The following is a 68,996-nucleotide window of genomic DNA, read 5'->3' as shown; positions in this document are numbered from 1 at the left end:
TCCATGGTGATAAGCAAGAAATTCATCAGTATGGCCATAGGAACTGGCCCTTTCAGGCTCCCTCCCCTCAGCTGCCCAAGGAACCAACCGGGGGCGTCTCCCCGGAAACCTGGGAACCCCTCCAGGGTCAAGTCTCTCGACAACCCTCAGGTAGCTCCTTAAATTAAGATATATGCTTCCCTGCTCTCACATCCACCCTTCCTATATCCCAAGCACCCCATTCCTCCGAGCTCCCCCGCTCTCCCCTTCACACTTTTCTCTCACCATCTTCCCTTGGCCCAGTCTTGCCCAACCCTCAAGTTCCCAATTTTGCCTGGCGATCGTGTCTACCCCCAACATCCAGGAGGATTACTATATCTTTTTTTGGGAGTTCACCTTCTTATTATCTTCTCAAGGATCCCAAATTTATAGGCTCGATGTCCTTTAATTATGGCTAGAAACCGAATATGAGTGAGCACATCCCATGTTCATCTTTATGGGTCTGGGCCACCTCACTCAGAATAGTGTTTTCTATTTCCATCCATTTGCCTGCAAAATTCAAGATGTCATTGTTTTTTACCGCTGAGTAGTATTCTAGCATGTATATATTCCACAGTTTCTTCATCCATTCTTCCACTGAAGGGCATCTAGGCTGTCTCCAGGATCTGGCTATTACAAATAATGCTGCTATGAACATAGATGAGCATATGCTTTTGTTGTATGATTGGGCATCTCTTGGGTAGATTCCCAATAGTGGAATTGCTGGGTCCTGGGGTAGGTTGATCCCGAATTTCCTGAGAAACCGCCACACTGCTTTCCAAAGTGGTTGCACAAGTTTGCATTCCCACCAGCAATGGAGGAGTGTGCCCCTTACCCCACAACCTCTCCAGCAAAGGTTATTATTGGTGTTTTGGATTTTAGCCAATCTGACAGGTGTAAGATGATATCTCAAAGTTGTTTTGATTTGCATTTCCCTGATAGCTAGGGAGGTTGAGCATGACCTTAAGTGTCTTTTGGCCATTCGAACTTCTTCTGTTGAGAATTCTCTGTTCAGTTCAGCGCCCCATTTTTTAATTGGGTTAATTGGCATTTTACCGTCTAGTCTCTTGAGTTCCTTATATATTTTAGAGATCAGACCTTTGTCAGTTGCAGGGTTGGTGAAGATCTTTTCCCAGTCAGTAGGCTGCCTTTGTGTCTTAGTGACAATGTCCTTTGCTTTACAGAAGCTGCTCAACTTCAGGAGGTCCCATTTATTCAATGTTGCCCTTAAAGTCTGTGCAGCTGGGGTTATGCATAGGAAACGGTTCCCTGTGCCCATTTGTTGTAGAGTACTTCCCACTTTCTCCTCTATCAAGCTCAATGTGTTCAAATTAATATTGAGGTCTTTAATCCATTTGGACTTGAGTTTTGTGCATGGTGATAGATATGGATCTACTTTCATTCTTCTACAGGTTGACATCCAGTTATGCCAGCACCATTTGTTGAAGATGCCCTCTTTCTTCCATTGTGTACTTTTGGCTCCTTTATCAAAAATCAGGTGTTCGTAGGTTTGTGGTTTAAGATCCGGGTCTTCTATACGATTCCATTGGTCAACTTCTCTGTTTTTATGCCAATACCAAGCCGTTTTCAATACTGTAGCTTTGTAATAGAGTTTGAAGTCAGGGATGGTAATGCCACCAGAAGAACCTTTATTGTATAAGATTTTTTTGGCTATTCTGGGTTTCTTGTTTTTCCATATAAAGTTGATTATTGTCCTCTCAATCTCTGTGAAGAATTTTAATGGGACCTTGATTGGGATTGCATTGAATCTATAGATTGCTTTTGGTAGAATTGCCATTTTTACTATGTTGATCCTCCCAATCCACGAGCAGGGGAGATCCTTCCATTTTCTGGTATCCTCTTCAATTTCTTTCTTCAAAGACTTAAAGTTCTTGTCAAATAAATCCTTCACTTCCTTGGTTAGCGATACTCCCAGATATCTTATGCTATTTGTGGCTATTGTGAAAGGTGATACTTCTCTGATTTCCCTCTCTGCTTCCTTATCCTTTGTGTATAGGAGGGCGACTGATTTTTTGGAGTTGATCTTGTATCCTGCCACGTTACTGAAGGAGTTTATCAGCTGTAGGAGTTCTTTGGTGGAGTTTTTGGGGTCGCTTATGTATACTATCATATCATCTGCAAATAATGAAAGTTTAACTTCTTCCTTTCCAAATTGAATCCCCTTGATTCCCTTATGTTGTCTTATTGCTATTGCTAGAACTTCAAGCACTATATTGAAGAGATAAGGAGAGAGTGGACAGCCTTGTCGTGTTCCTGAATTTAGTGGGATAGCCTTGAGTTTCTCTCCGTTTAATTTGATGTTAGCTGTCGGCTTGCTGTAAATAGCTTTTATTATATTTAGGAATGACCCTTGTATCCCTAATCTCTCCAAGACCTTTATCATAAAAGGGTGCTGAATTTTGTCAAATGCTTTTTCAGCATCTAATGAGATGATCATATGGTTTTTTTCCTTCAGTTTATTTATATGATGGATTACATTAATAGATTTTCGTATGTTGAACCAGCCCTGCATCTCTGGGATGAAGCCTACTTGATCGTAATGGATAATTTTTCTAATGTGTTCTTGGATTCGGTTTGCCAGTATTTTATTGAGAATTTTTGCGTCAATGTTCATGAGTGAGATTGGCCTGTAATTCTCTTTCTTGGTTGAGTCTTTGTGTGGTTTAGGTATCAGGGTAACTGTAGCTTCATAGAAGGAATTTGGCAGTGACTCTTGTGTTTCTATATTATGAAATACCTTAAGGAGTATAGGTATTAGGTCTTCTTGGAAGTTCTGGTAGAATTCCGCATTGAAACCATCTGGTCCTGGGCTCTTTTTGCTAGGGAGGTTTCTGATAACAGTTTCTAATTCTTCGCGACTAACAGGACGATTTAGAGCATTTACCTGGTCCTGGTTTAACTTTGGTATATGGTATTTATCTAAAAAAACTGTCCATTTCTTTTACATTTTCCAATTTTGTGGCATACAGGCTTTTGTAGTAAGATCTAATGATTTTCTGAATTTCCTCTGTGTCTGTGGTTATGTCCCCCTTTTCATTTCTGATCTTGTTAATTTGCGTGTTCTCCCTCTGCCGTTTGATTAGTTTGGCTAAGGGTTTGTCAATCTTGTTGATTTTCTCCAAGAACCAGCTTCTTGTTTCATTGATTCTTTGGATTGTTTTCTGTGTTTCTATTTTGTTGATTTCTGCCCTCAATTTGATTATTTCCAGTCTTCTACTTCTCCTAGGTGAGTCTGCTTCTTTTTTTTCCAGAGCTTTCAGGTGTGCTGTTAAGTCACCAATGAGCGCTTTCTCTGTTTTCTTTAAGTGGGCACTTAGTGCTATGAACTTTCCTCTTAGCACTGCTTTCATTGTGTCCCATAGGTTTGAGTATGTTGTGTCTTTGTTTTCATTAAATTCAAGAAAGACTTTAATTTCTTTCTTTATTTCTTCCTTGACCCAGGTGTGGGTCAGTAGTTGACTGTTCAGTTTCCATGAGTTTGTGGGCTTTCTGGGGGTAGCATTGTTGTTGAATTCTAATTTTAATCCATGGTGATCCGATAAGACACAGGTGGTTACTAATATTTTTTGTAACTGTGGAAGTTTGCTTTGTTACCAAGTATATGGTCAATTTTCGAAAAGGTTCCATGAGCCGCAGAGAAGAAGGTATATTCTTTCCTATTTGGGTGGAATGTTCTATAGATGTCTGTTAAGTCCATTTGGTTCATTACCTCCATTAAGTCTTTCAATTCTCTGTTAGGTTTCTGTCTGATTGACCTGTCCATTGGTGAGAGAGGAGTGTTGAAGTCTCCAACTATTAGTGTGTGTGGTTTGATGGCTGCCTTGAGTTCTAGAAGTGTTTCTTTTACATAAGTGGGAGCTTTTATATTAGGGGCATAGATATTCAGGATTGAGACTTCATTCTGATGGATTTTTCCTGTTATGAGTATAAAGTGTCCCTTTCCATCTCTTCTGATTGATTTTAGTTTGAAGTCAACTTTGTTGGAAATTAGTATGGCCACACCCGCTTGTTTCTTAGGGCCATTTGCTTGATAAACCTTTTCCCAACCCTTTACTCTGAGTAGATGTCTGTCTTTGTGGTTGAGGTGTGTTTCTTGTAAACAGCAAAATGTTGGATTCTGTTTTCGTATCCAGTCTCTTAGCCTGTGCCTTTTTATAGGTGAATTGAGTCCATTGATATTAAGTGATATTAATGACCAGTGGTTGTTAACTTCAGTCATCTTTAGTAGTAGAGTTTGTGTGTTTCCCTTCTTCTAGTTGTCCTGGTGAAGGGTCGCTAGATGCCTGAGTTATTGTCGGCGTTGTTGGACTCCTTGGTTTGTGATTTTCCTTCTATTACTTTCTGCAAGGCTGGATTTGTGGCTGCGTATTGTTTAAATCTGTTTTTGTCCTGGAATATCTTGTTTTCTCCATCAATGGTGAATGTAAGCTTTGCTGGGTATAATAGTCTAGGCTTGCATCCATGTTCCCTAAGTGTCTGTAGCACATCTATCCAAGCTCTTCTGGCTTTCATGGTTTCCATTGAGAAATCAGGTGTAATTCTGATAGGTTTCCCTTTATATGTTACTTGACCTTTTTCCTTTGCAGCTCTTAATATCTGTTCTTTATTCTGTATGTTTTGTGTTTTGATTATTATATGGCGTGGGGATGCTTTCTTTTGATCCAGTCTATTTGGTGTTCTGTAGGCTTCTTGTACCTTCATAGGAACATCCTTCTTTAGGTTGGGGAAGTTTTCTTCTATAATTTTGTTGAATATGTTTTCTGGGCCTTTGAGTTGTAATTCTTCTCCTTCTTCTACCCCAATTATTCTTAGGTTTGGTCTTTTCATGGTGTCCCAGATTTCCTGGATGTTTTGTGTTAAGAATTTGTTAGATTTGTTTAGTTCTTTAATCTGTGAGTTTATTTCCTCTATAGTATCTTCAGAGTCCGAGATTCTTTCTTCCATCTCTTGTATTCGGTTGGAAATACTTGTCTCTGAAGTTTCTGTTCGTTTACTCAGAGATTCCATTTCCAGTCGTCCCTCAGATTGTGTTTTCTTCAATACCTCCATTTCATTTATCAGGTCTTGTACTGTTTCCCTTACCTGTTTGATTGCTTTTTCTTGTTTTTCTTGGGTATCTTTGAGAGATTTATTTATTTCGTCTACCTTTTTGTTTGTCATCTCCATTTCTTTATGGCAGTTTTTTACCTCCTGTTTAAGGTCCTCTATTATTTTCATAAAGTACTGTTTAATGTCGGTTTCTTCTATATCTTCTGGGGTAGGGTGTTCAGTTCTTGTTGTTTCGGGATGTCTGGCTTGTGGTGATGTCATGTTGCCTTTCATGTTGTTGGAGGAGCTCCTGCATTGGCGCCTGCCCATCTCTTCCTTCAAAAGGAGCCCGGAGGTGTTTGGTGTCCCCAAAGAATGATGGATCCTCCTGCAGACTGTCAGGTCCCCTTGCAGGCCAAGCAGCTCTCAGACAAAGGCCTACCTTGCTCCGGGCAGTCAAATGAAGGAGGGGACCTCCCACCGGCCTGGGTGCACTTAATTCCAGGTCCCCAGAGCCCAAACAGGCTGAGCTGTGGGATTTTGTGGCCCCAAAGACAGGAGGATGAGGCAGGGGGAGGGGGGGAGGATTCTGGGTGCAAGCTGGGAAGGGACAGGGAGAGAGAGGCGGTATCCGGGGAGAATAACCCCTGCAGGAAGAGCAGGAAGTGTGCTGGTGGCAGGGGGAGTTGTGGAGAGTCGGTGGTCCCTCTCAGGGCAGCTGCCGTGGTTCGGGCACTCACTCTTCACTCACCCCAAAGAATGATGGATCCTCCTGCAGACTGTCAGGTCCCCTTGCAGGCCGAGCAGCTCTCAGACAAAGGCCTACCTTGCTCCGGGCAGTCAAATGAAGGAGGGGACCTCCCACAGGCCTGGGTGCACTCAATTCCAGGTCCCCAGAACCCAAACAGGCTGAGCTGTGGGATTTTGTGGCCCCAAAGACGGGAGGATGAGGAAGGGGGAGGGGGGGAGGATTCTGGGTGCAAGCTGGGAAGGGACAGGGAGAGAGAGGCAGTATCCGGGGAGAATAACCCCTGCAGGAAGAGCAGGAAGTGTGCTGGTGGCAGGGGAAGTTGTGGAGAGTCGGTGGTCCCTCTCCGGGCAGCTGCCGCGGTTCGGGCACTCACTCCTCACTCACCCCAAAGAATGATGGATCCTCCTGCAGACTGTGAGGTCCCCTTGCAGGCCAAGCAGCTCTCAGACAAAGGCCTACCTTGCTCCGGGCAGTCAAATGAAGGAGGGGACCTCCCACCGGCCTGGGTGCACTCAATTCCAGGTCCCCAGAGCCCAAACAGGCTGAGCTGTGGGATTTTATGGCCCCAAAGACGGGAGGATGAGGCAGGGGGAGGGGTGGAGGATTCTGGGTGCAAGCTGGGAAGGGACAGGGAGAGAGAGGCAGTATCCGGGGAGAATAACCCCTGCAGGAAGAGCAGGAAGTGTGCTGGTGGCAGGGGGAGTTGTGGAGAGTCGGTGGTCCCTCTCCGGGCAGCTGCCGCGGTTCGGGCACTCACTCCTCACTCACCCCAAAGAAAGATGGATCCTCCTGCAGACTGTGAGGTCCCCTTGCAGGCCAAGCAGCTCTCAGACAAAGGCCTACCTTGCCCCAGGCAGTCAAATGAAGGAGGGGACCTCCCACAGGCCTGGGTGCACTCAATTCCGGGTCCCCCGCTCTTTGTTAATTTCATGTATGAACACAATGTATTCAGATCTTGAACACTGTTAGTTGTTCCATCTGCTCTGTTGAAGACATAAGGTTCTAACTTTCACATAGAGAGTTAGCCCTCACCACATAGCACATGGGCTACTTTGTTCACCTTGAGCTTCATGGTCTCTAAAACCAAGAACACAATTCTATTGTTTAGAAACCACATGTTATGATACATATATGTTCACATATGTATATAGCATATATACTATTAAGTTGTAATTTATATAGAGAAAATGGGTAGCCCTTTAGATCTGGAGATCACCAAACCCTCCTGCTTTAGTCTTCCAAGGAACTGAGCCACAGACATCTGTCCCAAGAATGAATTAGTTAGCAGCTTGAACTGATGAAGACAGCAGGGCTGAGACTCATCAGAAGTCTTCTCAGTCGTTTGTAGACATGGGAAAGTTGGCGGTTGGTAAGAGATGGACATGGAGATTTGACATCCAACAGTCAATGTAGACAATTATCCCAAAGCTTCTAAAGAGGGGACAGAGAATTAGGTCCAGGGTCTTACATGTGTCAGACAAGTGCTCTACCTCTGAGCTGTGGTCCCAGAACCTTGAGATTTTTAAAGTTTTTGCTAATTTCATACATGAATACAATGTGTCAAATCATCCTTGCCTTCATCACTCCTAAGATGACCCTGATCCCACAATCTCTTCTTCTTCTTCTTCTTCTTCTTCTTCTTCTTCTTCTTCTTCTTCTTCTTCTTCTTCTCCTCCTCCTCCTCCTCCCCCTCCTCCTCTCCCTCCTCCTCCTCTTCATTCTTCTTCTATAATTCACTAAATCAAATTAGATTTTTAAATCTTTTTTTGTACTTTTTTTTTGGTTTTTCCAGACAAGGTTTCTCTGTGTAGACCTGTCCTGGAACTCATGCTATAGACCAGGGTGGCCTCAACTCAGAGATCCACCTCCCTCTGCTTCTCCAGTACCGAGACTAAAGGTGTGTGCCATTTTTGTAGTTGTTATGTGGAGACAGATCACAATTAAATTAAACTCTTGCCTGGAGTTTACTGTATAGTTCAGGAAGTTCTTAACTTGTGTACCCTGGCCTCAGTCCTTTGAGTAGCTAGGATTGAAAGCCTATGTCATCTGATCTGACTTTATTTTATTTTTTTATGGTGTTGAGCATCACACCCATGACCTTGTACATAGGGAAAGCCTTCTACCCCTGCTGCATCTTTAGTCTTAGAGCTTCTTTAATTGTTTAACAAATGTGTCTCATGACTTAGCAATTGTGCCCTAGGTTGTAAATCCAAAAACTGAACACATGTGATCACAAGAAATCATGTGTGAGAATCAGCTTTATTAAAACCCAAATAAAGGAAGGGAGGCCCATGTCTATAATTCAGCCACTTAGGAAGCCAAGCGGTGTAATTGAGTTCAGGGTCCACCTGGGCTACATAGAGAACTTGTCTCAAAAAAGAAGAGCAAATTAGCAAGTGAAACAGTTGTGCATAGACTGGGTGAGTGGATAGAGAGTGTAGTGTGCACACTTGGATGCCATTCCATGAGGAACGGAAATTAAAGCATTATTTAAAGTGACATACCAGTCACAAACATTTATACTGGATTGAAGACAAGTCTCAATATAGTAATATAAAGTGATGCCATGTTTACTTTGAAACAGGGTCAAAGAGCAAAAGGACTGGAGCACTTTTCTCAGTGCTTTGGGAAGTTGAGGGGAGTGCTCTAGATCTGATGTGGTGGCAGTTGTATGCCTTGAGAATTTTTTCAGACTTTCTAAACCATACACAGCTGTGATTTGAGGCTCCAAATCAACCCAAGCAGACACAGGAAGTTACCACAAGGCAAGATTTAATGCAGGGCAGCAGAAAGAAGAGGGGCGGGGAAAAGGCTGATAGATCAGGGCCGCAGGACAGACTCAGAAGCTGAACTGCTATCCTGAATGGCAGCTGAAGCAAGTATTTAAGCACAAAAATCACAAACATTTGTTGCTAAGTTACAGTTACAATTTTCACCAATCAGGACTTAGAGATTAGGGGCTTCCTCGAATATTCCATCATTGTCAACCAACATACAATGTAAGCCTCTTGGTTCAACCAATCAGATTCATTTGTTCCTTCTGTTGTTAGAAACAGCCGTAAGTTTCTAGAGAACTGGAAATGCACAACTATTTCTGTGGTTTAAGAAAGAGCTAGGTCAGCTATTGGAAGATTCCCAGTTCCCCTAGGGCCTGGGAACCTGAACTTTGTTTCACCCTGTAGGTAAAATGGAGTCTGAAGTCAAAATGTTAGTGCTTAGGACAAGGTGCTTTTTCCCTGTTCCCAGCAATACCTAAAAGAGATGATTTGCATCTAAGCAGTCCACAGTAGCCTGACACTATAGTTCACGGGTAGAGCTCTTGCCTAACACACACACGCCCTAAGATCAAGTCCTAGCCCCACAAAAACAATCCACACTCATGCCACTTAAAATGAGATAATTATTAAAAACATATTCTGGCTCCCTATTGGAAATTTAGTGTGTATGTGCAGAACTGAAAAGCAGAGGCAAGCTAGCAGTAGGAACGTCAATAAATGCTCTACATAGAGAATGGAAACAACCTGCATGGTCAGTATCACTAAGAGAAAAATCTTCCCTGTCCCCAGTTCAAGTCAGCAGGGACTTAGTGTTGTCCTAGGAAAGCCACTGTTTACACATTCTACCAGCAGAGGGCACAAGATAAAATCCTTGAGACCTCCAGCCAAAGACCTGTTTCTCACCACACAGCAAATCTCTGGGCATCTTGACCCTGGATATCTCAGTCTACACAACTGTGCATTTTTATAAACTGTTTGTAAGTTACTGAGGTTATGGTCTTTTGTTTTGTTTCTGATATGTGGGTCTGTGTAGCAGAAAAATGCCGCTAAGGTGAAACGACGCTGAAGGGTTGGGGTCTGCGCTCCCAGGAGCTGAGCCCCAGGCGGTTCCCTGGCAATCAGCCACAGTCATGATTCCGGATCAGCAAACTCGCCTTCGCTGACCCTGACGCCGTGTTGAGCTTTCTGTTCTTTGTTTCTGTTTTCTGTGTAGTTCTTTTATCTTGCCAGCAGATCGAGATGTTCTAGGACATTACCCGTAATAACCAAACTACTGAGGACGTATTGGACTCTGGCTCGCTCTCTGGGGGAACTTATGGATACCCTAGAACAGAAAGAACTCATGATAGGAGAAGATGAGTAAATGATGAAGGAAAACGTATGGAGTGACATGAGTTACCATCTATGGAGAGGCTAGCCAGAATGAGAAACCCCTGGTGCATTTTAGATAGGATGCACAATTTCTTTCATATTAATGATAGTCTTTATATATACAAGACAAGGATCATTCTCTTCAGGAACAGCTTTGAGATAGGGAAGCACAGTATGGGAATGTATGAGACTACAGCAGAACCTTTGTCATACACGGGGAGTATGATGAGCAAGGAAATAGATGGGTTAATGAATAGGCTTTCTAGATCCCAACACCCATGGTGTCTCCTGCATAAGAAGGTACGAAAAAGTATATCTCCACAGGTGCAGAGAGCTGATTAGGCATATTTGGTCACTAGATGATATGAAGAAAGGGTTAGAAAGAAGGAAGGCCATGATAGCGATAATGAGACAGAAATTCTCTATTCATAAGATGTAACCACTTGTCTGAGGTTTTAGCTCCCAAGGACAGGATTTCTTTTTCAAAGGATGCTTTATGTCTAACACCTGTCCCTGATAATGTGACTAAGAGAAGCCTTCATACTGTGCCAACTGATGACACATGACCTTCTGGTTTGTTCTTTGTTTGAATGCTATATAATGAAAACATGAATTTAGTAAAATTGCAGCAGCATATTCAACCTTATTGAGTGTGTCTGTCTGTCATTGCCTCGCTGATTCCTGATTTCTCCTAGCCTTCACCCTTGTTCTCCCACGGTCGGTGGTCTCCACGAGAGGTGGTCCGTGGCAGCTTTACATTGTGTACTTCTTTGAAAAAGGGTTTCAATATGTTGGACTGATTGTCCTAAAATTCACTTCATGTCCAAAACGCAGTCCTCTTGTCTAGGGTCTTGAGATTACAGTGGTGTGCATCTACTCCCTGACCTGGGAAAACTGGTACCAGTTCTTCCTTCATTTGTTGTTTTAAATCAATCGAACATCATCATCCAAGAAATGATCCTCGCAATGTCCTCTCTGACCACCAGGAGGCAGGAGAGCTATGAGAATACTATTTGCCTGGCCTCTACAGCTGGGCAGAGGAGCTGTGCCTGGTACTTCCACAGGAACCTGAGGGCATTACTGAGCTCCTGCTGTATATACATTTCTGTGAGGTATACACATATGCTGATGTACAGAACACTTCGCCAAGGCGGTTTTAGACACTATGAAACACTCTTACCATTGGAAAGCTTTATCATCAAATGATTTCTATACAAACAAACTAACCTTTACCAGAGTAACTTGGTAAATTTCATAATAGGATGATGTAAGCAACAATCCACACTTGAAGGATGAAATTAATACTTTCACTGGAAAAATTTAGCTCATGATCTTTTATGTTAATCCTTGCCTGGTCTCTGCTCCCTGCAACCCCTTGACTGCTTTATGCTGGAACAGTTTGAAAACTCCACGGAATTTTAAAGCTTCAGGGCCCTGGATATCCTGTCATGGAAAAGAAATCATTTGTAGTTGGTCCTTCTGTGAGGTACAAGGTATTCAAGGGTGTTGTCCCATGGTTAACACCGTCATTCCACATATGCAAGCAACACATCTTATCAACTATCCAGTTCAGGCACACCTGAGTGACTCAATTTTGATTACTTTTAGTCAAGCTCATAAATATTTCAAAAATAGGTTTTTGATATCAGTATTTTGTTCCCATTTGGCTAAGGATCTGAGAACAGAATCACTAAATCATATAAAACAGGTGTGTTTAACTTTTTTGTTTTGTGCTGCAGGAGTTCCTTCTGTTCCTTCAGCCAATAGCCTTTAAGATACCAGCCCACTTGGGTGTGGGCTCTTTTCCTTTAAAAAGCAGCGACAGCCCTGCTCTCACTCTCTTGCTTCTGGCTCCCGCTTCCGGCTGCTAGACTCTGTTCCTGGTTGCACTGAGGGCTGTTGTCTAGGACAGTGATCTGTAAGTTTTTCCCCTTAAATAAATAACCCTTTTATTAATCATAATTTCAAACTGGTGTGGAATTGTTTTGTGACTTATACCTGCAAGATGTGTTGTCTGCATATGTGGGATGACAGTGTTTACCATGGGACAACACAACTACATCTGGTGCCCAACATTTGGTTTTAGAATCCGCCCCCCCCCCCCCCCCCCCCGCCGCTCAGTTACCTGCCGCCAGCTCAGACTGCGCCCAGCTTGGCACAAGCCCTCCCTCATACGACCGCAGCCTGTGCATGGAGCCAGCAGTTCAATATAGAATCTTGCACAGCAGCCTTTCTTGCTACAGATCAGCAGCAATTCTTTATATTTTCTCTTTACATGCCTTACATTGGTTTCAAGTCCTCACGCACCTTATCATTTGCCTCCTGCCAGGGCGCACTGCAGAAATCTGGGTGAGACGTGGGCTTCCCTGGCCCGAGCCAGCTGTCCCACGGCTTTCTAATGATTTGTTTGCATTTACCGATTCCACTGCTCTAAAGACATCCGCAGAGCACACGGTCCATGATTTATCTTATAGCATTTCACTCTAAAGTCAGATTTCAGACTGGCCATGTGAACTCACGTGCACTGCTTCGCTCCGCTGGGTTAATTTTATAGGTGGCCCATACCTAGTGGCAGGTAACGGTTATTGCACCTAATCCAGCTAATTAAACCACAGGTAAGATTTAATATCCTAAATATAGATCATAAATTGCTAATTTAACAGAACAATATGTTTGACAACCTAACCATCCAAGGTTTAAATGACCTCTTTGCTTACAGCATGTGTGAGGTTTTACAAGACTTATATGACGTCCATTCTACATCATTAATCCTAATTCTGGGGATTAGTTTTGTCTTTTCTTAAAAAAAATTGTTTGACACTAGGGCTAAGAATGAGGCGGTTTTTTAAGAAATGGTGCAGTCTTTACAGACTGAAACAATGTTTCTCAAGAAAGAGTTTGGAAATCTGAAGAAGTATATGACTTTATTTAATGGAAGATTAAGCAATCTGGAGAAGGAAACAGATAATTTGGCACATAAAACCCAGTCAATGACAGTGTGTGCTGAAACATTATTCAAGAGATTTCATACTGTTGAATGTATTAATCAGACTCTGTCAAAGGGGTGTGACAGACTGACTGATAGAATGTCTCTACAGGAAGGTAATATGTATGCTATAAAGATTATGTCCAAGGATAAGACATTATCTCTACTGGACAGACTTCATACCTTGGAATCCTCAATGAGGGCATTAGAGCAGAACACTAGACAGGAAATCCAGACAAAACAAAAGGCAATGGTAAACAAATTTTTAAAAATTGAGCAAATTATTAAATTTTATGACCAGGAACATAAGGTACAAAGGCAAAATTTAAATTCATCAATACATAAAAATCTCCAGGATAGCTTCCCCAGAGTTCTGCCTGCCTTTTCAGTAATAACAACAGAAAAAGTATCTGGCCCCATGTACTCTAAGGTTGTTAAGAATATACATAGGAGCCCATATGTATGACTTATCTAAAGGAAATTAAACAAGCAATTGTAGCTTATGGACTACATTCGTCCTTTGTTAGGGAGATGGTCAAAACCTGGGCTTTCAGAAACAAAGCAGTGCCTCAAGATTGGGCTCAGTTAATCTCAGCAGTCCTAGAAAGTGGACAGCAATTACTTTGGAGGTGATTTTTTTAAGAGGAGGCAAGAATTTTAGAGCAACAAGAAAAAGCAAATGGACTTGAGATTTCCCTAGATCAAATTCTAGGCAAAGGACCTTACTCTGATCCTAAGGATCAAGCTCTTTATGATGACCACAACTTGTCCCTACATAGCACAGCAGCTTTAAAGGCTTGGGACAGGATTCAGGCATGAAGAAAGAGAGTTGAATCATATCTTAAGGTTAAACAGGGTTAGAGAGAACCTTTTAGGGACTTTTTGCAAAGACTAACTAGGGCTGTACAAATAGGGGTAAACCCAGCAGCTAGACGTATAATATGAATCTTTGGCTTATAAGAATGTCAACATTGAGTGCAAACAGAATCTTGTGCCTTTAAAGATCAGATCAGCATGTACCCATGAATGAAGGGGTCTTGCATACAATAAATGTAGAAACACTTGATTATGGTACTGAAGCATGGGTAGGAGAAGTAAGTTCCAATGGTAAGAGAAGACATCAAAATACCAAATGTTTTAATTGTGGTAGAATGGGACATATGAGAAGGGATTGTAGATAACGATTACTAGGAATAATACCTCCTCTGGGAATGGCAGAAATAGAAGGGCTCACTCAGTTTTCAGGTGTATGTAGGAGGTGTGGCAAAGGCTGACATTAAACAAATGAATGTAGGTCAACGAAAGATAGACAAGGCAACCCAATACCATTGGGAAATTCCATGGGGGGCCTCTCGCAGGCCCCCATAATGAATTTGGTCTACATTCCCAGCTACAATGGAGAATGTATCTCACCAAGAAAATTTAAAAATCCAATGCCTGCTGTAAAAGGCAATAATGGTCTTAATGATGGGTTAAATGTGGAGGATGAGCCAAAACTCCAGTAGGACAGAGGAAATGTATATTTTTGCAGACTTCCATAAACAATCAAAGACCAAAGCTAAGAGTTTGTATAAATGACATTTTTAATTGAAGGCTTATTAGACACGGGTGCAAATGTAAGTATCATTACTCCAGAATCTTGGCATCCAAATTGACCTCTTCAAGAGGTTCCTGGGAATTGGAACCCTATCTCGGGTAAAACGAAACATGAGATGGGTTGAGTGCATAGGGACAGAAGGGCAAATAGGAAGACTAAGGCCATACATAGCCAATATTGTAGTGAATTTATGGGGTCATGACCTATTGCCGCCATGGAATACACAGATTAACATTCCTGCAGCCCCTAAAATTTATGTTTCTGAGTGAAATATTAGAAGATATTATAGACGATGAGCACCAGCCATTCAGGCTGTACAAGAGCACAAAGCAATTGATAAACCTTTAGAGGTACCAACAGCCCTACCTTTAAAATGGTTAATTGAGAAACCAATATGGGTTAAGCAGTAGCCTCTAGCTGAGGAAAAGTTGCAGGCTTTAGAGCAACTGGTACAAGAGCAACTAGATGCTTGACATATAGAAGAATCTACCAGCCCTTGGAATTCTCCTGTATATGTTGTCAAAAAGAGAATTGGAAAATGAAGAATGGTGACAGATCTAAGGACTATCAACAAGGTTATTCAACCTATGGGCCCTCTACAGTCTGGAATTCTTCTGCCTTCTCTGTTATCAAAGGGATGGCCTCTCATGGTTATTGATTTATAGGATTGTTTCTTCATTATGCCTTTACAAGAAAAGGATAGGGAAAAGTTTGCCTTCACAATGCCTACTTATAATAATTCTCAGCCTACTAGAAGATTCCAAAAGGGAATGCTCAATAGCCCCACCCTATGCCAATACTTTGTCAGCCAGTCATTGGAAATTATTTGCAAGCAATTTCCTAAGTCTATAATCTACCATTATATGAATAACATTTTGTTATCTGATTCAATATGGATACTTTAGAAAGGATGTTTGAAGAATTAAAGAAAGTTTTGCCTAATTTGGGATTACAAATGACTCCTGAAATGATTCAAAGATGAGATTCTGTTAATTACCTAAGTTACAGAATAGGTTTACAGAACATTAGAACACAAAAGGCACAAATTCAGAGATGCTGGTTGTGGACTCTTAATGACTATTGAAGATTATTAGGAGAATTCCCAGTCTATTACTGGCTGTTGGGATAACACCTGATCTAATAATTCATTTAAACAAAGCCTTAGATAGTAATAAAGACTTGAATAGCCCCAGAGAATTAACAGGTGAAGTAGAAAAGGAATTGATGATTATTGAGGAGAAATTACAGGAGGCACATGTGGATAGGGTGAATTCAAATATTAATTTTATTCTAGCCATATTGCCTTCCAGAATTTCTCCCATAGGAATTTTAATGCATTGAGAACCATTGGTTTAGAGGGTTGGGACAGAGTTTTCTAGAAGGCTCTGAATCTGCATCCAATGTCTGGTATGTTTTCTCCCATACCCAGGATTCACGGGTCTAGGAGTCAAGGACAGAAAAGGGACTGGTGCTACTCACAGGCACCTGTAAATGACACACTAGCAAAGATTTTACTTCCTGTTTCCAGGACCTGGAAGTTTTAGTTCCAGAGTTGAGCATGTTTCTGCCAGGACACACAACAAACATTCTACTGAACTAGACCCTATGACTTTCCCTTGGTCTATTTGAGTGCCTGATGCCTTCAGTCAACAGTCTATGAATACAATGTAGTGAGAATGGTTGGCCAGACTATCAAAGGGAAATTAGACAGCTTCTCCATAACCGAGGTAAGAAAGAGCATGACAGGAGTTTGAGAGATACTTTAAGGCATTCTTTGGTGATACCATGTCCTGTTATTAAGGTAAATGGGAAACTTTAACAGCCCAACCCAGGCAGAATTGTAAATGGTCCAGCTACTTCATGAATGAAGGTATGAGTTGCCCTCCATGAAAAGTACTGAGACCTGTTTAGGTACTTGCAATAGGGGAGGAGCTACAAAATATGGTAGAAGAGAAGAATAAATACAAGATGTGGTGGTTTGAGTAAAAATGCCCTCCCATGGGGACATAGAGAGTGGCACTATTAGAAGGTGTGTGACTTTGTTTGAATGGGTGTCCTTTGTTAGAGGAAGTGTGTCACAGGGGTGGGCTTTGAGATCTTGAATACTCAAGCCTGGCAAGAGTGTCTTGGTCTATTTCTGCTGCCTTCAGATCTAGATGCAGGACTCTCAGCTCCTTCTCCAGCCCCATGTCTGCCTGCACACTCATGCTTGCCACCATGCTCCCCACTGTGACAATAATGGACTAGACCTCTGAAACTGTAACCCAGTCCCCATAAATGTTTTCCTTTATAAGAGTTGCAGTGCCCATGGTGTCTTCCCACAGCATTAGAAACCCTAACTAAGATGGTTGCTTTGAAGTCATTTTCCACCCATCACCAAGTTCTCGAAGCCACTCTACCTCAAAGCCCTGGCCTGGCTTTGTTCAGTTAAGCTGCATCACTCTCTCCTTGCTCCCTCAAACCCAGAAAATCCTCCTCTCCCCACTGTCCCGAACAGTAAATCACTCTCTTACTCCTTCCCTAGCAGCTCTGATTCTCCCTTGCCCCTTCGAATTTTTATGTGATGTATAGACAGGAGTACAGCTTAAACTCAGGAAGTCACCCAAACAGGACAATAGCCACCTCTGACTAAGCTACTGGATAGGGCCCCTTCTCCCAGGGATCATGTCATAACAAGCTGGACTTACTGTATTAGCTAGAGCACACTAACCTTGACTAAGGATCTGTTAGCAAATATCTATTCAGGTTCCAAACACATCTTCCATATCATGTATTCCCACATGGAAGGAGAGGAGTCCTAACTGCCAAGGACTCATCTAGAATTAATTGCACCTTGATTTTTTTCTTTCTTCCTTTTCTTCTTTTTTTTTTTTTCAGAGACATTTCTCATTGTATATCCCTGGCTGTTGTGGAAATTTCTCTGTAGACTAGGCTGGCCTCAAATTCACAAAGAGTCATCTGCTTCTGCTTCCCAAGTGCCATGATTAAGGGTATGTGCTACCACCACCCAGCTTTTGAAATTGTTGCAGGCTACCTTTTGTTCCCAGTGGGCAGATATCCTCCATTGCTGGGGCACCAAGAATTTAATTCTGTCATTATTAGTCTAGGATATCCTAAGGTTGACAGGGGAACTAAATTCCCAGTCATAAGCCTCTCTTTGTTCCTTTTTTGCCTTGCCCATTTACCCTTCTCCTTTCTCTTCTGAGAAAAAAAAGAAAAATTTTCCAAAGAGGGAGCAACCTCATTTTCAAGGTTGGTTTGTTAAGGGTAAAAAATAATTTTACCTGGAAAAGATTTACCATTTTAACAACCCTCCATAACCAATTCCATAGGGGCTATTGCCCCTAATCTCCTCTCACAATTAAATATATTCCTAAATATAATCCCAGTAGCACAGGCACTGGGAGCAACAATTAAACTGAAGATTTGTCCCTTCTCAGAAATCTCTATTAGGTTACCCAGTCCTGCCTGACATGCCCTAGGGACATCAGAACACTGCCTTTTGAGGTAAGACTGGTTAGGACTGGGGGACTAATTGCACCCACAAGCCACCCATAAAAAAGACCAAATATTACTGGCTATGGTAGAGACATTATTGAGATGGGTAAAGGCTTTTCCATGAATATCTAAAGGGGCTGATTTGCTGATGAATTGAAGCCATATCTGGGTGCCTATGTCTTCACCGACCCAACTGTGTGTGTCACCGGTCTGTAAGCCTGTCTGCCTGCTTCTTGAGCCCCATATGTGCCACCATTTGCCTGGGTACCTACTAGCATCTGCCTGTGGTTCATGTGCTGATGAACAAAGTATGTCACATCGGCCTAAATAAATGAACCGGGGACAGGGGTAAGAAGGGAGGAAGAGAGAGAGGGGAGAGAGAGAGAGAGAGAGAGAGAGAGAGAGAGAGAGAGAGAGAGAGAGAGAGAGAGAACATGGAGATGAAATCGGGGCTGGAGAGATGGCTCAGTGATTAACAGCACTTACGGCTCTTGCAGAGAACCTGAGTTCCCTTTGGCCTCATGGCAGCTCACAACCATAACTCTAGGTCCAGGGGATCGAACACTTTTTTCGCCTCTGTGGGTACAAGGAACACACAAAGTGCATAATACATGCATGTAGGTAAAACCTTACAGATAAAATTTAAAAATTAAAATTAAAACATTTAAAAATGGAAAGAGACTATTGGGAGGGAAAGGATCATTGATGAGAGTAGAAAGAAGGCAAGAGAAGATATTAGGGGAGAATATGATTACAAACATGACAGACATGTACAAAGTGTCATAATAAAATATTAGTGAGTCATATTTATTTTTATGAGGAAGGGGAATGAGGAAAGCACATGTGCTTATTCATACACAATGTAATCATGTGTTATTAGACAATTTGGTCATGATTTTATAGAATCATAAAAAGTTAATAATTTGATTGACTACAGAGATGCTTAGTGTTATATACTTTTATGATATCTTTTTATGTACAGAAAAGCAATTTGTGAGATCATTAATTTTATGGCATATAAAATCTCATCAATAACCATAAAAAATTGTGTAATAAAAAATATAATTTGTCAGAGTTGCAATGTGTCTAACTGAAACAGCCATGGCTTCACCGGTAGGGGTATGTATAGACTTAAGGTCACCAATGTAACAGATGATAAATGGGCCAAAAAAGAAATCAGAGAAACATCACCCTTCACAATAGCCACAAATAACATAAAATACCTTGGGGTAATGCTAACCAAGCAAATGAAAGACCTATATAACAAGAACTTTAAAACTTTGGAGAAAGAAATTGAAGACACCAGAAAATGGAAAGATCTCCCATGCTCTTGAGTAGGTAGAATTAACATATTAAAAATGTCAATCTTACCAAAAGCAATCTTTTGCATTGAATAGATTCAATGCAATGCCCATCAAAATTCTTTATAGATCTTGGAAGAAGAATACTCAACTTCATATGGAAAACAAAAACCTCAGGATAGCCAAAACAGTTCTGTACAACAAAAGAACTTGTGGGGGCATCACAGTCCCAAACTTCAAACTCTACTATAGAGCTACTGTAATGAAAACAGACAGGAGTACAAATGGAATCTGATCAAAGAACTGGATTTTAATCCACCCACCTACAAAAGGTTGATTTTGACAAATAAACTAACAATATAAAATGGAAAATAGAACAGATATTCAAAAAATGGTGCTGGTATAACTGGATATCAACATGCAGGAGAATTCCAATAGATCCATATTTATAGCCATGCAAAACTCAAGTCCAAATGGATCAATGGCCTCAACATAAAACCAACCACATCGAACCTCACAGAAGAGAAAGTGGGAAGTTCACTAGAACACATTGGCATAGGAGACCACTTCCTAAATATAATCCCAGTAGCACAGACACTGGGAGCAACAATTAATAAATGGGACCTCTGGAAACTGAAAAGCTTCTGTAAAGCAAAGAACACAGTCAACAAGACAAAATGGCAGACTACAGATTGGGAAAAGATCTTCATCAACCCCACATCGGCCAGAGGACTGATCTCCAAAATATACAAAGAGCTCAAGAAATTTGACATAGAAAGAACAAATAATTCAATAAAAATGGGGTACAGACCTAAACAGAGAACTGTCAACATTAAAATCTCAAAGAGCTAAAAGACACTTAAGAAAATTATCAACACCCTTAGCCATCAGAGAAATGCAAATCAAAACAACTCTGAAATTCCATCTTATACCGTCAGAATGGCCAAGATCAAAAACACTAATGACAGCTTATGGTGGAGAGGTTGTGGGGTAAGGGGAACACTCCTCCATTGCTGGTGGGAGTGCACAATTGTATAGCTGCTTTGTAAATCAGTATTACAATTTCTTCGAAAATTAGGAACCAACTACCTCAAGACCCAGCAATACTGCTTTTGGGTATATATCCAAAAGACACTCAATCATACCACAAGGACATGTGCTCAACTATGTTCATAGCAGCATTCACTGTAATAACCAGAACCTGGAAACAACCTAGATGCCCCTCAATTGAAGAATGGATAAAAATTGTGGTACATTTACACAATAGATTAATACACAGTGGTGAAAAATAATGACATCTTGAAATTTGTTGGCAAATGGATGGATCTGGAAAAAAACATGTTGAGTGCTGTAAACCAAACCCAGAAAGACAAATATATATATCATGTATTCACTCATAAGTGACTCTTAGACATCAAGCAAAGAAAAACCAGCCTATAGGTCACAACCCGGGAGAGTAAACAACAAAGAGGACCCTAAGGGAGACGTACATGTCTATAGGAGGATAAGCAAGACAGGATCTCCTGAGTAAATTGGGAGGGTGGGGGTCTTAGGAGAGGTTAGAAGGGTAGAGGGGAGGAAGAGAAGAGAGTGGAGAATAATATATAGCTCAATAAAAACATAAAAATAGATCATCACTGTAAGGGAGGAGAGACCTGAATGCACACTCTGAATTATGACTCAAGAAAGCAAGAAGTTTGGGAGTGAAGGTTGTGTCGAGGGCACCCTGGGCTTGCTCCTGCTCTGCCTTTATCAAGAGGACAAGTCTCAAGTATTCATTCCACTTATCTGTGGGAATATCACAGTGCACACCTCCTTAGAAAAACAGCCATGGCTTTCGTAGCTTTCTGTTCTTTGCTCTCTGTCCCACACCTACACTGGGCCTATGACTCCAAGGACAGTAAACAAGGTGACCTCAGGTTTAAGGTGATGGTTGCTGGTATCAGAATAATTAGATTCTGAAGCTATGCTTTGCCTTCCAATGAGATTATAAAAGGAAGTCACATCGCAGAAAAGCATTTGCCCCACCTGCTGAACCCTGGTTCCTATCAGTTCTGCTTAGTCGCAGCTCTCCTGCAACTTTGCCCCGCCCACCATGCTCCTGCCTATAAATCTTAGGGTTCAAAGAATTGTCTAGGCAGAGCCCACAAATTCTGCCTCCTGCACACAGTGTATCCCATAGCAGCACAGACTCAGGCCTCAGAGTTGATTATGCCGTCCTGCAAACATCGTGGTTGGCTGATTGCTGGAGCCTGTGTGCTTCTGTTAATTGCTGTAGCCTGTGGGCTTGTGTTTCTTCTTCGCGCTCATGGTGAGAGTCCTTACGTGGGTGGTGGGGTCCAGAGTTGCCAATTTTGGCAGAGGCAGAGGCTGAGGCTGTGGTAGGGAAGGTAGCAAGGGAGGAGGAGCAGGCAGAGACGACAGAGTGGGAAAGTGGCCCCTGTAGCCCAGAGAGTCACTGGTGTCTGAGGACAGTCAATAGTACAGAGGGCTACTCTGCCAAGCCCTGGGCCTGAAAGTCAGAAGGAAGAGTGGTGGGGGCAGAGGGACAGATGGGCCATGTCCCCTTTCTGTATAGGGCTGTGCCTGTGACTGAAGCTCTTAGTGACCCATGGGTTAATAATAAAATTAATTGCACCTTCCTACTAGCATTGAACTCCAAATGGGTTGGTATCTGAGAGAGAAGCATCACGGTATACTCCAAACAATCCTGGGAAATTTTCCTGGCCCTCAGTCATACAGTTCTCCAGCCATACAACAGTTGCCCAGCTGAGAGGCCCATGTTCCCTTTTCCATTTTCTGACCTTTGGAAAAGGTACAACTTGGAGTCCGAGGCAAAGGGCATATGCTCTGTGCCTGCCAGAAAATCTTCCGGCTTATGAAAAGATGAGCCAGGAGGGTACTGTGCCCGGGGTTAGTGTGCAGCCCTGAGGCCTCCTACCCAAAGATGTCCAAGCTTGAGTCATGCTGACCTCCTGCCAGGCCTCCTCAATCAGATTTACCCTAAGGAGGCCATAATGGCTTCACACTGAGTCTTCCCTGCTGTTGTCCAGGTTCTGAGACATCACCAGGGACTCCTGGACGGGAAGATCTGCCCAACTCACTCTTGGCTTATTTGAGCATTCTCTTTGGATCCTGGGTTTAGAATCACTGATAACCATAAGAGGGCACAGAGTTGTACACCACCCAGGCTCATCCATGGGAGAGCAAGATAAGACAGGTGTGAGCTGGTGTAATGGCACACACCTGTAAATGGTGTTCTAGATGAGGCAGAGAAGGTAGAATGCTTTTCAGCTGCAAGCCAGCCTGGGCTACACGGCAAGAACAAGTCTGGTGGGGTGGTAAATGTAGAAATGTTAAAACAGAATACCACAGCAATTTTGGCTTCGTTAATATTCAGGAGAAGGAAAACATCTGGAAGTAAACTTGGTCAGCAATGCTTACCATAGCAAAGTCAGGAATTTAAAGCATCACATAAATGGTCAGATGGTAATCCAATCAATGGTGACTTTTGGTTTTAAGTATGGCATTGATGACATTAGTTTATTTACTTACAGGAAAATTTTTGCTACTTTTTCTTTCTTTTTTTACTTTTCATGGGCCCCCTTTTTGCACATACAGCCGTTATAAAGACACAGTAACTCTTGAGAAGGTGACACGTGTAATGAGAGATGTGTTATCCTTTCCCGACATGCCACTCAAAATCAGACTCTCTACTTAGCTGGGTGGTGATGGTGCATGCCTATAATCCCAGCACTTGGGAGGCAGAGCCAGGTGAATCTTTGTGAGTTCAAGGCCAGCCTACTCTACAAAGCAAGTTTTCAGACTGTCAGAGATTTTACACAGAGAAACCTTGTCTAGAAAAACCAGGAAAAAAAAGAGAGAAAAGAATCTCTCCTTAATAAACTTTAATGTTTCATTTTTAAATAAAAAGGAAAATGTATGCATAGTTTTTTTAATTTTTAACAAATTTATCACAAACCGTCCCTTTCTGGGCTGTTTTTCTGCCTCCTGACTGAAAGTACACTCACTCCAATAGGTGGGATTCCATGGAGAGCTTCTCTTGGGGGTGAAGCAGCCTGGCTGTAGCCTGACTCTTGGCAAACCAATTTCAGCAGGTTTTGCCTGTTGCTGTAGCACTGACTGATATTAGTGTCCCATGTCCTCAGTGATCTATACAAGCAGATATGGCTTGTGGCATATTGTCCTGCAGACAGTGTGTTCCTGGAGATAGGAGTGAGTTTTCAGCACTGGAAAGATTTTGGCAAATTGCTTTCTGGTCCCTGAGAGTGGTTGCTGCCTTGGCTATTTGTTACCACATCAAGTAGCACCAAATATGCCATCCATGTTTATCAGGTGTGGAAGATTTTTACTTTTTATGGAAATAGGACAGGTATAGTAGGAAACCACTTGTTCGTTCCTGGATACTCAGCCTCAATATAGCCACACAGAAACCATATTATTTGCAATACTGTTTGGCCAATAACTTAAGCATATTTCTAGCTAACTCATATCTTAAACTAACCCATTTCTATTACTCTGTGTATCACCATGTGGCAATGTCTTACCACCAAGGTCCAACTGGCATCTTGTGTTTTTCCCCTCTAGTGGCTCCATGGTGTCTCTTTGACTCTGCCTTCTTTCTCCCAGCATTCAGTTTAGCTTTCCCCACCTACCTCTATTCTGCCCTGGACATGCCGAAGACAGTCCTTTATTAACCAATGGTATTCACAGCATACTGAGGGGAATCCCACATCAGGGCAGGTCTGCCAAATTCTTCCTCATCGGAACATGGTGCTGTGGAGACAAGTTCCCAGGGAGGTGGGTACTTGAAAAAGGCTAAATTGAGGATAGCAAGAAGGACATAACATCTATAGTGTGAAGGTAGATGGTTGGGCAAACCCAACCTTGATACCGTATGTCACTTACAGGTGAAGACTCAGCCAACCCCATCAGGACTACCCACACAGGACAGGTGCGGGGGAGTCTTATCTACTTGAATGGCACCAAAGAGGGAGTCTACATCTTCCTGGGAATTCCCTTTGCCAAGCCACCTCTAGGAGAGCTGAGATTTGCACCTCCTGAGCCTCCTGAACCATGGAGTGGTGTGAGGGATGGGACGACCTACCCAGCCAGGTAAGTCCTCCTGAGACCCAGAAAATGCCAGGTCCTGAAATGGGCAGCAGCTCAGAACTCTGAGCCAGACTGCAGTGCTTTCTCCATCTCCTCCCCCATTGCGTTCTCTCTGTGATGGGATATGCTGCAGATGCCAGAGAAAGGCCAAAGTGGTGACGGCTCCTTAGCAAATCACACTGCACAATCACTGGACCAACCTATAGGTGTCCAGGAAGCATTGGCCAAGAGGCAGTTCCCTGAGAGTCTGGATATGAGGTGAAGGATGTCCCAGCACCCTGTTTATTAATGCAGCACCTATATGGGTACAGGACCCAATACCCAGGCCTTGGAAAGTACAAAAAGAAATGGTGTCATTACACACACCAATGGTTTTCACAGAAGTTCATGGAGATATCAGTATCCCATCATCAGGAAGAGTGGGATCTAAAGGCCCATCTGGCAGCCTCACTAGAAGTTTTCCCAAAGTCTGTGACATTTACCTTATTTGGAAGAGCTTTTGGAGTAGAACCTCATGTTATCAGGACATCATGGTGCCAGAAAAAGGGGTTTTGGTGGCTGAGAGAAAATATGTGCTAGGAGTCTGCTTTTAATTTTAATTACTGTACATCTCTTAGAATAACTGTCATTGTCTCCAGATGTCTACAAAATTTTGGAACAGTGGTTGCAGAAAATCTGGCAATGATAAAACGTAGCGTGCCTTCCATCTCGACATCTGAGGACTGCCTGTATCTCAACATCTACACACCAGCTCATGCCCATGAGGGCTCTAACCTGACTGTGAGTGGCAAGCCACACTCAGATCTGGGGGTGGGCATTTCTTCGGGATAATTAAAAGGGGCAAAATCGATGTGAGACTCTGATGAGAAACCATCCCTATCAAGTATCAAGGAAGCCCTCCCTGTCAGGTCCCCTGGAATCCTTCTCCGCCATGGCATGAAGCTGAACCTTAGGTATGGGACACAGTGACCTAAACACTCTGGGAAGTCAGTGGCTATGGCTCCATGATCAACTCAGGTTTCACACCACCTCCCAGAGGCCTGAGAGCTACATCCTGAGCTCTTGCAAATTTACTGGAATGGGCTCTCCATTGTGTCAATGATTTTTTTCTTGTTTTGAGAAAGGGTCTCTATATATAACCCTGACTGGCCTAGAACTCACTGTGCAGACAAGGCTGGCCTTAAACTCACAGAGATCTTTGATTTCTGCCTCCAGAGGTATGGTAATTTTTTTAATTGAAAATAGATCCTCTCTCATATAGTAACTCTTCTTTGAAAGTCTGTTATAATTCTTCGATAAAAGCCATCTGGCCCTGTGGGTTTTTTGTTTGTTTGTTTGTTTTATTTTTGTTTATTTTTTTTAGTTGAGAAACTTTTAATGACTACTTCTATTTCACTGGGGGTTATAGGTACATTTAAATTGTTTATCTGATTGTGATTTAACTTTGGTAAGTGATACCTATTGAGAAAATTATCCATTTCATTTAGATTTTCTAATTTGGTGTAGTACAGGTTTTAAAAGCATGTCCTTATGAATCTGAGGCTTTCCTTGGTGTCTGTTTTATGGCCCCTTTCAAATTTTATTAATTTGGTTATTCTGATTGTATTAATTTTGATTATCTCTCTGTGTATTTTAGCTAGTTTGGATAAGGGTTTGTCTATTTTGTTGATTTTCTCAAAAAAACACAACTCTTTGTTTTATTTAACTTTATTTTATGTGCATTGGTGTGAAGGTGTCAGATCCCCTGGAACTGGATTTTCAGACAGTTGTGAGCTGCCATGTGGGTGCAGGGAATTGAACCTGGGTCCTCAGGAAGAGCAGTCAGTGCTCTTAACCACTGAGCCATCTGTCCAGCCCCTCTTTGTTTTGTTTTTTTTATTTAAAAAATTTCCATCTCCTCCCCTCTTCTTCCCTCTTCTCTCCCCTCCCCTCCCCCCATATCCTCCCTCCCTCCCTTTTAAGGCCAAGGAGCCATCGGGGTTCCCTACTCTATGTTAAGACCAAGGTCCTCCCAACTCGCCCCAGATCCAGGAAGGTGATCAACCAAACTGAGATGGCTCCCACAGAGCCTGTCCATGCAGAATAGTCAAAGATCAGCGCCTTTGTCCTTGGCTTGTCTGTCAGCCTCCACCGTCGGCCACATTCAGAGAGTCTGCTTTGGTCTCATGTTCCATCAGATCCAATCCAACTGGAGTTGGTGATCTCCCGTTAGTTCTGTCCCACCGTCTCCATGGGTGAATGCACCCCTCACGGTCGTGACTATCTTTCTCATGTTCTCTCTCCTTCTGCTCCTCATCAGGACCTTGGGAGCTCAGTCCGGTGCTCCAATGTGGGGCTCAGTCATTTTCTTCATCTATCGCCAGGTGGAAGTTCTATGGTGATATGCAAGAAATTCATCAGTATGGCTATAGGAACTGGCTTTTTCAGGCTCCCTCTCCTCAGCTGCCTAAGGAACTAACTGGGGGCGTCTTCCTGGAAACCTGGGAACCCCTCTAGGGTCAAGTCTCTTGACAACCCTCAGGTGGCTCCCTAAATTAAGATATATGCTTCCCTGCTCCCATATCCACCCTTCCTGTATCCCAAGCATCCCATTCCTCCGAGCTCCCCCCATTCTCCCCTTCACGCTTTTCTCTCCCCATCTTCCTTTGGCCGCGTCTCGCCCAACCCTCAAGTTCCCAATTTTTGCCTGGCGATCGTGTCTACTTCCAATATCCAGGAGGATTACTATAACTTTTTTTGGGAGTTCAACTTCTTATTATCTTCTCAAGGGTCCCAAATTCTAGGCTCGATGTCCTTTAATTATGGCTAGAAACCGATTATGAGTGAATACATCCCATGTTCATCTTTTTGGGTCTGGGTTACCTCACTCAGAATACTGTTTTCTATTTCCATCCATTTGCATGCAAAATTCAATATGTCATTGTTTTTTACCTCTGAGTAGTATTCTAGCATGTATATAGTCCACAGTTTCTTCATCCATTCTTCCACTGAAGGGCATCTAGGTTGTTTCCAGGATCTGGCTATTACAAATAATGCTGCTATGAACATAGTTGAGCAAATGCTTTTGTAGTATGATTGGGCATCTCTTGGGTAGATTCCCAATAGTGGAATTGCTGGCTCCTGGGGTAGGTTGATCCCAAATTTCCTGAGAAACCGCCACAATGCTTTCCAAAGTGGTTGCACAAGTTTGTATTCCCACCAGCAATGGATGAGTGTACCCTTTACCCCACAACCTCTCCAGCAAAGGTTATCATTGGTGTTTTGGATTTTAGCCAATCTGACAGGTGTAAGATGATATCTCAAAGTTGTTTTGATTTGCATTTCCCTAATAGCTAAGGGGGTTGAGCATGACCTTAAGTGTCTTTTGGCCATTTGAACTTCTGTTGAAAATTCTCTGTTCAGTTCAGCGCCCCATTTTTTAATTGGGTTAATTAGCATTTTAAAGTCTAGTCTCTTGAGTTCCTTATATATTTTAGAGATCAGACCTTTGTCAGTTGCAGGGTTGGTGAAAATCTTTTCCCAGTCAGTAGGCTGCCTTTGTGTCTTAGTGACAATGTCCTTTGCTTTACAGAAGCTGCTCAGCTTCAGAAGGTCCCATTTATTCAATGTTGCCCTTAATGTCTGTGCAGCTGGGGTTATGCGTAGGAAACAGTCTCCTGTGCCCATTTGTTGTAGAGTACTTCCCACTTTCTCCTCTATCAAGCTCAATGTGTTCAGATTAATATTGAGGTCTTTAATCCATTTGGACTTGAGTTTTGTGCATGGTGATATGGATCTACTTTCATTCTTCTACAGGTTGACATCCAGTTATGCCAGCACCATTTGCTGAAGATGCCCTCCTTCTTCCATTGTGTACTTTTGGCTCCTTTATCAAAAATCAGGTGTTCGTAGGTTTGTGGTTTTAGATCCGGGTCTTCTATTCGATTCCATTGGTCAACTTCTCTGTTTTTATGCCAATACCAAGCTGTTTTCAATGCTGTAGTTCTGTAATAGAGTTTGAAGTCAGGGATGGTAATGCCTCCAGAAGTACCTTTATTGTATAAGATTTTTTTTGGCTATCCTGGGTTTCTTGTTTTTCCATATAAAGTTGATTATTGCCCTCTCAATATCTGTAAAGAATTTTGATGGGATCTTGATGGGGATTGCATTGAATCTACAGATTGCTTTTGGTAGAATTGCCATTTTTACTATGTTGATCCTCCCAATCCAAGAGCAGGGGAGATCCTTCCATTTTCTGGTATCCTCTTCAATTTCTTTCTTCAAAGACTTAAAGTTCTTGTCAAATAAATCCTTCACTTCCTTGGTTAGCGATACTCCCAGATATCTTATGCTATTTGTGGCTATTGTGAAAGGTGATACTTCTCTGATTTCCCTCTCTGCTTCCTTATCCTTTGTGTATAGGAGGGCGACTGATTTTTTGGAGTTGATCTTGTATCCTGCCACGTTACTGAAGGAGTTTATCAGCTGTAGGAGTTCTTTGGTGGAGTTTTTGGGGTCGCTTATGTATACTATCATATCATCTGCAAATAATGAAAATTTAACTTCTTCCTTTCCAAATCGAATCCCCTTGATTCCCTTATGTTGTCTTATTGCTATTGCTAGAACTTCAAGCACTATATTGAAGAGATAAGGAGAGAGTGGACAGCCTTGTCGTGTTCCTGAATTTAGTGGGATAGCCTTGAGTTTCTCTCCGTTTAATTTGATGTTAGCTGTCGGCTTGCTGTAAATAGCTTTTATTATATTTAGGAATGACCCTTGTATCCCTAATCTCTCCAAGACCTTTATCATAAAAGGGTGCTGAATTTTGTCAAATGCTTTTTCAGCATCTAATGAGATGACCATATGGTTTTTTTCCTTCAGTTTATTTATCTGATGGATTACATTGATAGATTTTCGTATGTTGAACCAGCCCTGCATCTCTGGGATGAAGCCTACTTGATCGTAATGGATAATTTTTCTAATGTGTTCTTGGATTCGGTTTGCCAGTATTTTATTGAGAATTTTTGCGTCAATGTTCATGAGTGAGATTGGCCTGTAATTCTCTTTCTTGGTTAAGTCTTTGTGTGGTTTAGGTATCAGGGTAACTGTAGCTTCATAGAAGGAATTTGGCAGTGACTCTTGTGTTTCTATATTATGAAATACCTTAAGGAGTATAGGTATTAGGTCTTCTTGGAAGTTCTGGTAGAATTCCGCATTGAAACCATCTGGTCCTGGGCTCTTTTTGCTAGGGAGGTTTCTGATAACAGTTTCTAATTCTTCGCGACTAACAGGACGATTTAGAGCATTTACCTGGTCCTGGTTTAACTTTGGTATATGGTATTTATTTAAAAAACTGTCCATTTCTTTTACATTTTCCAATTTTGTGGCATACAGGCTTTTGTAGTAAGATCTAATGATTCTCTGAATTTCCTCTGTGTCTGTGGTTATGTCCCCCTTTTCATTTCTGATCTTATTAATTTGTGTGTTCTCCCTCTGCCGTTTGATTAGTTTGGCTAAGGGTTTGTCAATCTTGTTGATTTTCTCCAAGAACCAGCTTCTTGTTTCATTGATTCTTTGGATTGTTTTCTGTGTTTCTATTTTGTTGATTTCTGCCCTGAGTTTGATTATTTCCAGTCTTCTACTTCTCCTAGGTGAGTCTGCTTCTTTTTTTTTCCAGAGCTTTCAGGTACGCTGTTAAGTCACCAATGAGTGCTTTCTCCGTTTTCTTTAAGTGGGCACTTAGTGCTATGAACTTTCCTCTTAGCACTGCTTTCATTGTGTCCCATAGGTTTGAGTATGTTGTATCTTGGTTTTCATTAAATTCAAGAAAGACTTTAATTTCTTTCTTTATTTCTTCCTTGATCCAGGTGTGGTTCAGTAGTTGACTGTTCAGTTTCCATGAGTTTGTGGGCTTTCTGGGGGTAGCATTGTTGTTGATTTCTAATTTTAATCCATGGTGATCCGATAAGACACAGGTGGTTACTAATATTTTTTTGTAACTGTGGAAGTTTGCTTTGCTACCAAGTATATGGTCAATTTTCGAAAAGGTTCCATGAGCCACAGAGAAGAAGGTATATTCTTTCCTATTTGGGTGGAATGTTCTATAGATGTCTGTTAAGTCCATTTGGTTCATTACCTCCATTAAGTCTTTCAATTCTCTGTTAGGTTTCTGTCTGATTGACCTGTCCATTGGTGAGAGAGGAGTGTTGAAGTCTCCAACTATTAGTGTGTGTGGTTTGATGGCTGCCTTGAGTTCTAGAAGTGTTTCTTTTACATAAGTGGGAGCTTTTATATTAGGGGCATAGATATTCAGGATTGAGACTTCATTCTGAAGGATTTTTCCTGTTATGCGTATAAAGTGTCCCTTTCCATTTCTTCTGATTGATTTTAGTTTGAAGCCAACTTTGTTGGAAATTAGTATGGCCACATACTTGTTTCTTAGGGCCATTTGCTTGATAAACCTTTTCCCAACCCTTTACTCTGAGTAGGTGTCTGTCTTTGTGGTTGAGGTGTGTTTCTTGTAAACAGCAAAATGTTAGATCCTGTTTTCGTATCCAGTCTCTTAGCCTGTGCCTTTTTATAGGTGAATTGAGTCCATTGATATTAAGTGATATTAATGACCAGTGGTTGTTAACTTCAGTCATTTTTTGTAGTAGAGTTTGTGTGTTTCCCTTCTTCTAGTTGTGCTGGTGAAGGGTCGCTGATGCCTGAGTTATTTTGGGCGTTGTTGGACTCCTTGGTTTGTGATTTTCCTTCTATTACTTTCTGCAAGGCTGGATTTGTGGCTATGTATTGTTTAAATCTGTTTTTGTCCTGGAATATCTTGTTTTCTCCATCAATGGTGAATGCAAGTTTTTCTGGGTAGAGTAGTCTAGGCTTGCATCCATGTTCCCTTAGTGTCTATAGCACATCTATCCAATCTCTTCTGGCTTTCATGGTTTCCATTGAGAAATCAGGTGTAATTCTGATAGGTTTCCCTTTATATGTTACTTGACCTTTTTCCTTTGCATCTCTTAATATCTGTTCTTTATTCTGTATGTTTTGTGTTTTGATTATTATATGGCGTGGGGATGCTTTCTTTTGATCCAGTCTATTTGGTGTTCTGTAGGCTTCTTGTACCTTCATAGGAACATCCTTCTTTAGGTTGGGGAAGTTTTCTTCTATAATTTTGTTGAATATGTTTTCTGGGCCTTTGAGTTGTAATTCTTCTCCTTCTTCTACCCCAATTATTCTTAGGTTTGGTCTTTTCATGGTGTCCCAGATTTCCTGGATATTTTGTGTTAAGAATTTGTTAGATTTGTTTAGTTCTTTAATCTGTGAATTTATTTCCTCTGTAGTATCTTCAGAGTCCAAGATTCTTTCTTCCATCTCTTGTATTCGGTTGGAAATACTTGTCTCTGAAGTTTCTGTTCGTTTACTCAGAGTTTCCATTTCCAGTCTTCCCTCAGATTGTGTTTTCTTCAATACCTCCATTTCATTTATCAGGTCTTGTACAGTTTCCCTTACTTGTTTGATTTCTTTTTCTTGTTTTTCTTGTTTTTCTTGGGTATCTTTGAGAGATTTTTTTATTTCGTCTACCTTTTAGTTTGTCATCTCCATTTCTTTATGGCAGTTTTTTACCTCCTGTTTAAGGTCCTCTATTATTTTCATAAAGTACTGTTTAAGGTCGGTTTCTTCTATATCTTCTGGGGTAGGGTGTTCAATTCTTGTTGTTTTGGGATGTCTGGATTCTGGTGATGTCATGTTGCCTTTCATGTTGTTGGAGGAGCTCCTGCATTGGCGCCTGCCCATCTCTTCCTTCAAAAGGAGCCGGGAGGCGCTTGGTGTCCTAGACCAATCTTTGCTGTGACTGAAACTGGTTGGATCTCCCCAGTGCCAGAGGAGGACCTATTCCTTGCGTCACAATCTGAAGAAGCCCGCACTCCCTTGCAGTAATCCTCAGACCTGCCTGGAGGCCAGAGTCTGACCCCTTTGGTAGGATGGCCTTAGTACAGGAGCAGGACACCTGAAAACACTAGGGAAGGCTTGGGAGAGGCAGGGATGTGAGAAACAAAGACAAGCCTGCAGAGGGAGCTGGGGGGAGGGGGTCTGTGCTCTCTTCCAGGGCAGGTGGCCCCAGGGTCCGCATTCACTCACCAGTTCAGATGGAATGTCAGGGCACAGGATCAGGGATTCCAGGCAGCCCAGGGACGCTGCCCGGACAAAAGGGCCAAGGTGGGGGCAGGGCGGGATGGAATATCACACAGTGAACCTGGCAGCACAATCTGAAGGAGCCCGCACCCCTCCGCAGGAATCCTCAGACCTGCCTGGAGGCCAGAGTCTGACCCCTTTGGGTGGATGGCCTTAGTACAGGAGCAGGACACCTGCAAACACTAGGGAAGGCTTGGGAGAGGCAGGGTCTTGAGAAACAGAGACAAGCCTGCAGAGGGAGCTCCCTAATTCTTTGTTTTATTGGTTCTTTGTACTGTTCTCTATGTTTGTATTTTATTGATCTCTGCAGTTTGATTATCTCCTGCTCTCTTTTCCTCTTAGGTGCACTTACTTCTTTTTGTTCTAGAACTTTCAGGTGTGCTGTTAAGTTGCTAGTATGAGCACTCTCCAATTTTTTTTTTAATGTGGGCACTTAATGCTGTAAATTTTCCTTTTAGCACAACTTTTATTGTGTTTCCTAAGTTTGGGTGCGCTGTGTATTCATTTTCATTGAATTCTAGAAAGTGTTTAATTCCTTTCTTTATTTCTGTCTTGACCCATTTTTCATTCAGTAAGAAGTGGCTCAGTTTCCTTGAGTTTGTAAGCTTTCTGTTGTTTCTGTTCTTGTTGATATCCTGCTTTGGTTTGCAGTTGTCTGATAGGATGCAGGGAATTGCCTCAATTTTCTTATATCTGTTGAGACTTGCTTTGTGACCAACTAAGTGGTGAATTTTGAAAAAGTTTCTGTGAGGTGCTGAGAAGGTATATTCTTTTGTGTTTGGGTGGAATGTTCTGTAAATATCTGTTTTTTATTTTTTATTAGATTATTTTTAGAAAACTACCAATCCAAATTCCCCCTCCCTCCCTCCCTCCCATTCCCTTCACACACCTTCTCACCCCATCCCCTCTAATCTTAAGAGAAGGTAGGGCACTTTGCTTTGTGTCCCTCTTTCCTACATCTATGCTGAGCAAGATATACATCCAAAGGGAATAGGATCCCAAAAGGCCAGTGCATGCAGTAGAGACAAATCCCAGTGCCTCTGCGAGTGGCCCCTCAGTCTGCCCCAGCCATATTCACATTCAGAGGGACTAGTTGGTTCCTATGCTTGTTCCTTCCCAACCAGCTGGAGTTGGTGAGCTCCCATTAGCTCAGGTAAACTGTTTTAGAGGATGAACCCTTTATGATCTTGACCTCTTTACTCATATTCTCATTCTTTCTACTCTTCAACTGGACCTTGGGAGCTCAGTCCAGTGCTCTGATGTGGGACTCTGACTCTGTTTTCATCTCTTGTTGGATGAAGGTTCTATGGTGATATTTAAGATAGTCATCAGTCTGACTACAGGGTAAGGCCAGTTCGGGCATCCTTGTCTCTATTGCTTAGGGTCTTAGCTAGGGTCATCCTTGTGAATACTGGGGAATTTTTCTAGAGCCATGTTTCTTGCTAACCCCCAAATGGCTCCCTCGTTCAAGATATCTCTTTCCTTGTTCTCATATCTGTGTATCCCGACTATCCCATTCCCTCAAGTTCTCTTCACCTTCTCTCCTTCCTTCTACCCCCTGCTCCCATGCTCCCAATTTTGTCAGGCGATCTTGTCTGTTTCCAATTTCCAGGTGGGTTTATATATGTTTTTCTTTGGGTTCATCTTATTACTTAGCCTCTCTAGGATCATGAACTATAGGCCCAATGTCCTTTGTTTATGGCTAGAATCCACTTATGAGTGAGTACATACCATATTTATTTTTGGGGGTCTGGGTTACCTCACTCAGGGTAATGTTTTCTAATTCCATCCATTTGCATGCAAAATTCAAGAAGTCATTATTTTTTATGTGAGGCAAGTGTACTTGGCTTTTTTCCCCTCATTTTTTTATTAAAAATTTCCATCTCCTCCCCTCCTCCTCCCCCTTCCCTCCCCTCCCTTCCACCCATACCCCCACTCTGCCTCTCTCCAAGCCAAAGAGCCATCAGGGTTCCCTTCACTATGTTAAGTCCAAGGTCCTCCCAGCTCCCCCTAAGTCCAGGAAGGTGAGCAACCAAACTGACAAGGCTCACAGTGAGCCCGTCCATGCTGTAGAGTTCATGCTCATCGCCGTTGTCCTTGGTTTCTCAGTCCTCCTCTAGGGTTGGCAGAAACTTGACTCTAGAGGGGTTCCCAGGTGTCCAAGAAGTCATTATTTTTTACTGCCAAGTAGTACTCTAATGTGTAGATGTGCCACACTTTCTTTATCCATTCTTCAGCTGAGGGGCATCTAGGTTGTTTCCAGGTTCTGGCTATTACAAATAAGGCTGCTATGAACATAGTTGAGCAAATGCTTTTGTAGTATGATTGAGCATCCTTTGGGTATACTCTCAAGAGTGGTATTGTGGATCCTGAGGTAGGTTGATCTCCAATTTTCTGAGAAACCACCATACTGATTTCCAAAGTGGTTGCACAAGTTTGCATTCCCTCCAGCAATGGATGAGTGTTGCTCTTGCTCCACATCCTCTCCAGCTTAAGCTATCATTGGTGTTTTTGATCTTAGCCATTCTGACAGGTGTAAGATGGTATCTCAGAGTTGTTTTGATTTGCATTTACCTGGTAGCTAAGGAAGTTGAACATGTCCTTAAGTACCTTTTGGCCATTTGAAATTCTTCTGTTGAGAATTCTCTGTTTAGTTCAGTGCACCACTTTTTCATTGAGTTATTTAGAATTTTACTGTCTAATTTCTTGAGTTCTTTATATATTTTGGAGATCAGTCCTTTGTCTTATGTGGGGTTAGGGAAAATCTTTTTCCATTCAGTAGGCTGCCTTTTGTCTTATTGACTGTGTCCTTTGCTTTACAGAAACTTCTCAGTTTCGGGAGGTCCCACTTTATTTATTGTTGCTCTTAGTGTCTGTGCTGTTGTGGTTATATGTACAAAATGGTCTCCTGTGCCAATGCATTGAAGACTACTTCCACTTTCTCTTCTGTCAGGTTCAGTGTGGTTGAATTTATGTTGAGGTCTTTCATCCATTTAGACTTGAGTTTCATGCATGGAGATAGATATGAATCTATTTTCATTCTTCTACAGGTTGAATTCTTCTACAGTTATGCCAGCACCCATCATTGAAGATGCTTTCTTTTTTCCATTGTGTAATTTTAGCTTCTTTGTCAAAAATCCAGTCTTCATAGGTGTGTGTATATATCTGGGTCTTCAGTTCCATTCCATTGGTAAATGTTTTTATGCCAATACCAAGCTGTTTTCATTACTGTAGTTCTGTAATATAGCCTGATGTCAGGGATAGTAATGCCTCCAGAAGTTCCTTTATTGTTCAAGATTGTTTAGGCTATCCTGGTTTTTTTGTTTTTCCATATGAAGTTGATTATTGTTCTTTCCAGATCTGTGAAGAATTGTGTTGGGATTTTGATAGGGATTGCATTGATTCTATAGATTGCTTTTGGTATGATTGCCATTTTTACTATGTTGATCCTTCTTCCTATCCAAGAGCATGGGAGATTTTTCCATTTTCTTGTATCTTCTTAAATTTCTTTCTTCAAAGACTTAAAGTTCTTGTCAAATAGGTCTTACACTTCCTTGGTTAGTATTACCCCAAGATACTTTGTGCTATTTGTGGCTATTGTGAAAGGTGATGTTTCTCTGATTTCCCTCTCAGCTTCTTTATCATTTGTGTATAGGAGGGCTACTGATTTTTTGAGTTGATCTTGCATCCTACCACATCACTAAAAGTATTTATCAGATGTAGGAGTTCTCTGGTAGAGTTTTTGGGGTCACTTATGTACACTATCATATCATCTTCAAATAATGAAAGTTTGACTTCTTTCTTTCCAATTTGAATCCCCTTGATCTCCTTTTATTTTCTTATTGTTATTGCTAAAACTTCAAGAACTATGTTGAAGAGATATGGAGAGAGTGGACAATCTTGTCTTGTTCCTGATTTTAGTGGAATCACTATGAGTTTCTCACCATTTAATTTGATGTTAGCTGTCAGTTTGCTATATATTGCTTTTATTATATTTAGATATCATTGTATCCTTGATCTCTCCAAGACCTTTATCATGAAGGGGCATTGGATTTTGTTTCTTAGAGTCTCCAGCACTTCTATCCAAGACCTTCTGTCTTTTAGAGTCTCCAATGAGAAGTCAGGTGTAAATCTAATAGGTCTGCCTTATATGTTACTTGATCTTTCTCCCTTGAAGTTTTTAATATTCTTCCTTTGTTCTGTACATTTAGTGTTTTGATTATTATGTGGTGAAGGGCCTTTTCTGGTCCAATTTATTTGGTGTTCTGTTTGCCTTTTGTACCTATGTAGGCATTTCCTTCTTTAAGTTAGGAAAATTTTTTTCTATGATTTAGTTGAAGATATTTTCTAGACCTTTGAACTATTTGGCATTCTTCTCCTTCCTCTATTCCTATTATTCATAGATTTGTTCTTTTCACAGTGTCCCAGATTTCTTGGATGTTTTATGTCAAAAATTTTTCAGATTTACATTTTCTATGGGCAATGTATTAATTTCTTCTATCATATCTTCAAAGTCTGAGATTCTCTCTTCCATCTCTTGTATTCTGTTGGTGAAGTTTGCCTCTGTAGTTCCTGCTCACATTCCTCACCTTTTCATTTCCAGGATTCCCTCAGTTTGCGTTTTCTTTATTGTTTCTATATCCATTTTCAGGTCTTGAACAGTTTTATTTTTTTCCTTCTAATGTTTTTATTTTCTTCACTTTCTTTAAAGGATTTATTCATTTGCTCTTTAAGGACCTCTTTCATCTTCATATTAAGATCTTTTTCAGCTCTGTTGGAATATTTAAAGCCTGCTGTGGTAGGATAGCTGGGTTCTGTTGGAGACACATTGCCCTGGCTGTTATTTATTGTGTTCTTGTGCTGGCATCTACGTATCTGGGTTTGGGGTGGTTATAGGTCTAGGTGTTGATTTCTGGGTTTCTCTTTGTTTTCGGGAGTTTAGTTACTTAATTTCTGTTTCCTCTCTGGATTTTTAGAAAATGTGCTGCCTGCTCAGCCGGTGTGTTCACTGGGAATGCTGGGGGGAGAGGGTCTGTTGCAGTGCTAGAGGCCACCCTGAGAATTGAGTCTGTGGGAACACAGAGTGTGAAAGGTCCACAGGCAGCCTACCTGGTTTCAGAGCTCTGGTATTAAAGGTATACATCACCATGACCAGCTATGTGCCAATTATTTTTTAACAATCAGGAGAATCACTGATGAATATACCTCTTTTCATCCCATTTCGTAAGTGTCTGAGAGTAGGGGGATGTTATTACTCCATATTTAGAGCCATTAATTCAGGCTTGGGTCCTTAGAGAAGGAGAGAGATTAGCAAGTATCCTGATGGTACTAGAGCCCTGTCTGTGGTCCAGGTGAGGATGTCCTAAGGAGTTTTGTCTGCATGTCTAAGTACACTGAACCAAAGCATTAGGTAAAGTAGAAGACACCCCAGGTGGAGCTTGAGCTGAGTGGGAACCTCCTGGTATCTGACTTGATTTCCACAGGTAATGGTGTGGATCCATGGTGGTGCACTGGTTGGGGGTATGGCTTCCGCGTACGATGGATCCATGCTGGCAGCCAGGGAGAATGTGGTGGTGGTCACTATCCAGTACCGCCTGGGTGTTCTGGGCTTCTTCAGGTGAGTCTGGGGCTGGCCTGCACTGTGCAGTAGGGGATGAAGAGGAATAAGACAGCCCTGTGATTCCTTCTCTGCATCTTCTCAGCACTGGAGACCAGCACGCCAGAGGAAACTGGGGCTATCTGGACCAAGTGGCCGCCCTGCGCTGGGTCCAGCAGAACATCGCCTACTTTGGAGGCAACCCTGACCTTGTCACCATCTTTGGAGAGTCTGCAGGTGGCACAAGTGTGTCTTCACAAGTTGTGTCCCCCATGTCCAAAGGACTCTTCCACAGAGCCATCATGGAGAGTGGGGTGGCCCTGCTGCCTGACCTTATCTCTAACACCTCTGAGGTGGTCTACACAGTGAGTCACTTCAGCCATTGATGACCCTGCAGCCTCAGCCTCCACCCTCTAGTACTCTGGAAGTTTTCTCAATTGGGAAAACAAGGAGTGTGGGAATAGCTTTTTTCAGTACTTTCTGAGAGATTCGAGGGTTAGAGTTCACTTCTTTCTATACATGCTGGGTGTAATGACCATGTAAAAGTACCTTGTAGAGTCCATCATGTTCAGAAACAAATACGTATGTGATGACAATATGCCTCAATAGGTAACAACATAAGGACCGGAGTTCAAATTCCCCCAGAAACCACAAAAAGCTGCATGCAGCAACAAGTGTGTGATCCTGGTATTCATAGGATAAGATAGGAGGCAGAGACCAGAAAATCCCTGAAAGGTCACAAATAAGATAAACTCTTGTAGGCAGGAAGAAGTAATAAAAGATCATTTCTCAAACAAGATGGGAAGTGAGGAGTAGCAACCAAATGTTGTCCTTCAAAATTTGCAAGGAAACCATGGTACAGGCATTCCTGAAGTCACACATGCTCATGAACAAACACATGTGGCTTCCTTTTTAAAGTCTTTAGGTAGAATGACCACTCTGGCTGTCACATTTGAACAACAAGAAAATGGGAATTCCATACTCACTCCATTTCACCAGCACAACGTGTGATGTGATATTTGGGCACAATGCCAATCAACCGGGATTGGGAAAACTCTTCTACTTGCCTGAAAGGAGGAATCAACTCCTGCCTGATCCCTTTACAGAAAGTGGCCAGCTTATCTGGTTGTGAGACTGCGAACTCAGAGACCCTGGTGCACTGTCTGAGAAACAAGAGTGAAGAGGAGATTCTGGCTATTAACAAGGTTGGGAGAGTCGTGTGACTTGGAGGACCTCGTCAGTGGGATATGGGAGAGTCAGTCCTTACTACTCCAAACAAATTACCTTTGCTCCATGGTTTGGCATCTTCTTAATCACGTGTGTAAAATAAATATTAAATATCCTAATATATGTAGAATCTCTGTCAGGGGTGAAGAAACATCCTGAGACAATTAAATGGGGGCAGGGACAATGGTTAGAATTTCTCAGTGGACATCAGTGATGCGGCGAAGATTGGAAATAACCAAAAATAGTCCTTTTATAATTACTCAATTTTAATACAAGGGGAGATAAGGGAACTTACAGAACCAAGGGTCCAGCGGAGCCGAAGGTGAGCGCGGGGCAGCGCAAAGAACGGGGGGCCTTCCGGCTCCCCAATCCTATTTAAGGGGAATGCTACCCCGCTGGAGCAGCCACGCCCCTGAACGCAGGGATTGGGCCAGCTGCCCCAACACATCAGAATTGACCTTCATCACTGACCTTGGATGTCCCTCAGGTCTTCACTCATATCCCTGCTGTGGTGGATGGAGAGTTCCTACCCAAGCATCCCCAAGAGTTGTTGACTGCTGTGGATTTTCACCCTGTCCCCAGCATCATTGGTGTCAACAATGATGAATTTGGCTGGGGTCTCCCTATGGTGAGGCACAGTTCCAATTCTCTGAAAATCTGGGGACTCATAAGGTGAGCAGTGAAAACTTAATCCATATCCAGCTGACCTTATAATGAAAACTGTCCTCTCTCTCTCTCTCTTGCAGATGTTGGGTGCTGATCAAATAATAAAGGGCATAACCAGAGAGACCCTGCCGGCTATCCTGAAGAACACAACAACACAGATGGTAAGCCACCTTGAGTACTGCCTCCAATAGACAGAGCCACTATGTATCCTTCCAGACAGCATGCCTACAAACAAAGATGTGTGTGTGTATGGTTCGTGGATGGCTCACTTCAGAACCTATGCCTTTCCCTCTACACCATGTCTTATCCCTGGCCACATTCTCCACACTGAGGCTGCTGCTATCAAAACAAGAACCTGCCTAAACTCATTCTTCCTGATTCTCTGCTATAGATGATACCTCCTGAGTGTAGTGACCTGCTAATGGAAGAGTATATGAACAACACTGAAGATGCCCAGACCCTCCAAATACAGTACAAGGAAATGGTAGCAGATTATTTGTTCGTGATTCCTGCACTCCAAGTAGCAAAGTTTCAACGTGAGTATATCTGTGATGAGGCCTAGTGGGGAGGAGCTCAGAGCCATGGGTCCCACATGAGCTTAATAGTGCCCAGGTCCCCACTCATGTCTGGATCACATCTCTGGTACCAAACTCCTGGGACCATTACTTTGGTATGTCTTCATTCTAGTGTAAGAGAGGGGAGTTATATCTTATCCAGATACAAACAATGAAACAGGTTGCTGATGCTCCATTGATCTGCCAAAACTACTCAGCTGGGAAGGCCAGGGTCACTGTTGAGCCAAAGGCTTTCCCATAACTAATGTTTCAGCCTAGGGCCATCCATTTGACAATTATAATATCAGATAACTGTTTACCGACTTATCACTAAGGGTTAGGCAGGAAAGTTACAGGTGAGAGAATAGTATGTAACCATGTGTTCTTACCTCTAGGTTCTCTTGCCCCTGTCTATTTTTATGAATTCTGTCATGTGCCCAGCTATGTCAAAGATGTGAGGCCACCCCATGTGAAAGTCGATCATGGTGATGAGATGGCTTTTGTTTTTGGGTCCTCGCCCTTGGACATGACACGTGAGTCTTCCTTGTGTTTCATGAGCTTGATGGGGTCACAGGTGGGTACCTGATGGGTAACTGAGCTCTCAGTCAAGCCAAGAAAATCAAGGCTCTGGGAGAGGACATAATCAAGTAAGTACCCTTTCCAACCTCAAAAAACAATACCCAGATTAGAATCTGGACCCTTTCAAATATAATCTATTGCCTTAGTTACTTTTTTATTACTGCAATGAGATACTATGATCAAGTCATCTTATAGAAGAAAGAGTTTATTGGGACTTACAGGTTCAAAGGGTTAGTTAGAGTCTATGACCATCAAGGATGGGAGATTAGCAGCATGCAGGCAGGCAAGGCACTGGAAAAGTAGCTAACTAAAGCTTACATTCTGATCTACAAACACAAGGCAGAGAGAGCGCTAACCGGACCTGACTGGACTTTTAAACCTCAAAGCCAACTTCCAGTGATACACCTCCTCCAACAAGGCCATTCCTCCTAATTCTTCCCAAACAATTTCACTAACTGGGGACCAAGCATTCAAATATATGAATCTATAGTTTTTTTAGCCACCACACCTATGTTAGATGGAATGAGGACACACTGAGCAGAACTGAACCTGGAGACAGTCAATTAGAGGTGTTCGTGGTTCTTGGATAAGCTGGTGAAGTGGGGAGGGAAAGAGGCCTAGAGTTCAAGAAAGGTCAGGCTACAGGAAGGATGGTGATTGAGGAGCATGAATAGGCAGCTGCATGGGGGTGGCTGGGACCTGAACCTCTGTCTTCCCCATAGCTACAGCTGTCTTCACTGAGGAGGAGGAGCTGCTGAGCAGGACAATGATGAAGTACTGGACCAACTTTGCACGACATGGGTAAGAGCACACCCCTCCCTCAACCTCCTCAGTGGTGGGTCACTATCTAGGGTTCCATTGGTGGTTGATGACCTCATTAGCATGCATGGATAACTCTTCACACGATAGAGTCCTCCTCACCCCAGGGCACACTTTGGTACATCGTACATATTGGTTACTGGTCATACTGCAGTGACCTGACAGGAGCTATGATATTGTTCTTTAGATTTTGCCTCTGAGAGGGAGACCCAAAATTGTCCAGGTAGTCTTGCCCCACATGGAGCAGACACTAGTAGGTGACACTTGTATCCCTGTATAAGGACACGTGGCTCATCAGTCCCCTCAACCATTGACACAATTAGTCTACTACCCTGACACAAACTGGGGGATCACAAATTGTATGAGCATGACCTTACCATTCCCTGCTGGGTGATATATCTTCAGGAATCCCAACAGCGAGGGTCTACCCAACTGGCCCATGATGGACAATGAGCAGTACCTGCAGCTGGACCTCCAGCCTGCTGTGGGCCAAGCCCTGAAGGCCAGAAGGCTGCAGTTCTGGACCCAGACTCTGCCTGAGAAGATCCAGGAGCTAAAGGGGTCTCAGAATAATCACAAGGAGTAGTACTCTGTGAGAGGAATGGTGCGAAGGGCTGAATACACATGGGGTCAGCCTAACCTTCTTAGAGAATCCCGGTTAGAGTCTAACGGTCACATCACCATCCCTTACCTCTCCAATTGTCCATTCGGTCTGCATGTACGACAAACCCTTGGTGTGTCACTCGTTCCTCAACATGCTGGGACACCTTGTATGAGACTCAGTGAATGCTCCCATGACTGTAGATGTGTGACCCCTAGGTGCCCCAATCTTCTTTCACTGTCCCCTGGGACAAGGCCCTTTCCTTCCCTTCCTTTCTTCGTCTGCTCGCATCCCCTCTCCTCTTCTCCAAGCCCCAGACAGTCTTCAAATAAAAGAGAAGCTTTGGAAATATTTATTATATGGGAGTGGACTGTGTCAAAATCCTATGTTCTCTCAGCAAGTCTCATGTCTTCTTATTTGTAAGTGGCCAATAAAGAAACCTAATAGCCAAAGTCCTACCTATTGTTTTCATGTGTTCAGTCAGGTTGTTGTTCCAAAATTTCACAAATTGCAAGCTGAGCTCTGTAATAGGTATCTGTGGGTCCTGCTATTCAGAGACCTAGACAGAAAGATTATATGATTCCCACAGTTTCAGGTCAGCCTGAGCAACATAGTAAGATCAACATCTCTAAACAAATTATAATCTGGATAACATACAAATAGCAAGAAATTGTGTACATGTTTATAAATCAAGAAATCCAAGGTCAAATGCCATCAGATTTGCTCTGTGGTGAGAGTTAGGCCTCTGGCTCAAAAGAAATCCCACTGCACCCTCATCAGATAGAACGAGCAAACAATGACACTCTTAGATCTTCCCAGAGTCATAACTCTTAATAACATTGGATTAGAAATTAGTTTTTGGCAAATAAATTTGATCCCATGGCTTTCAGACTATATCTCATAAAGGTCTCTGACATCTGTCACAAAGGATGCCAAGTCATGAGAAAAAAAAAACTCTAAGCATTTCCCCTGTATATGAAATTTCACAAATGCCTGCAGAAGCAGAACTAGGCATGTTCATGTGATTTTTTATCTAGTTCAGGAGTTAGGGAGTTGATCAGAACTACATGGGTTTCTCAGTGCCCCATTTTCTGAAGTTTGATCTTTGGATCAGGAGTTCTGCAGGCAGTGTGAAGCCCACCCTTGCTTGAGTCTGTCACCTCTGTGAAAATGATTGTCCAATGGGTGTGTCCTGAAAATGTGATGGCATCAGAAGAGACCTTTGTCCCTGGCACCCTGAGCAAGCTTCTCCTTGTATGGAGTTGTCTTCCTGCCCTTTATGGATCCTCCAGAAGCCTCTTGACTTCCTGGTCATCCCCTAATCGTCTTGATAGTCCGTGTGGCTGATTTCCTTAAATGTTTCAACCCCAGCAGTACAAAGTCTCCCGCACTTTGACCCTTACAAAGGTGCCAAATTTTGCTCTGTCTGTACTTTTGCTCCCCCGAGCACTTTCTCTTTCATTAAGGAGTGGTGAGTGCCTCGTGTCCTGCAGGCCCTAGGACCTCCCCATTCCTCTACCTCTCACCATCTCGCCCTACCTGGGCCAGTTCTCCAGGGCAAAGTCCCCCTTTCCCAGCCACTGCACTGAATACAAATCAAAATGCACCATGACCTTTGGGTTGAAAACTGATTTAATGTTGCCTGCTCAGGAAACAGATGAGGCTGATTTTGAGCCTTGATTAAGAAACTGAGCAGAGGGATGCTTTCATTGGGGCCTTAATGCATTGTTGGGCTCCTGGTGAGACCAGTAGTTGGCTACACCTCACCAGGCAGTCAGGTTGGGGCTTCAACCCTGAAAGCTTTCATTGCTGTAAGCTTGGTATCTGCTGATAACCAGTGGCCCAAATCAGTGGAAGACTTTCCTGGTTCCTTGAAGGAAAATCAGAGGCAGACAGCCAACAGTGTGCTGACTGGCAGCCCATGCTGCTGCCCCCGTATTCCCCTCCTCTTTGCAAAGCCCTTTTAAACCCTAAGCAAAAGCAGGACAATGTAAACCAATCTTTGGGTCCCTCTGTCGGGTGGGATCCTGGTGACCGTTGATCTTGTTTGGAATCATCGTGCCTTGCACCCCCCCCTCGCTCTCAGACGCTCCCCTTTCCCTGAAGATAAACTCTGTAACTTTCACCCTCACTTGGTGTCTGTGGGGCTTCATTTGCCACATTTGTGAGACGTGAACCAGCACTGGCTTCTGGTATCGGGAGCTCGTGTGACTGATTGTTCAGCACCTTTCCCCCAATACCAAGCCTTCAAGTGTTCTGATGAGACTCTGTTGCAGGGAAGGTCAGCACTGAGTCTCACTACTGTAAACCCTCTGCCATGTGACTCTCATTTCTCTGAATAAACAGGACAGTTCACCAACAGCAATCTCGGGGTACTTTTTAGACTTTCAGTAATTACTATGGGCTAGTGACCCACAAGTTCGTGTTTGCCCGTAGCTAGAGGACTATTTTGAAGGCTGTGGGTCCTTTAGGAGATAGGGCCTAACTGGAAGAATTACTAGGGGCAGGTGTGCTCCTCTATTGCAATGCAGATATTTCCTGAACCTTTATTTTATTCGGATCATTGTTGTTATTATTATTATTACCACTATAGTTTGCACATTTGGATGTTGTTGGTGGACACACAATCTTCCTGTATAACCCATGCTGTAACCAAACTCAGGATCCACCTGTTTCAACCTCCCAAGCTGTGAGATTACTTATGTTAGTCAACATATCTGCTCTCACTAGAATTGTATTTTTTCATTTTATTCTCTCTCTGTCTCTCCCTGTCTCTCTCTGTCTCTCTGTCTCTCTCTGTGTCTCTGTGTGTGTGTGTTTGTGTTTGTGAGTGCACACACGCATGCACAAACACACATGCACACTTGCGCTCACGTGCCATGGCACACAGGTGGAAGACAGAGGAAAACTTTTGAGAGTCAGTTCTCCCCTCCTACTGTGTGGATTCCAGGGATCAAGCTCAGCTCATCAGTCCCTGTGGCAGCGTCCTTACCCACTGAGCCATCTCTCTGGCCCTTCCCGCAGACTCTTAACGTCTGCTTCCATCTTTCTCTGAATCTCCATCTCAGTCTTTCCATACTCTGACTCTGCGTGCGTGCTTCTGTTTCTCTCTCTATTCCTCCAGGTTCTGTGGGTCTAAGTTTGCCATCATCTACCGAATATACTCAAAAATGCTCTAGTTTCTTCTTCATTCAATAATATATTTATATAAATGTGTGTGCATGCATGTGTATGCGCATGTGTGTAGACACACATACATAAATGTCCCTGAGACCAAGGAAGAATCCATAGGGATTTTCAGACCATGACTATGAGGGTTAAGGGACAAGGGCAGGGACAAGTCCAGAAACTACAGAGGAGTTTTCAGGATTAAGGGAAGAGTTGCAGTTTCATGTATTTGCTCTCCCAGGTCCCTTCATCCCATAATAGGTGTGTTCACTCTCTAATGAGGGCCATTGAAGGTGTGTCACTTCAGAGAAGCCCGTCTGTCATCTCCAGTTACAGCTTCCAGCTCTGCCCTTTCATCCCCAATGTCGTGTTTGGACAAGTGACTGTCATGGCAATGAACTCTGTGACGGCAGATTTCAGGTTCAGGTCATTGTATCTAAGGGGCTACAGATGACACATAGCACCTTCAGAGGAGGCCACAGGAACGCAGAACGTGAGAAAGGGATTGCGTTTCCTATCTCCTGATTATGGCTTTCACAAGCTCAGCTGCTCAGTGCTGCTCTCCTTCAGCACCCACTTCCCAGGCCCCGCCCAGGGCCCCGCCCACACTCTGCTGGGTCCAAACTCCAGCTCTGGTCCTCGGGTGCCTTCTGGTAAAGCCTGACCTGCCTACAGGATTCAGACACACTCCTGGGCACCAACCATGGAACTGGAACAAACTCCTGCTTGGCTGACCACCGTGGCCTGTGGGCTCCTGCTTCTCCTCCAGGTTCAGGGTGAGGCTTTTGTGGGAGTGACCGGAAACCATGTCAGAGCCAAATTTTGCAGAGGCAGAGTGGAGACTAAGGGAGGAAATGGGCAAGAAAAGGCTAAAATGGTGAAGTTCATTGCTCAGGAACCCTGCGCTTGTGCGATGCTCCCCCTGAGAGTCAGAGTGCCCTCCCACCCTAAGCTGTAGAGCAGAAAGGCTAACTAAGGATGTCCACCTTCAAGAAAGAAACTGAGAATCAAGGGGTTTGGAAGAATTGCAGATGAACAAGCAGCCTCTAAATGGGGAGTCAGGACTTTCCCTCCTGGGCTCGTGGCTGGAGCTGCAGCTATACGCAAGTACTAAGCAAGAAGATGGTAACCCCCCCCCCCCATGGCCGTTTGACTTTAATGTATCATTTCCTTGGCCAGAGGGGTAGCATGGCTTTCTCAGAGGTATTCTTGCAACAGAGAGGCTTGGAGGGTTCAGGGAACGGGGCACACTCCAAGCCTCTCTGTTGCAATAGGAGGTTAGAGGAGGAAGATGATGGCAAGATTCTATGATGTCTCCAGAGCGCCTTTCCCATGGTTCTGGGGGCATCCTGAGCCCAGGGTTCCTCTATCCACAGTGTTTCTTTCTGTCCCACTCTTACCAGAGTGCTTTGCTCTTTACATGGACATGATGTGAATTTTCAGATTTCTGACTTCCCTCACCAGGGATTATTGTGAATTTCACTAGATATGGCCCAGAAGACTCACACGGTTCCCTCTATAGTTTACTTAAAAATGTCTTTCTCCAAATACTTCTGGGCATCACTCCTAAAATGGTTCTGTGAGCTTTAGAGTGTGGGTACAATGCAGCCAGCTTCTTTGTAAATATTGTCACCTTCACATTGTGCCCTTCACCCTAGTTTATAACAGGATGGCTCTCACTCTCTCCTGCTACTTCCTCAGTGTGTCTTTACTGTCAGCGTTGCTACTGGCATTCTGCACATGACCATGTAAACCATCTATGAAGAGCCCTCACCCCACTATAACAATTTATAATGTTTACTAAAATAGGACTCTAGTTATAGATTGTCCCTCCAAACCCTTCCAATATTTGCTCACCGTTGTGTTCCAGTCCCATTTCCCTCTCTTCAGGTATTGTTATGAAACAGCCTCATGTTTGTTTTGTATTGTTATGACAAAACAGCCAACACTTGATAATGCATAAAGAAAAATGGCTCCTTTAATTCATAGCACCGAAGTCAGAAAATCCATTATGAGTGATGCTCTCTGGGGAGACTCTGGTAGGGGTCTTGGAGCTCTGTCACAACACGTGGCAATGACATTCCATGGATAGACAATATGAACAGGGAACAACCAATAGAGAGGGGAGGGGCCAAGTTGACTGTGATGCCAACTGCTGCCAATCTCAAAGAAAGTAGTCCACTCTGTGAGACTCAGTTAACTCCAAAAGGCCAGCATAAAGCCTTTTCGAGGGCAGCCATGATCCCGTCACCCTCCACTATCCTGCCTCTCCACAGATCTACGCCTCAGAGCTGCCACTTTTGGCAAACAAATCACAGGGGAGAAACAGAACAAACTTGCCCTCTCCAACACCCATGAGCGGCTGCCAGTTCTGGCCTTTCCTGTACAGGTGACTTGAAACTGGTTGATCCATATGAAGCTATAATGAGTGATGTAGCAATAGCCCCTGAATTCTTTATTTCCTAGCAAATCCTGGCTTAGAGCAGTCAGCTCTACACTAGTGAAAGAGGAAACTAGACAGAAGGTACAAGAAAAGTGAATGGTCTCGGAGAAACAATAGCAAGGGAAGGAGCCCTGACTGGATACACCCTCCCTCCCGAAGCACATCGTGGGCTGGGGTTGCCTGAGGCCTGCACAGCATGGAGGAAGGAGAGGTCCTGGGACAAGAAGACACGTTTAATGAAGCAACAGTGCCCCAAATCCACCTTCAACCTAGAGGTACTAGGATTGCGTCCTGCTCTTTTGCCATTATTTGATGCAAACTCCAGTTATCTCATGTGGTTATATTCCCTGTGACAATAGAGAAGGAGAAGGAAAACCTGACAGATGATAGGTAGATAGATAGATAGATAGATAGATAGATAGATAGATAGATAGATAGATAGATAGAGGCATAGATAGATACATAGATATGTTGGAGGAAGGATGCTTATTGGTTCCAGGTGCTTAGGCCAGAAACAATCACACAGAAACCATATTATTTAAATCACTGCTGGGCCCATTAACTCTAGCTTCTTATTGGCTAACTCTTACATATTAATTTAACCTATTTCTATTAATCTGTATATCGCCATATGGCTGTGGCTTACTGGGTAAAGTTCCCAGCATGTCTCCAGTGGCAGCTCCATGACTTTTCCTGACTCTGCCCCTCTTTCTCCCAGCATTCAGTTTAGTTTTACCTGCTATCTACCTTGATATAGGTCCAAAGCAGTTTCTTTATTCATTAATGGTAATCACAGCACACAGAGGGGACTCCCACATCATAGATACATGAATATATACATACATACATACATACATACATACATACATACACAGAAATAGGTAGATAGGTTCACAGAGTTAGATGCTTCAACAGTTAATTCTTACTGTAATCATTTTTTTTGTTTTGTGTGCATGCTTATGGTTTCTTAGATTTGTTGTTGCTGATTTGTTTTATGTTTTGAGACATGTTTATCTATGTAACCCAAGCTAATCTTGAACTCATCTATATCCACGTATGACCTCAAACTTTTTAATCTTCCTGGTTCAGCCCTCAGAGACATGGAATTACAAGCAGTGTCATCTTGCCCAGTCAAAGCATATCTGTTTGGGTTTATTCATTTTGTTTGTTCTTTCCATGGTACTAGAGATTAAAACCCAAGGCCTCTTGTATTCCTGGCCAAAAGTGGAACACTAAGATACACTTCCAGTACTTTGATTGGATTTAGAGAAGTACAGAGCCATTGTTCAACTCTAAAACCAGCTGAAAATATATATATATATACACATATGTGTATATGTGTGTGTAAATGTGTGTGTAACCAGTACCTGGCCTCATAATTCATATTTCATTTTCTAGATGATCCTAGTGGATAGTTATTTTTTCTTCTGTCAGCATGAACTAATCAGTCGACAACACCCTACGATAGCAGTACAAAAGGCCTTCGATGGGGTTGAAGTTTAGATAGTATTAGTTACTGTACTCTTATGATCTAGCCAAGCCATTTTCTATGCAAGACTTAGACTCCTTAGGATAGGATGTTTATTAAAACATTTAGCATATGTACCTTGCTTAATATTGTTTATGCTCATTGTAATTCTAATTATACTTGATAGCTATTCCTAGTGTATATATTTTTGTATTGGGTTTTGGAACCCTCTTATTTAAACAAAAGAGGGGTGCTGTGGAAGCACATTCTGCTTCTTCAGTCAATAGCATTTAAGATACCATCTTACTTGGGCATGGTCCCATAGACTGTAAAAGCAGCTGTAAAGGTGTGCTCGCTCTCTTGATTCTGGTTCCTGTTCCGGCTGCTAGACTCTGTTCCTGTTCACACAGAGGACTGTTATCTAGGACAGTGATCTGTAAGTTTTTCCTTAAATAAACAACCTTTTATTATTCATAATTCTGAACTGGTGGGGATTATTTTGTGACTTCATCATCATCAATGATATGGGAGGTCCTTCTGTCTATTTATTGCTTTTATTGGTTAATAAATAAAGAAACTGCCTTGGTTTGTTGATAGGGCAGAATTTAGGCAGGTGGGAAAAATTAAACAGAATGCTGTGAGAAAGAAGGCAAAGTTGAAGAGACGCCATGGAGCCACTGGGGATAGACATGCTGAAACTTTGCTGGTAAGCCATGACCTCATGGTGATGCACAGATTAATGGAGATGGGTTAAATTAAGATGTAAGAGTTAGCTAATAAGAAGCTAGAGCTAATGGGCCAAGCAGTGATTTAATTAATACAGTTTCTGTGTGGTTATTTTGGGAGCTAAGCAGCCGGAAACAAACAAGCAGCCCCTTGCAACAAAATGGCACCCACGTGGACAACTGCATCCGCATGAAACCTGAGACAGCTTGGGAAAGTAATTCTAGGCAGAAAAGAATAGAGTAAAGCATGGCTTATTGACAGCAGCACTTTCTTGGGTGGACTCTGCTTGCTAGAGGCAAGTGCTCTCATTTAAGCAGCTTTAGCTGCAAAGCCTTGCAGCTCTTTTAAGAGGTCCTGTCACAAAACACTAAATGGTGTTGATGAAAAGCTGACCACATTTGGTGGTGGCAGGGACCTTGAAACGTCATAGAGTTGTGGCAATAAACAAGGCTCCAGCTGGTACCTCCACCATGAGGCTGGAATCTCAAAAGGTAAGGAATGGGCTGGATCCAGCCATCAAAGCAACAGCTTTAATCTTAGCCATATTGCTTAGCAAATTAAAGACTCATGTGGTCAATAAAAAGAGATATACAGTAAAGACAGATTCAAAGACTAAGAAAATTTCTTTTTTTTGTTTTTTTGAGACAGGGTTTCTCTGCAGCTTTACAGCCTGTCCTGGAGCTAGCTCTTGTAGACCAGACTGGTCTCGAACTCACAGAGATCTGCCTGCCTCTGCCTCCTGAGTGCTGGGATTAAAGGCGTGCGCCACCACCGCCCGGCGACTAAGAAAATTTCTAAATGGTTTACACTGTGTTTAAAATATATATGTGGGCTTGGGAGAAAGAAGGATAAAGTCCCTAAAATAAAAAAGAAACAGAGTAGTTGGGTGTGGTAGCACACACCTTTAATTCCAACACTAGGCAGACAGAGGCAGACAGAGCTCTGTGAGTTCAAGGTGTGGTGGCACACACCTTTAATCCCAGAACTTGGGAGGCACGTCTCTGTGAGTTCAAGGACAGCCTAGTTTACAGAGCTTGTTCCAGGACAGCCAAAGATACACAAAGAAACCCTGTCTCAAAAAGCCAAAAAAATAAATTAAAAATAAAAGAAATAGAGTTTAATATAAAGCCACGTAATGATGAAAAATACACAGTGCATCTGGATATTGTATGTTATTGTGTTGTCTTTAAATTGTTTGATAGCTGAGGAAGGAGCAAAAGCTGCTAAAAGTTATTTGATTATAAATGCTGATGGATTAATCCAACATATATATTTTGGAAATGCATTGAGTTCAAAATTTAAGTCAAACTTCGGAGAAGAGGTTTTGCTTTTGCTTCCACAGGAAATGAGAAGCTGTGGATTCATTCAGTGCTAAGAAAAATCAGGTTTGATCAAAGAAGATCCCCTGAAGAATCTCCAATAGGAGCAAATAGTCCAGATGATTCAACATTTCAGAGGACCTCTGTTAAGAGTTTCCTCTGAGTTCTGCATCCAGAACAGTTTCAAGACTGCTGGCTGAGATGATCAAGCCTTACAAAATATTGCATTCAGGGCATGACCCTAATTCAAAATTTTCTTTAAGTCCCCATAAGATTATCAGTGCCCCCAACCCATCAGGAAGTAGCCTATAAAACTACGCCCACATTCCCAAAAAATGGATTATGGATGTTTGCCTTTGTTTAGAATATTGGTTACAAGTTGTTATGAATAAAGGTCAGGAGAAAAGCTAACCAAAAGAGATACAATTCAGAGCTCTTGTGGTTTTTTTTCTTAATAAAGGGTGTGTGTGCTGTGGGACAATGGTTTTACCCTGTAAAGATTTGTTTCTTGTACTTGTTTAATAAAGTGCTGGTTGGCCAGTAGCCAGGAAGGACGTATAGGTGGGACGACTAGGCAGAAAGTAAAGGTGGGGCAATGAGAACAGGAGAATTCTGGGAAGAGGACTCAGTCTGTAGCCATCACCCAGATGCAGAGGAAACAATATGTGACTGCCTCACCAAATAAGGTACTGAGCCACGTGGCTAACACAGACAAGGATAATGGGCTAATATGAGATGTAAACATTAGTTATTAAGGAAAGCCTGAGCTACTAGGCCAACCAGTTTATAATTAATGTAGACCTCTGTGTGTTTCTATGGGACTGAAAGACTGAAGGACCTTGTAGGACCTCGGCCAACATGGTGCAGACCTGGGAATGAGACTGGGGGACTGGATTTGTAGGAAGAAGTGAAGATCTTCAATCAGATTACCTGCTTCCCTAGTGAGATTGTGTCTGTGAACTCTCTGTCTCCTCTCTCTCTCTCTCTCTCTCTCTCTCTCTCTCTCTCTCTCTCTCTCTCTCACACACACACACACACACACACACACACATATGAATGCCTTCACAACTGCCCCATACACACAGCTTTGAGACTCTTTTTCATTCTACATGTTCTCTATGGTCTACACCATCATCACTGAAAGGTCTTTGAATGATGGTACAAAGCATGACAGAGCACATGGGGACCTTCCCGCAAGTCACGCTACACAGTAGTCTAGGGTTCAAAGGATACATCAAGCTGTCCAGATAACATAGAGAAACTACTTCCATAATTTTGAACTTGAGGGATCTTCCATAGCCCTGACATTCCTTAGTTTGGAGGGAGGAATATCTTTCCCTTGTAGGTTCGGGTAACACAATATTCTCTGGAACACAGAGAGTATAGGATGGAGACCCTGAATCTATAGATTCTTTCTTATTGGAGGAGGCAGGTGAAGTCATGGCTGCCATGACCTTGCCAATGAGAACACTGAATCCACTAATAAGAAAAGTCTACTGTTCTGGCCTGTGTGTGCCTGGACTTGGGGCTGGACAGAAAAGCCACGGTTAGCCAGTCCTCAGATGTCCCTAAAGTCTGAGGTTGCTTACCTCCTCATCCAGGAAACCATACTGAGCTCTTGCAGAATCTTTAACCTGTACTTATTTGTATCCTGGCAGGGATTGCTGGGATACTGAATCTCCTGTTCATGGTCCAGTATCTCATCTTTATCATAGGCTCTGAGAGCCCAGAGAGTCCCAGTGTTGGAAACAACAGGGCCTGAAAATGTTTGTCAGGTGGATATAAGTGTCTCTAAGTTTGATCTCAGTAGGAATTTGCCATTAGTGTGGGTACAGAATGGAAGAGGGATGAATAAGAGATAGGCATTTAAGGAAAAAATACAAAAATACATTAAAATATGATGAAAATGATATCAAGCAAATGGACTTAATAGCTACCTACATAAAATTCCACCCAAACACTTCAGAATACACCTTCCCCACCCCCCCCAGAAACTCATGGGACTTTCTATAAAATAGGTTTTGTGTTAGGATATTAATCATATTTTGACAAACATAGAAACGTTGAAATTATTTCTCAAATTCTATTACAATGGACTAAAACTCCCTCCCCACAGCAAAACATGCTATAGAGCACACAAAGTCTCATGGAGATTAACCAATGTGCCTTTGAATGATGAATTGTCATGGAAGAAATCAAAAAGGAAAAGTAAAATTCAAATGAAGCAAATGAAAAGTAAAAGACAACATACAAAATCCTGTGGGAGATGTGCAGTCCATGGGCAGTGGGGTGGCATTTGCAGGCCTAAGTCCCTAGGTAAGAATTTTAAATGTCCTTGCCCTTTTCCCTCTATGGTTTCTCCATCTGTGGGATCCTCTGCACACACCTGCTTAGATATCGGGACTCTCCAGTGCAGCCTTCTGTTTCCTGCTCCCCATCCTTCCCCAGGCTGAGTCTGTGACAAGGAAGTCACCCTGATTTGGGGTGAGGTTTGGGGTAAGGGTTACTGATACTCAGAATGACTTCAGAGTCCATGCTGTGTCTTCCAGAGGGGGTGCAATAAAAGGCAAAACAGATAGTTGACTTTGCCAGGGTGATAAACACTGGCTCTCCTCACCTGGGTGAGGCCCACAGCTGCTTCCTGTTGGGAAACACAGTGCATCCCATAGAAGCACAAACTCAGGCCCAGAAATTGATCATGCCACTGGATCAACTTCCTGGCTTCCTGAAAACTGGCCTGTGGGCTTTTACTTTTCCTCCTGTGTTTGGTGTGAGACTCTGAACAGGAAAGATGGGAACTGGTCAGAGCAGCACAGCCTGACTTAGGCACTGGGAGAGGGAAGAGCGATTGCTCTGAGTGCAGGAGGATGACTGCCTGATTCTTCCACTGCAGGATGAAGGCATTATTGAGGTCCTCCTGCAAACATCCCTCTGTGTGCTTAGGAGGCTCACAGGACACTTTAGAGTTTCAATAGCTAGAGCACTTCTGAAGAGTTTCATTATTAAATGATTAGTATGTAATCAAATTCATCCATTTATCTGCAAATGCATATTTGAGCAAATGCATGAGACGTTGTAACCATATCCAAGTGCGAGGATTTTCTGTCATTCAAAACAGTCCCATCTCACCCCTTTACATGGACTGTTGTCCTGAGCCATGTTTCCTGGCAACCAACTAACTGCTTTCTGGGGCTGAGGTTTTGAAAAGGAACATCATTTAAAAATTTTAAATCCCTGTGTATACTATCATGGAAATTGAATTATTTCCTGTGGCACAAGGGTGTTGACCTTGCTCACAGGCTCTTCCTCTGTGACATCAAGTAGAGCGGGGAGACTCTGATGCCTGATCCCATCTCATCTTCCCTGGGATTGATGACACGTGAGCGCCCTCTCACCCTGTCCTGACTGGCTGACTCTGTTCATCTTGTGAGCTCCTGGCTCTGTCTGCAGTGTGAGGGTAAGAAGACCACAGAGGAGCCTGGGGAAGGACCATGTTCCAGGGAACTGCTGAGGGTCTCAGGGGACACAATCCATACCCTTCAGCCTCACACAGGTGCAGTGTTCTCTTTGATGGGCACAATTGTACCTAATGGTCCCCATTGTCTTTACAATCACATGAAAAGGTGGGATGGCTCCTCTGGCTGTCACTTTTCAGCATGGGAAGTGGGAACAGTTTCAGACTGGTCACAATGCACACAGTGTGCACTGTGAGATTTTCAGGGCACACACACTCAGTCGGGCATGATGAAAAATTTCTTCTCCCTTACTGGAAGAATGAGCCAGTCCCTTCCTGCCTAACTCTTGTACATTTGCTGTCCAACATGTCTGCATGTGAGCAGACAGACATAGATGCTCTAGTCTCTTCCTAGGAGGCAAGAGTAACGAGGAGATTCTGCCTTTTATTGAATAGTGTTTTGTGTGGAAAAGTGACCAATGAGCATGGAGGACAAAGGCCTTACTATAAGCCAATTATCTTATCTCCATGGCCTTTAGACCTTAGAGTCATCAAAGCAAAATCAGCTACACTGCTTGAAATCTTTTGAGATGGGTGTGAGCATCATGATATGAATTAATAAGTATGTGGGAAAATTACCTTTTTGTAGATTAAAAAAATCCAAAAGTTAGGTCTGGGACCTGATTTTATCCCCTCATCTTGAATGGCCTCAGGTCTTCAGGATCATCCCTAAGTTTGGTGACCTGCTGATAGAGGAGGCCACAAGAGGCACTGGAAACCTGCTGTCCCTCCAACTACAGTTCCAAGAGATGATGGCAGATTTCACATTTCTGATCCCTGCTCTGCAAGAAACATATGCCCAGGTGTGAAAAGAATTTCCAGGAAGGACAGCATCATGTATGTACTGTTTTACATCTCAAAAGCTACTGTGGGGTTAGAATTGAAGCTCCATTCACCCATCCTGTGCTCCCTCCTCCTGAACCCACCCTAAGTGAGTATGGTACCAATTATAGGGGTAGACCGGGATGCTTTACATTACTTATTTGTTAATCTATCTGTCTGTCTGTCTGTCTGTCTGTCTGTCTGTCTATGTGTTTACTTATTTATGTATCTATTGATTAATTTACTTTGAGAAGGGGGTCTCACTATGTTGGACAGACTGTAATAAAATTCATTTCACAACCAGCATAGCCTGAAACTCAACACAGTCTTTCTGCCTAGTGTCCTGAGATTAAAGGGATGTGTAACTACTCTCTGATGTGGAAAACTAGTGCCTAGTCCTCTCATTGCTGTTTCGAGCTAATTGAACATCATCAGTGATGATTCTTGCAGTGCCCTCTCTGAACACGAGGGGGCAGGAGAGAAATGAGAATGCTCTAGCTTGGACAGCTGGGCAGAGAGAAGAGGCCTTCCTCTGAGTACAGATGAGCTGTGTCTGATAACTTTTGCAGGAGCCTGAAGGCATCACTGAGCCTCTATAGACCCACCTCTGTGAGGAATGATTTCTGCTGATGTGCAGAACAGTTCACTGAGTGACTTTTAGATACTAAGTAACTCTCAACATTGGAAAGCTTTATTGCCAAATGATTTCTATGCAATCAAATTTATCTTTTGTCAGCGTATCTTAGTAAACTGGCAGAAGAATATGAGATAAGAAACAACACACATTTCAAGCATGAGAATAATTCTTTCATTGGAAAAAATTAGCTCATGGTCCTTTATGTTCATTGTTGCCTGGTCTCTGCTCCCTGCAAACTATTGACTCCTTTCAGGAGGAACAATTTGGCCGTTCCGTAGAATTTAAAAAATCAGGGCCCTGACCACCTTTCTTAGTTAACTGCAAAAAAAAAAAAAATGACCATGGCAACCCTTACCGAGGAAAGCGTTTAGTGGTGGAGTCAAACCACAATTAAACTCTTTCAGAGGTTTTGTCCATTAATTATTATCTTGGTGGGTAGCATGGCAGTGTGCAGGCTGACATGATGCTGGCTAAACATTGATCTGAAGGCAACAAGAAGTGGATTAGGACACTTAGCATGCCTTCAACATATTTGAAACCTAAAAGCCTGCCTCCACAATGACACACTTCCTCCAACAAGAGCATACTTTATCCAACATGGCCACACCTCCTAATAGAGCCAAACCCTTTGAGGTTTATTATTATTATTATTATTATTATTATTATTATTATTATTATTATTATTATTCAAGCCATCACTCCATTCCCTGGTCTCCAAAAGTCTTATAGCCATATCATAATGCAAAAAATACATTCAGTCCAACTTCAAAAGTCTGTCACAGTCCCAACAATGTTTTAAAGCCCAAAGTTCAAAATCTCTTCTGAGATTAACTGTAATCACCTGTAAAAATCAAAGTCAAAAAGAAGATCACATAGTTCCAACATATAACGGCACATACATTACCATTCAGAAACATACTTCCTGAAACAAGGCTACGCCTACTCTAACAAGGCCATACCATCTAATAGTGCCACTCCCCGTGGGGGCCGTTTTATTTCAAACCACCACACCATCTTATCACAGAAAGGGGAATCACTGGTGACTGGTCCTGTACTAGGCACAAGTTATTCACACTTGTGCTTCGGTTATCAGTCATTCCACGTATGCACACAACACATTTACCCACTCACACTCCAGCTGATGCACACTGAGTGACCAGATTTTGACTACTTTTAATCAAGCTCTTATGAACATCACAAACATAGTTTGTTGAGATCAATATTTCCTTTTCATTTGGGCTAAAGATTTGAGAACAGAAATACTGAAAAATTTAACCCCTGTATGTGCAACTTTTAATGAAAGTGCCAAACTGTTTTATCTGGCAGTGTCATTTAGACATGATTTAAATGATTTATCATCTAGACATGATGAGGGTGCCAGTGATTCTTTATCTTTGTGACCTCTTGTCCATATGGCTTCTACGTCTGATGTTATTGAATGGCATGAAGGAGTGTCTCACTGCAGATGTTTTAATGGAGTCTGAGCCTCTGCTTCCCCCTCTCACCTGCTCCTATACTCCACTCTCTGCTTCCTCCATAGAAATGCAACCACATTTGAAGCTAGCAGATGTTGTTTGGACAACCTGTTTGGTCACTCTAACCAGGGCAGGCACAATTTCTTGGGAATGTTTATGACTTTACTGGATCCCATTCATTCCTTTTAGTTAGGTCCTGTTCTTTCTCAAAATAGAGTTTGTTCTGCACCTTTAGTGATACTCCGTACTAAAAAAGTCACTTCAGTGTAAGGAGGTCTGAGCAGCCCTAGACCTACAGATTGGGAGAAAGAGCAAAGAGGGCATTTCCTTCCTCTGTGTGTGACTGTATCTGCTACAGGACTTTAGATAATAATGAAAATAATACATTCATGCTGCCAACTGTCTCTGAGGATGTCTCTTTGTTGGCCACAGATCTATTCAACTATCTATTTGAATAGTTGGCCACAGGCACTACTCAAAGAGGTATGAGCAATCTTCCTGGTCATGAGAGATAACGAAACTCCTACCCTAGTCAAATAGTGGATGCACACACCTTTAATCCCAGCTATTGGGTTGTAGAGGCAGGAGGGTGTTGGCAGAGGCTGCATATTCATTTCCCAGCCACCCAGACTTCCAAAATAATCACACAGAAACTATATTATTTGCAATACTGTTTGGCCAATAGCTTATGCATATTTCTGGTTAACTCTTCTATTTTAAATCAAACCATTTCTACTATTTTATATTTTACCATGAGGCTCTTGGCCTACCAGCCAAGTTCCAGCTGGCTGCTTGTGTCTTTCTCCTCTGGCAACTCCATGGCTTCTTACTGACTCCGCCTTCTTTCCCCCAGCATTCAGTTTAGTTTTCCTGCCTCGCTCTATTCTGCTAAGCCACTGGCCAAAACAGCTTTCTTCATTAAGCAATAAAAGCAACACATGGATAGAAGGACTTCCCACACCAGGAAGATCTTTCTTACTTGAGAACAACCTGGTCTACAGAGTGAGTTACAGGCCTGCCAAGGCTATATAGAGAAATTCTACTTGGAATAAACAAAACAAACAAAAGAAATGAAAAAAAGATAGAAAGGGAGGGAAAGAAGGATGGGAGAAGTCCTATACCCACATCCCACAGCTACACCCAGACATCCCAGATTCCCTTCCCCATGTACACTAGTGAAAATGAGATAGCAAACAACTTCTGTTACCTGCTATACCCAATTTATTTGCATTAGTGTAAAATGTTAATGCTCTAGGAACCAGAGATTGTTTTATTGTCCATTGAGAATTCATTCTGTATTTTTTATAAATTGAAGTCTTTTTCTTTGGAGATATTTAGTGTAAATTTCTCCCAAATAATTACTGTATGCTCCCTGCCAGTTATCAATCATCCACAATTGTGTAATTTTAGCCTTTGCATATGAGATCATAATCTAGGCTGAAATCAATTCCTGTTAACTGACAAAATCTTATTCTGCCCTTAATAATTAATTCAGAAATGTCTTCCATATATTTTTTAAAATTTTTTGTCAGTTTATGTGTTTGAAAAATCCATTCTAAAATATTATCTTCTCTTTGCAGATTTATTCCAGTAGGAGAAGGAGTGGAGGGTAAAATAATTAAAATACAGTCAAGTTTAGGATCTAATCAGTCCACACAGGCATCTTGTAATCTCTGTTTTACCTGAACCAATTCTTTGACTGCTTCAGGTGTTAATTTTTGTGGACCTTTTAAATCTGAATCACTGTCCAAGATTTGAAATAAATTACTTAACTCAAGTAGTTAATCCAATAGTAAGTTTATCTGGTTAAAATCTCCCAATGAGTTTTGACAGTCATTAAGAGTTTTTAATTTGTTTCTTCTTTTTGAATTTTTGTGGTTAGATTTCTTGTTGACTCATTATCAATGCTAAATAATTTACAGAACTTCCTTCCTTTTTTTTTCAGGTGCAATCTGTAATCCCCTGCAAGGTCTTCCTTTCTTCATTAAATATTTTTTCCTAAGGTATCTCGATCAGAAACAGCAATCAAACATCATTCATGTAATGATAAATAATGAACTGAGGAAATAGTCTGTGAATTATTTCTAGCAGTTGTTGCAAAAAATAGTGACCTAAAGTTAGACTATTTAACATCTCTGAGGATCTCCCACTGCTATGTCTTTATGGGTGTAGCATTATTGCACATTGATACAAAAAAATCAACCTTTTAAATCAGTAACTATAATAGGCCAATCTCTGGGTAGTATAGAAGGTAAAGGAATTTTAGGCTGCAAAAACTCATAGACTGAATAGCTTTATTTTCTTTTTTTTGTTTTTTTTTGTTTTTTTTCTCATTTTTTTTTATTAAAGATTTCCATCTCCTCCCCTCCTCCTCCCCCTTCCCGCCCCTCCCTTCCACTCATACCCCCACTCCACCCCTCTCCAAGACAAAGAGCCATCAGGGTTCCCTTCACTATGTTAAGTCCAAGGTCCTCCCAGCTCCCCCTAAGTCCAGGAAGGTGAGCAACCAAACTGACAAGGCTCACAGTGAGCCCGTCCATGCTGTAGAGTTCATGTTCATTGCCGTTGTCCTTGGTTTCTCAGTCCTCCACCGTCAGCCACATTCAGAGAGTCCGGTTTGGTCCCCTGTTCCATCAGCCCCATTCCAACTGGACTTGGTGGTCTCCCGTTAGATCTGTCCCACCGTCTCACTGGGTAAACGCACTCCTCACGGTGCTGACTTCCTTGCTCAAGATCTCCCTCCTTTTGCTCCTCATCAGGACCTTGGGAGCTCAGTCCGGTGCTCCTATGTGGGGCTCTGTCATTTTCTCCATCCAATCCCAGGTGAAGGTTCTATGGTGATATGCAAGATATTCATGAGTATGGCAAGAGGATCTGGACATTTATGGCTCCCTCTCCTCAGCTGCCCAAGGACCTAGTGGGGGTGTCTTCCTGGACACCTGGGAACCCCTCTAGAGTCAAGTCTCTGCCAACCCTAGAATGGCTCCCTTAAGTAAGATATATAATTCCTTGTTCCCATATCCACCCTTCCTATATCCCAACCATCCTATTCCCCCAAGCTCTTCCCATCCTCCACTTCATACTTTTCTCTCCCCATCCCCCCCATCCCACCCCACCCCCATGTTCCCATTTTTTGTCCGGCAATCTTGTCTACTTCCAGTATCCAGGAGGATAACTATATGTTTTTATTTGGGTTTACCTTCTTATATAGCTTCTCTAGGATTTTTTACGAATTACAGGCTCGATGTCCTTTATTTATGGCTAGAAACCAATTATGAGTGAGTACATCCCATGTTCATCTTTTTGGGCCTGGGTTACCTCACTCAGGATGGTGTTTTCTATTTCCATCCATTTGCATGCAAAATTCAAGATGTCATTGTTTTTTACCGCCGAGTAGTACTCTAATATGTATATATTCCACACTTTCTTCATCCATTCTTCCACTGAAGGGCATCTAGGTTGTTTCCAGGTTCTGGCTATTACAAATAATGCTGCTATAAACATAGTTGAACAAATGCTTTTGTAATATGATTGGGCATCTCTTGGGTAAATTCCCAAGAGTGGGATTGCTGGGTCCTGGGGTAGGTTGATCCCAAATTTCCTGAGAAACCTCCACACTGCTTTCCAAAGCGGTTGCACAAGTTTGCATTCCCACCAGCAATGGATGAGTGTACCTCTTACTCCACATCCTCTCCAGAAAAGGCTATCATTGGTGTTTTTGATTTTAGCCATTCTGACAGGTGTAAGATGGTATCTCAACGTTGTTTTGATTTGGATTTCCCTGATTGCTAAGGAGGTTGAGCATGCCCTTAAGTGTCTTTTGGCCATTCGAACTTCTTCTGTTGAGAATTCTCTGTTCAGTTCAGTGCCCCATTTTTTAATTGGGTTCATTAGCATTTTAAAGTCTAGTCTCTTGAGTTCCTTATATATTTTGGAGATCAGACCTTTGTCTGTTGCGGGGTTGGTGAAGATCTTTTCCCAGTCAGTAGGCTGCCTTTGTGTCTTAGTGATGGTGTCCTTTGCTTTACAGAAGCTGCTCAGCTTCAGGAGGTTCCATTTATTCAATGTTTCCTTTAAAGTCTGTGCTGCTGGGGCTATACGTAGGAAGCGGTCTCCTGTGCCCAAATGTTGTAGAGTACTTCCCACTTTCTCCTCTAACAGGTTCAGTGTGTTCAGATTGATATTGAGGTCTTTAATCCATTTGGACTTGAGTTTTGTGCATGGTGATAGACACGGGTCTACTTTCATTCTTCTACAGGTTGACATCCAGTTATGCCAGCACCATTTGTTGAAGATGCTTTCTTTCTTCCATTGTGTGCTTTTAGCTCCTTTATCAAAAATCAGGTGTTCATAGGTTTGTGGGTTAAGATCTGGGTCTTCTATTCGATTCCATTGGTCGACTTCTCTATTTTTATGCCAATACCAAGCTGTTTTCAATACTGTAGCTCTGTAATAGAGTTTGAAGTCAGGGATGGTATTGCCTCCAGAAGTTCCTTTATTGTATAAGATTGTTTTGGCTATCCTGAGTTTCTTGTTCTTCCATATAAAGATGATTATTGTCCTCTCAATATCTATAAAGAATTTTGATGGGACCTTGATGGGGATTGCATTGAATCTATAGATTGCTTTTGGTAGAATTGCCATTTTTACTATGTTGATCCTCCCAATCCAAGAGCAGGGGAGATCCTTCCATTTTCTGGTATCCTCTTCAATTTCTTTCTTCAAAGACTTAAAGTTCTTGTCAAATAGGTCTTTCACTTCCTTGGTTAGAGTTACCCCAAGATATTTTATGCTATTTGTGACTATCGTGAAAGGTGACGCTTCTCTGATTTCTTTCTCTGCCTCCTTATCCTTTGTATATAGGAGGGCGACTGATTTTTTGGAGTTGATCTTGTAACCTGCCACGATACTAAAGGAGTTTATCAGCTGTAGGAGTTCTTTGGTGGAGTTTTTCGGGTCACTTATGTACACTATCATATCATCTGCAAATAATGAAAGTTTAACTTCTTCCTTTCCAATTCGAATCCCCTTGATCCCCTTGTTTTGTCTTATTGCTATCGCTAGAACTTCAAGCACTATATTGAAGAGATAAGGAGAGAGTGGACAGCCTTGTCACATTCCTGAATTTAGTGGGATGGCCTTGAGTTTCTCTCCATTTAATTTGATGTTAGCTGTTGGCTTGCTGTAAATAGCTTTTATTATATTTAGGAATGACCCTTGTATCCCTAATCTCTCCAAGACCTTTATCATAAAGGGGTGCTGAATTTTGTCAAATGCTTTTTCTGCATCTAATGAGGTGATCATATGGTTTTTATCCTTCAGTTTATTTATCTGATGGATTACATTGATAGATTTTCGTATGTTGAACCAGCCCTGCATCTCTGGGATGAAGCCTACTTGATCGTAATGGATAATTTTTCTAATGTGTTCTTGGATTCTGTTTGCCAGTATTTTATTGAGAATTTTTGCGTCAATGTTCATGAGTGAGATTGGCCTGTAATTCTCTTTCTTGGTTGAGTCTTTGTGTGGTTTAGGTATCAGGGTAACTGTAGCTTCATAGAAGGAATTTGGCAGTGACTCTTGTGTTTCTATATTATGAAATACCTTAAGGAGTATAGGTATTAGGTCTTCTTGGAAGTTCTGGTAGAATTCCGCATTGAAACCATCTGGTCCTGGGCTCTTTTTGGTAGGGAGGTTTCTGATAACAGTTTCCAATTCTTCGCGACTAACAGGACTATTTAGAGCATTTACCTGTTCCTGGTTTAACTTTGGTATATGGTACTTATCTAAAAAACTGTCCATTTCTTTTACATTTTCCAATTTTGTGGCATACAGGCTTTTGTAGTAAGATCTAATGATTCTCTGAATTTCCTCTGTGTCTGTGGTTATGTCCCCTTTTTCATTTCTGATCTTATTAATTTGTGTGTTCTCTCTCTGCCGTTTGATTAGTTTGGCTAGGGGTTTGTCAATCTTGTTGATTTTCTCCAAGAACCAGCTTCTTGTTTCATTGATTCTTTGGATTGTTTTCTGTGTTTCTATTTTGTTGATTTCTGCCCTCAGTTTGATTATTTCCAGTCTTCTACTCCTCCTAGGTGAGTCTGCTTCTTTCTTTTCTTAAGCTTTCAGGTGTGCTGTTAAGTCACCAATGTGTGCTTTCTCCGTTTTCTTTAAGTGGGCACTTAGTGCTATGAACTTTCCTCTTAGCACTGCTTTCATTGTGTCCCTTAGGTTTGAGTATGTTGTGTCTTTGTTTTCATTAAATTCAAGAAAGACTTTAATTTCTTTCTTTATTTCTTCCTTGACCCAGGTGTGGATCAGTAGTTGACTGTTCAGTTTCCATGAGTTTGTGGGCTTTCTGGGGGTAGCGTTGTTGTTGAATTCTAATTTTAATCCATGGTGATCTGATAAGACACAGGTGGTTACTAATATGTTTTTGTAACTGTGGAAGTTTGCTTTTTTATGAGTATGTGGTCAATTTTCGAAAAGGTTCCATGAGCCGCAGAGAAGAAGGTATATTCTTTCCTGTTTGGGAGGAATGTCTATAGATGTCTGTTAAGTCCATTTGGTTCATTACCTCCATTAAGTCTCTTAATTCTCTGTTAGGTTTCTGTCGAATTGACCTGTCCATTGGTGAAAGAGGAGTGTTGAAGTCTCCCACTATCAGTGTGTTTGGTTTGATGGCTGTCTTGAGTTCTAGTAATGTTTCTTTTATATAAGTGGGTGCTTTTGTATTAGGGGCATAGATATTCAGGATTGAGACTTCATTCTGATAGATTTTTCCTGTAATGAGTATAAAGTGTCCCTTTCCATCTCTTCTGATTGATTTTAGTTTGAAGTCAACTTTGTTAGAAATTAGTATGGCCACACCGGCTTGTTTCTTAGGTCCATTTGCTTGATAAACCTTTTCCCAACCCTTTACTCTGAGTAGGTGTCTGTCTTCGTGGTTGAGGTGTGTTTCTTGTAAACAGCAAAATGTTGGATCCTGTTTTCGTATCCAATCTCTTAGCCTGTGCCTTTTTATAGGTGAATTGAGTCCATTGATATTAAGTGATATTAATGACCAGTGGATGTTAACTCCAGTTGTCATTTTTTATTTGGTAGTAGAGATTGTGTGTTTTCTTTCTTTGAGATGTGCTGGTGAAGGGTCGCTAGATGTCTGAGTTATTTTGGGCAATGCTGGACTCTTTTGTTTGTGAATTTCCTTCTATTACTTTCTGTAAGGCTGGATTTGTGGCTGTGTATTGTTTAAATTTGTTTTTATCCTGGAATATTTTGTTTTCTCCATTTATAGTGAATGAAAGCTTGGCTGGGTATAGTAATCTGGGCTTGCATCCATGGTCTCTTAGTTTCTGCAAAACATCTATCCAGGACCTTCTGGCTTTCATGGTTTCCATAGAGAAGTCAGGTGTTAGTCTGATAGGTTTACCTTTATATGTTACTTGACCTTTTTCCTTTGCAGTTCTTAATATTCTTTCTTTATTCTGTATGTTTTGTGTTTTGATTATAATATGGCGAGGGGATTTTTTTTTGATCCAGTCTATTTGGTGTTCTGTAAGCTTCTTGAACCTTAATAGGAATATCTTTCTTTAGGTTTGGGAAGTTTTCTTCTATAATTTTATTAAATATATTTTCTGGACCATTGAGCTGTATTTCTTCTCCTTCTTCTACGCCTATTATTCTTAGGTTTGTCTTTTTTATTGTGTCCCAGATTTCCTGAATGTTTTGTGATGAGAATTTGTTGGATTTGCTGTTTTCTTTGATCAGTGCGTTTATTTTCTCAATGGTATCTTCAGAATCTGAGATTCTTTCTTCTATCTCTTGTATTCTGTTGGTTATGCTTGTTTCTGTAGTCTCTGTTCGTTTACATAGATTTTCCAAATCCAGTTGGCCCTCGGGTTGTGTTTTCTTCCTTGCCTCCATTTCAGTTTTCAAGTCTTGCACTGTTTCCATTATCTGTTTGATTGTTTTTTCTTGGTTTCCTAGGATATCATTTACGGATTTACTCAATTCTTCAAACTTTTTGTTATTCTTCTCGTCCATTTTCTTAAGGGAGTTTTTCACCTCCTGTTTAAGGGACTCTATTACTTTCATAAAGTCAATTTTTTCTACTTCTTCTTGATTAGTGTGTTCAAGTCCTCCTGTTATAAGTTCGCTGGGTTCTGGTGCTTTCATGTTGTTTTTCAAATTGTTGGAGGAATTCTTGCATTGGCGCCTGCCCATTTCTTCCTCTGAATAATCCCCTTTGGGTCTTCTTTTAGAAGTTCAATTCACCCCAATGAATTCAATTCACTCACCCCAATGAATGATGGATCCTCTGGCAGACTGTCAGGTCTCCTTGCAGGCCAAACAGCTCGCTGACAAAGGGCCTACCTTGCTGCAGGCAGGCTAATGAAGGAGGGGACCTCCCACCGGCCTGGGTGCACTTATTATTTTCTGCTCTTAAATATGTCAACATTCTTGATTTTCTACATTTTTTTTACAAATACAAAAGAATTCCAAGAACTAGTACACTCCTCAATATTTTTAGCATCCAATTGTTCTTGCATCAGTTGCTCAAGTGCCTGCAATTTTTCTTAAGGGCTGATGCTCTATCCATATGGGCTTATGGCTTGGCCATTTTAAAACCAGCACTGTTGATATTTTATTATCAGTGGCCTCTAGTCTAAATTTGGAAAGCAAATTTCTACTTTTTATCGGATAACTTGCATAGCCTGTGATCTTCCTAGATAATTTTCCCCATATCTTTTTCAGGAATATAATACATTTTAAATATTTATAAATTATTTCTGAAATTAGAGGGATATTAATTTGAGTTCCCCATTGTTCTAATAAATCCCTTCCCCATAGATTTATGGCTATGTCAGCAATATAAGGTTGCTACGTGGCATTCTGACCCTATACATTTAATCCAATCAGTGTTCTTTTTCACATGAGATAATGTTCCAATACCTGTAAACTGAGATAAGACTTCTTGCAAAGGACAATTTTGATTCCAAAATTCTTCAGAAATTATAGATATATCAGCACCAGTGTCCACTAAGCCTTCAATTTCAAAATTGTTTACAATTAACCTTAATTTTTGTCTTTCATCATTAATAACAGTTTACCAAAATACTTTCCTCCCAGTACTCCAAATCCTCCTGTCCTGTTTATTGGTGCTGCTTTACAATTATGATATGGGAGTAATAGTAATTGAGAAATCCTGTCACCTGGCTCTAATTGTGTGGTTTTCTTAGCATAAGCTATGATTTTAATTTCCTTAATAATCTCTTATCTATTAACCCTAGATGTACAATAAACCCTTATTCCATGAAACTGCTGCTTCCCAAAATTATCCAACGGTTCCTGTAGGAATAGGACCATAGACACCGGTGGCTATTTCATAACGAACAATTTGTGGAAACGGTGTATGTAAGATGTTTACCCACTGCAAGGCAAGAGCAGCACTACCTGAAGTAGCGTCCATTAAATCTCCAGTACTGAGTTTACATTCTCCTGATTGCCTTGTTGACGAACTATTCCATTGCTGACAGGATGCTGTTGGCTCATGTTCTTTGTTCTTAGGTCCTGAGCTAGACCTCTTATCTGGTTTCCTGATGGAAAAAAATTGCCGGGACATCTCTTACTGATCAGCATTCATTAGCTCACTGTCCGCCTTTTCTAAACCCATTATAAATTCTTGGTTGTATATTTTGGAATGAGCCATTTCCTTTAGTAAGCAAATGTCTACATTCTGTTTTCAAATGTCCAGGCCTCCCACAGTTAAAGCATTGCTCTTTTCTTAAAATTAAATCCTTTAATTAAGGCTTTTCTAATTATAGTTACATTATATACAGCAGATTCAAAATCAGCCTTAGCTTTTATTCATTCACCTATGGAGGCACCTTGAATTTTAATGGTCTTATTTCATTTGGACATTCTTTGTTTTGAATTTTCAAAAGCCAAAAATGCAAGTACCATCTTTTTACACCTGGATCTGAATTACTCTTTGCACTGCTGAAGTTAATGTTTGCAAAAAGTCAGTGAAAGCCTCACCAGGACTGTGAGTAATTTTAGTAAGAGATGTAATCCTTTTTCTTGGTTCTTCAACTCTGTCCCAAGTTCTTTTTTTTTTCTCTCATGGTTTATTTTTTTATATTTAAAAATTTCCATCTCCTCCCCTCCTCCTCCATCCTCCCTCCCCCCCCTCCTCCCCCTTCCCTCCTCTCCTTCTCCCCCCTTCCCTCCCCTCCCCTCCACCCATACCTCCCCTCCCTCCTTCTCAAGGCCAAGGAGCCATCAGGGTTCCCTACTCTATGCTAAGGCCAAGGTCCTCCCAACATCCCCCAGGTCCAGGAAGGTGATCGACCAAGCTGAGAAGGCTCCCACAGAGCCCGTCCATGCAGAAGAATCAGAGCCCAGCGCCATTGTCCTTTGCTTCTCAGTCAGCCCCCGCTGTTGGCCACATTCAGAGAGACGGGTTTGGTCGCATGATCCATCAGTCCCATTCCAACTGGAGTTGGTGATCTCCCATTAGTTCTGTCCCACCGTTTCCATGAGTGAACGCACCCCTCACGTTCCTGACTTTCTCCCTCATGTTCTCTCTCCTTCTGCTCCTCATCAGGACCTTGGGAGCTCAGTCCAGTGCTCCAATGTGGGGCTCAGTCATTTTCCCCATCTATCGCCAGATGGAGGTTCCCTCACGGTCCTGACTTTCTTTCTCATGTTCTCTCTCCTTCTGCTCCTCATCAGG

General features: G+C 42.1%; 1 protein-coding gene across 1 annotated transcript; it reads left to right on the top strand.

The window, feature by feature from the left end:
• Nucleotides 1–21,559: 21,559 nt before the first annotated feature.
• On the top strand, nt 21,560–42,677 carry LOC119801721 (acylcarnitine hydrolase-like). Its single transcript, XM_038312336.1, has 12 exons — nt 21,560–21,659; nt 24,280–24,484; nt 25,120–25,261; nt 38,134–38,267; nt 38,353–38,611; nt 39,353–39,451; nt 39,961–40,101; nt 40,220–40,300; nt 40,531–40,675; nt 41,089–41,226; nt 42,001–42,073; nt 42,497–42,677. Exons 1-12 carry the CDS (start codon nt 21,560–21,562, stop codon nt 42,675–42,677), a joined length of 1,698 nt encoding a protein of 565 aa, XP_038168264.1.
• The last annotated feature ends 26,319 nt before the right edge of the window (nt 42,678–68,996 follow it).

This window comes from Arvicola amphibius, chromosome 15 (genome assembly GCF_903992535.2).
Source record: "Arvicola amphibius chromosome 15, mArvAmp1.2, whole genome shotgun sequence".
NCBI lineage: Eukaryota > Metazoa > Chordata > Mammalia > Rodentia > Cricetidae > Arvicola > Arvicola amphibius.
This window is presented reverse-complemented; position numbering and strand designations above follow the sequence as displayed.

Coding starts and splice junctions, on each gene's coding strand:
- LOC119801721 (XM_038312336.1), top strand. CDS start 21,560: ATGCCGTCCTGCAAACATCGTGGTTGGCTGATTGCTGGAGCCTGTGTG. Junction 39,452..39,960: donor AGATTCTGGCTATTAACAAG/GTTGGGAGAGTC, acceptor GATGTCCCTCAG/GTCTTCACTCATATCCCTGC. Junction 40,301..40,530: donor AGAACACAACAACACAGATG/GTAAGCCACCTT, acceptor TCTCTGCTATAG/ATGATACCTCCTGAGTGTAG.